This window comes from Arachis ipaensis, chromosome B7, assembly GCF_059453495.1.
Source record: "Arachis ipaensis isolate K30076 ecotype BB chromosome B7, ASM5945349v1, whole genome shotgun sequence".
Lineage (NCBI taxonomy): Eukaryota > Viridiplantae > Streptophyta > Magnoliopsida > Fabales > Fabaceae > Arachis > Arachis ipaensis.
In genome coordinates this window covers 116,114,416-116,186,504 of record NC_142442.1, presented here as the reverse complement: position 1 = coordinate 116,186,504, position 72,089 = coordinate 116,114,416, and the positions used below count along the sequence as shown (strand labels likewise).

At 36.5% G+C, this 72,089-nt stretch overlaps 4 protein-coding genes across 5 annotated transcripts; 2 read left to right on the top strand and 2 right to left on the bottom strand.

Annotated features, from left to right (window-relative positions):
* Positions 1-30,259: 30,259 nt before the first annotated feature.
* On the bottom strand, positions 30,260-33,255 carry LOC107609819 (phosphomevalonate kinase, peroxisomal-like). The gene is made up of 6 exons (XM_016311860.3): positions 33,202-33,255; positions 32,402-32,482; positions 31,416-31,477; positions 31,180-31,303; positions 30,644-30,766; positions 30,260-30,526 (listed from the first exon to the last, which is right to left on the bottom strand). The coding sequence occupies exons 1-6, from the start codon at positions 33,253-33,255 to the stop codon at positions 30,260-30,262; spliced, it is 711 nt and encodes a 236-aa protein (XP_016167346.2).
* An 8,061-nt stretch (positions 33,256-41,316) lies between these two features.
* Positions 41,317-43,551, top strand: LOC107609820 (uncharacterized). Its single transcript, XM_088492449.1, has 5 exons — positions 41,317-41,364; positions 42,016-42,090; positions 42,182-42,292; positions 42,995-43,098; positions 43,386-43,551. Exons 1-5 carry the CDS (start codon positions 41,317-41,319, stop codon positions 43,549-43,551), a joined length of 504 nt encoding a protein of 167 aa, XP_088348575.1.
* Positions 43,552-46,681: 3,130 nt separating this feature from the next.
* On the top strand, positions 46,682-51,485 carry LOC107609818 (putative nucleoredoxin 2). 2 transcript variants are annotated; one of them, XM_016311859.3, is made up of 3 exons: positions 46,682-47,126; positions 49,331-49,828; positions 50,428-51,485. In XM_016311859.3, the coding sequence occupies exons 1-3, from the start codon at positions 46,794-46,796 to the stop codon at positions 51,064-51,066; spliced, it is 1,470 nt and encodes a 489-aa protein (XP_016167345.1). In that variant the 5' UTR covers positions 46,682-46,793; the 3' UTR covers positions 51,067-51,485. The 2 variants fall into 2 exon arrangements, with proteins under 2 accessions (XP_016167345.1, XP_020961747.1); XM_021106088.2 differs by lacking the exon at positions 46,682-47,126 and adding an exon at positions 48,475-48,868.
* A 16,242-nt stretch (positions 51,486-67,727) lies between these two features.
* On the bottom strand, positions 67,728-70,624 carry LOC148553833 (uncharacterized). The gene is made up of 4 exons (XM_088494894.1): positions 70,322-70,624; positions 68,294-68,738; positions 67,957-68,167; positions 67,728-67,842 (listed from the first exon to the last, which is right to left on the bottom strand). The coding sequence occupies exons 1-4, from the start codon at positions 70,622-70,624 to the stop codon at positions 67,728-67,730; spliced, it is 1,074 nt and encodes a 357-aa protein (XP_088351020.1).
* Between the last annotated feature and the right edge of the window lie 1,465 nt (positions 70,625-72,089).

Genomic DNA, 72,089 nt, shown 5'->3' with positions numbered 1-72,089 from the left:
TGGCTCCAGGGATGCATATATCCTCTAGAATCTTATCCAGGCCCTTGTTTGTTCTCATCATTCTCCTATTGAAGGAGTCTGGGTCATCTTTCAGCTGAGGTAGCTTAAAGATCTCCCTGATTTTGTCAGGGTGGATGTGAACAATCTTTCCTCTGACCGCAGTCCTATAGTCATAAAGGGCAGTTCCAGATATTCTCTGCCTGTCTGTTTGCCACAGATTAGCGTAGAATTCCTGAACCATATTCCTTTCCACTTTCGTTTCAGGATTAGCTAGGACTTCCCAGTTCCTGTTTCGAATCTGCTCTTGGATCTCCGGATATTCATCTTCTTTCAGATCGAACTTGACTTCCGGGATCACTGATCTTAGACCCATTATTTTGTAGTAATGGTCTGAATGTTCTTTGGTTAAGAACCTCCCTTGATTCCAAAGTGGTTTTGGAACACTCTCTTTCTTGCCTCTTGGAGTGGGTTGTTTTCCTTTAGGAGCCATGATCTTAGTGGGTATGGTTTAGTGATCACGGATAAACACACCAAACTTAGAGGTTTGCTTGTCCTCAAGCAAAAGAAAGAAAGGAGAGGGATAGAAGGAGAGCGAGTGTTGAATGGTGGATGAGAGGAGGGAGGCCGAATGTGTTTTTAAAAGGGAGGGAGTGGGTTTTTGAAAATAGGGAGAAAGATAAGATAGAAGATATGATTTAAAAAGAAATAAGTATGATAAGAAAAGATATAATTTAAAATTGAAGAGATATGAAAGATATTTGAAAAGGATAAATTTGGATTTTTGAAAAAGATAATATGGAGATTTAAAAAAAGATATTGATTAGTTGAAAAGATTTTAGAATGAAAAGAGATAGATTTGTTTTGAAAATTTGAAAAAGAGTTGAATTGGATTGAAAAAAGGATTTGTGCTTATGGATTAAGATACATTTGATATTTTTAAAGTAGGGTTTTTAGAAATTAGGGATTTTAGAAATCAGGGTTTGTAACATGTTTATGCAAGAAATCATGAATTGAAACATGAAAATTAAAATTAAAATGAAAAATATGAAGTAAAAATGAAATTACCTCCTCCCCACCATCCTGGCGTTTGAACGCCCAAACGCTGCATGTTTTGGGCGTTCAACGCCCAACTGCTGTTCTCCTAGGCGTTCAACGCCCAACTGTTGCTTCTTTCTGGCGTTGAACGCCAGGAACTCCTTTGTCACTGGGCGTTTTTCTGAACGCCCAGGATGCTGTAAATCTGGCGTTAAACGCCCAGAAGGAGCTTCTTTCTGGCGTTTAATGCCCAGAAGATGCTTCTTTCTGGCGTTTAACGCCCAGATGGCTATCCTTACTGGCGTTCAATGCCCAGTGGATGCTTCTTTTGGGCGTTGAACGCCCAAAACAGACTTTTACTGGCGTTTTCTTGCCAGTGAGCTCTTTTTCTCTGTTTTGTGTGCAGGATCCTTCTGTAACCCTGTGAACTTATACAATTGCATCTTTACCTTAGTATCAATGAACTTTATATAAACAAATAAAATCAAGAATAGGGCAAAATGCTTAGAGGAAGTGATGCCCCATGGCTGGGTTGCCTCCCAGCAAGCGCTTCTTTATTGTCTTTAGCTGGACCTTGCTGAGTTTTTAATCTAGCCTCAGCCTTGAGCACTCTTGCTCAACATTGCCTTCAAGATAGTGCTTGATTCTCTGTCCATTAACAATGAACTTCTTATCAGAATCAATGTCTTGAAGCTCCACATAACCATATGGTGATACACTTGTAATCACATATGGTCCCCTCCACCAGGATTTCAATTTCCCGGGGAATAGCCAGAGCCTAGAGTTAAATAGCAGAACCTTTTGTCCTGGTTCAAAGACTCTAGATGACAGCTTTCTGTCATGCCACCTTTTTTATTTTTCTTTATACAGCTTGGCATTTTCGAAAGCAGTGAATCTGAATTCCTCTAGCTCATTCAGCTGGAGTAATCTTTTTTCTCCAGCTAATTTGGCATCAAAGTTTAGGAATCTGGTTGCCCAGTAGGCCTTATGTTCCAGTTCCACGGGCAGGTGACAAGCCTTACCATACACAAGTTGGTACGGAGAGGTCCCTATAGGAGTCTTGAATGCTGTTCTGTAAGCCCACAGAGCATCATCCAAGCTTCGTGCCCAATCCTTTCTACGGGTACTTACAGTCCGTTCCAGGATCCTTTTCTGTTCTCTGTTAGAAACTTCAGCTTGCCCATTTGTCTGTGGATGGTATGGAGTTGCCACCTTGTGGCGAATCCCATACCGGACCATGGCGGAGTAAAGCTGTTTGTTACAGAAGTGAGTGCCCCGATCACTGATTAGTACCCTAGGGACACCAAATCTGCTGAATATATATTTCTGGAGGAATTTCAGTACTGTTTTAGTATCATTGGTGGGTGTGGCAATGGCCTCTACCCATTTTGATACATAGTCAACTGCCACCAGAATATAAGTGTTTGAGTATGATGGTGGGAAAGGCCCCATGAAATCAATTCCCCATACGTCAAACAACTCAATCTCCAAGATTCTTTGTTGAGGCATGGCATAACTATGAGGTAAATTACCAGCTTTCTGGTAACTGTCATAGTTACGCACAAACTCTCGGGAGTCTCTGTAGAGTGTAGGCCAGTAGAAACCACATTGGAGGACCTTGGTGGCTGTTCGCTCTCCTCCGAAATGGCCTCCATATTGTGATCCATGGCAATGCCATAGGATCCTCTGTGCTTCTTCTCTAGGTACACACCTACGTATTATTCTGTCTGCACACCTCTTAAAGAGATAGGGTTCATCCCACAAGTAGTACTTTGTATCAGTAATTAATTTTTTCTTTTGTTGCCTGCTGTACTCCTTGGGAATGAACCTTGCAGCTTTGTAGTTTGCAATATCTGCAAACCATGGTAATTCCTGAATGGCGAACAAATGCTCATCCGGAAAGGTTTCATAGATCTCAATAGAGGGGGAGGACGCCCCTTCCACTGGTTCTATCCGGGACAGATGGTCAGCCACTTGGTTCTCTGTCTCTTTTCTGTCTCTTATTTCTATATCAAACTCTTGCAGAAGCAACACCCATCTTATGAGTATGGGTTTTGAATCCTGCTTTGTGAGTAGATATTTAAGAGCAGCATGATCTGTGTACACAATCACTTTTGATCCTAATAAGTATGATCTAAACTTGTCAATGGCATAAACCACTGCAAGCAATTCTTTTTCTGTGGTTGTGTAATTTTTCTGGGCATCATTCAAAACACAGCTAGCATAATAAATGACATGCAGAAGCTTGTCATGCCTCTGCCCTAGTACTGCACCAATGGCGTGATCACTAGCATCACACATTAATTCGAATGGTAATGTCCAGTCTGGTGCAGAGATAACTGGTGCTGTGACCAGTTTAGCTTTCAGAGTTTCAAACGCTTGTAGGAACTCTGTGTCAAACACAAATGGCGTGTCAGCAGCTAGCAGGTTGCTTAGAGGTTTTGCAATTTTTGAAAAATCCTTTATAAACCTCCTATAGAATCCTGCATGCCCCAAAAAGCTTTTGATTGCCTTAACATTGGCAGGTGGTGGTAACTTTTCAATTACCTCTATTTTAGATTGATCCACCTCTATTCCCTTGTTTGAAATTTTATGCCCAAGGACAATCCCTTCAGTCACCATAAAGTGACATTTTTCCCAGTTTAAAACCAGGTTGGTCTCTTGGCATCTTTTCAAAACCAGTGTCAGGTGATCAAGACAGGAGCTGAATGAGTCTCCATATACTGAGAAGTCATCCATGAAGACTTCCAAAAATTTTTCCACCATATCAGAAAAAATAGAGAGCATGCATCTCTGAAAGGTTGCAGGCGCATTACACAGCCCAAAAGGCATCCTTCTGTAAGCAAATACTCCAGATGGACATATGAATGCTGTTTTCTCTTGATCCTGGGGATCTACTGCAATTTGGTTGTAGACTGAATAGCCATCCAAAAAGTAGTAATAATTATGACCTGCTAGTCTTTCTAGCATCTGGTCTATGAATGGTAAAGGAAAATGATCCTTTCGGTGGCTGTATTGAGCCTTCTGTAATCAATACACATGCGCCACCCTGTAACTGTTCTTGTAGGAACCAGTTCATTTTTTTCATTATGAACCATTGTCATGTTTCCCTTTTTAGGGACAACTTGAACAGGACTCACCCAGGGGCTATCAGAAATAAGATAAATAATCCCAGCCTCCAGTAATTTAGTGACCTCTTTCTGCACCACTTCCTTCATGGCTGGATTTAGCCGCCTCTGTGGTTGAACCACTGGCTTAGCATCATCCTCTAATAGGATTTTGTGCATGCATCTCGCTGGGCTTATGCCCTTAAGGTCACTTATGGACCACCCAAGAGCTGTCTTGTGTGTCCTTAGCACTTGAATTAGTGCTTCCTCTTCCTGTGGATTTAAAGCAGAGCTTATGATCACTGGAAAAGTATCACCTTCTCCCAAAAATGCATATTTCAGGGATGGTGGTAATGGTTTGAGCTCGGGTTTAGGAGTTTTTTCCTCTCCCTGAGGAAATTTCAGAGGCTCTTTCAATTCCTCTGAATCCTCTAGGTCAGGCGGAACATCTTTAAAAATGTTTTCCAGCTCTGATTCGAGACTCTCAGCCATGTTGATCTCCTCCACCAGAGAGTCAATGAGATCAACTTTCATGCAATCTTTTGGTGTGTTTGGATGCTGCATGGCATTGACAACATTCAACTTAAACTCATCCTCATTGACTCTCAGGGTTATTTCCCCCTGTTGGACGTCAATGAGAGTTCGTCCAGTTGCTAGGAAAGGTCTTCCTAGAATAAGAGTAGCACTCTTGTGCTCCTCCATTTCCAGCACAACAAAGTCAGTGGAAAAGGCGAATGGCCCAACCCTGACAATCATGTCCTCAATCACGCCTGATGGGTATTTAATGGAGCCATCAGCAAGTTGGAGACATATCTGGATTGGTTTAACTTCTTCAGTTAAACCAAGCTTTCTGATGGTGGATGCAGGTATTAGGTTGATGCTTGCCCCAAGATCACATAGGGTTGTCTTGGTGCAATTACCCTTTAATATGCATGGTATCAGAAAGCTTCCGGGATCTTTAAGCTTTTCAGGAAAGCTTTTCAGAATGACTGCACTGCATTCTTCAGTGAGGAGAACTCTTTCAGTTTCTCTCCAATCCTTCTTATGACTTAAGATCTCTTTCATGAACTTGGCATAAGAAGGTGTTTCCTCAAGTGCCTCTGCAAATGGAATCTTAATTTCAAGAGTCTTGAGATAATCTGCAAAGCGAGCAAATTGCTTATCCTGCTCCTCTTAGCGGAGTTTTTGAGGATAAGGTATCTTGGCTTTATATTCCTCAACCTTGGTTGCTGCAGGTTTATTTCCTACAGAAATGGTTGAAGAAGCCTTTTTAGAGGGGTTGTCATCAGCACTTGTGTGTGTCTGATCCCTCACTGGCATTTGAGTGCCAGAGTTAGAAGCTGGAGTGACGTTAGACGCCAACTCCTCATCTGTTCCTGGCGTCTGAACACCAGAACTGTGCTTCTTTTGGGCGTTTAACGCCAGTTCCTTGCTTATTTCTGGCGTTGAACGCCAGTCCTGAGCATGGTCTGGGCATTCAGCGCCAGCCTTCCACCCAATTTCTGGCATTTTAATGCCAGAATTATTTTTTTCTGGGCTCTTACTGTCCTCATATGGATGTTAGGTGGCTTGCTCATTTTTTGGCTTCCTGCTGCCTTGAGGTGGGGTATTTAATGTTTTCCCACTTCTTAATTGAACTGCTTGGCATTCTTCTGTTATTTGTTTTGACAGCTGCTATTTTGTTTGCTTCAATTGTTCTTCCATATTTATATTAGCCATCCTTGTCTCTTGTAGTCTATCTTTGAATTCGGCTAACTGCTGTGTTAGAAAGTCCAATTGCTGATTGAATTCAGTAGCTTGTTCAGCAGGACTGGGTTCAGTAGTCACTGTTTTAGCCTCTTCTTTCATGGAAGATTCGCTGCTTAGGTACAGATGCTGATTTCTGGCAACTGTATCAATGAGCTCTTGAGCTTCTTCAATTGTCTTTCTCATGTGGATAGATCCACCAGCTAAGTAATCTAGAGACATCTGAGCTTTTTCTGCAAGCCCATAATAGAAGATGTCTAACTGAACCCACTCTAAAAATATTTCAGAGGGGCATCTTCTTAGCATCTCTCTGTATCTCTCCCAGGCATCATAAAGAGATTCATTATCTCCTTGTTTAAAGCCTTGGATGTCCAGCCTTAGCTGTGTCATCCGTTTTGGAGGAAAGTATTGATTCAGAAATTTCTCTGTCAGCTGTTTCCATGTCTTTATGCTAGCCTTAGGTTGGTTATTTAACCACCTCTTGGCTTGGTCTTTTACAGCAAATGGAAACAGTAATAATCTGTAGACATCCTGATCTACTTCCTTATCATGTACTGTGTCAGCAATTTGTAAAAACTGTGCCAGAAAATCTGTAGGTTCTTCTTGTGGAAGACCGGAATACTGGCAGCTTTGCTGCACCATGATAATGAGCTGAGGATTCAACTCAAAGCTACTGACTCCAATGGAGGGTATGCAGATACTACTCCCATATGAAGCAGTAGAGGAGTTAGCATATGACCCCAGAGTCCTTCTGGATTGTTCATTTCCACTTAGATCCATGATGGAGAAAGGGAGATGATGTAAAATAGAGAAGAAATATTTTTATTTTTTTAATTATTTATTTATTTCGAAAATAAAATAAATTAAAATAAAATAAATAAAAATGGGTGAAGATTTTCGAAAAAATGAGGAGAGAGAAAGTGGTTAGGAAGTTTTGAAAAAGATATGATTTTTTTTTAAGTTTTAAATTTTGAAATAAATAAATAAAAATAAATAAAAAAAATCTGAATTTTAAAATTGATTTTTGAAAAATTGCTTTAAAATAGAGGGAAAAGATATTTTTTTGAATTTAATGAGGAAAGAGAAAAACAATAAAATAACACAAGATCTAAAATTTTTAGATTTAATGCTCCTTGTTTTTGAAAATTTTGGAGGGAAAACACCAAGGAACACCAAACTTAAAAATTTTAAGATCAAGACACAGGAAAAACTCAAGAACGCCTTGAAGACTCACAAGAACAACAAGAACATGAAGAAGGAACACCAAACTTAAAATTTTTAGAAAACCAAACTAAAATTTTCGAAAAACAAAGGAAAATCAACAAGAAAACACCAAACTTAAAGTTTGGCACAAGATTTAATAGAAAATTTATTTTTGAAAAAGAAGATTTTGAAAAGAAAATAAAAGACTCTAACCCAAAAAGACAAAAATTTCCTAATCTAAGCAACAAGATTCACCGTCAGTTGTTCAAACTCAAACAATTCCCGGTAACGGCGCCAAAAACTTGGTGCACGAAATTGTGATGTCAATGTTCACATTACTCTCTTACAACTTCGCACAACTAACCAGCAAGTGCACTGGGTCGTCCAAGTTATACCTTACGTAAGTAAGGGTCGATCCCACGGAGATTGTTGGCTTGAAGCAAGCTATGGTTATCTCATAACTCTTAGTCAGGATATAATATCAATAATAATTTTTAGTTTGAATTGTAAAAAGTAAAAAGGACAGAACACAAATTATACTTGTATGCAGTAATGGAGAATATGTTGGAGTTTTTGAGATGCTTTGTCTTCTGAAATTCTGCTTTCCTCTGTCTTCTTGTTCATGCACCCACGTCCTCCTATGGCAAGCTGTGTGTTGGTGGATCACCGTTGTCAATGGCTACCATCCTTCCTTTCAGTGAAAAGGGTCTAGGTGCGCTGTTACTGCACGGCTAATCATCTGCAGGTTCTCAATCGTACCGGAATATGATTTACTATCCTTTTGCGTCTGTCACTACGCCCAGCACTCGCGAGTTTGAAGTTTGTCACAGCCATCCAATCCCAGAATCCTACTCGGAATACCACAGACAAGGTTTAGACTTTTCGGATTCTCATGAATGCCGCCATCAATCTAGCTTATACCACAGAGATTCTGATTAAGGAATCTAAGAGATACTCATTCAATCTGATGTAGAACGGAGGTGATTGTCAGACACACGTTCATGGATTGAGGAAGGTGATGAGTGTCACGAATCATCACCTTTTCCATAATTAAGCATGAATGGATATCTTAGATAGGAACATGCATGTTTGAATGGAAAACAAAAATACTTGCATTAATTCATCGAGACACAGCAGAGCTCCTCACCCCCAACAATGGAGTTTAGAGACTCATGCCGTCAAAGAGTACAAAGTTCAGATCTAAAAATGTCATGAGATCCAAAATAAATCTCTAAAAATTGTTTAAATACTAAACTAGTAACCTAGGTTTATAGAAAATGAGTAAACTATGATAGATAGTGCAGAAATACACTTCTGGGGCCCACTTGGTGTGTGTCGGGGCTGAGACTAAAGCTTCTCACGTGTCTGAGCTGTTTTGGGCGTTCAACGCCAGGCTGTAACCTATTTCTGGCGTTGAACTCCAACTTGTAACGTGTTTCTGGCGCTGGACGCCAGACTGCAACATGGAACTGGCGTTAAACGCCAGTTTATGTCGTCTATCCTTGAGAAAAGTATGGACTATTATATATTGCTGGAAAGCCCTGGATGTCTACTTTCCAACACAATTGGAAGCGCGTCAATGGGACTTCTGTAGCTCCAGAAATTCCATTCCGAGTGCAGAGAGGTCAGGATCCAACAGCATGAGCAGTCCTTTTTCAGCCTGAATAAGATTTTTGCTCAGCTCCCTCAATTTCAGCCAGAAAATACCTGAAATTATAGAAAAACACACAAACTCATAGTAAAGTCCAGAAATATGAATTTTTCCTAGAAACTAATGAAAATAAACTAAAAACTAACTAAAACATACTAAAAACTATATGAAATTAACCCCAAAAAGCGTATAAAATATCCGCTCATCACCTTCCCACCTTGTTGGTGAACCAACTTAGCTAAGTGATTACTACACCACAAATCTAAGAACTTACTCCACAACTTGAACTCCACTCTGGTCTTTCATAACATCTCTTTTTATTTGATTCAAAAGGAGACAAGCAACACAATAAGCAAGATGGAATTGAAAACAGGCAATTTGACTAGTAATCATAGACCTAACCAAGGAGAATACTAAAAACAGAATTGAAAATCCTAAACTACCATGGAAGCATGTTCTATTTCATACATGATTTTCCTTATTTAAAATCTTGAAAAAGATGGGACAATGAGGGAACTCCACCACCTTTTACTCATGGGGTTGCTCCTGCTCTCCTTCTTGTTTCCTTGAAAAGAGTTGGCCAAAAGAATCCACTCTGTAACACCTTTGCGGCAGTTCTTTCCCCTCCAAAGTGGCCTCCATAGCACGAGCCATGGCAGTTCCATAGGACCTCTCTTCCTTCTTCTTCCGATGTTGCATGGCAACCATTTCCAATGCAATCCCCTTGAAGACACGTGTGTAGTATCTTCCTTTTGTGTTATCCGAACCCTTCAATTACCCCATCAATGCTCCTACAAAATAAAAGAAATGTGATTAAAAACACACTTGTAGAAAGTGGCGGCAAAATTAAAAGGCTAACTAATTTTTAAAGTTTTTGTTTTTAACTAACTAAGTGCTATTCATGGGTGCAGACCAACTGACTAACTCAACATCCATGTATGCAATATTGGCAACACCAAACTTAGTTTGGTGCCATGTGGTGTAAAAGATTTGTTCAAGGCCCCTAAGAGTGACATGATGTGGGTTACATTTATGTTCTCTTAGTGTGCCTTGAACACCAAACTTGTTCCTCACTATATGTTGCACACAAGGATTCATTCAAGTGCATATCAAGTTGATTTGAAATTCATGAACCTTGCATTATTAACTATTTTTAAAAGCATGTAAAACATGGGTTGCCTCCCATGAAGCGCTTCTTTAGCGTCACTAGCTTGACATTCTGCCTTTATCAGGGTGGTTGGTAGTGCTTCAAGTCCTCCCCCCTTGCAGTAAATCTATCTCCATTGGCTTCATCAAGGATCTCCACATGTTCTAGGGAGAGAACTCTGTTGATGGTAAAGACTTTAGGTAGCTGAGATGGAATAGTGGGGAGATTAGGGGGAATAGCTGGAAAGTAAGCTGAGATCACTTTATCTCCTGGAGAGAAATCTTCTGTAGGGATCTTCTTGTTCCTCCATCTCCTTGGTACCTTCTTCTTTGCTGTTATCCTGCTCTTTGTGGTCTCTTTTCCTGTGGAAATTTTGTTGCCGGTCTCATGTGATTCTGGTGGTTTTGGCTCCACTTGAGTTTCCTCTAGCTGTGACAGCTGTTGATTATCTTGTTTTTCAACCAAGGGGACTCCCAGATGTGCTAGTTGTGCTTCAGTGCTTGTTTCTTCTATCAGTATCTCACTATGATCTTTCCTTGGTTCTTGGTTCTCTTGATCTGTTTCTTGTGAGGGTTTGAAAACATTGAATGTGAGTTGTTCATCATGGATCCTCAAAATTAGCTCTCCTCGCTCCACATCTATAAGTGCTTTGGCTGTGGCTAGTAATGGTCTCCCCAATATGATTGGATGGAGATGACTTTCCTCCATTTCCAATATGACAAAATCTGTGGGAAGGAAGTAGTTTCCAACCTTCACCAGCACATTTTCAACCACTCCTACTGCTTGTTTTTGAGTCTTGTCAGCCAGCCTGATGACTACATCTGTGGGCATTATTTCATTGATCTGCAGCCTCTTCATAAGGGATAAAGGCATCAAGTTGATGCTTGCTCCCAAATCGCAAAGTCCTTTATCAAACATGGTTTCTCCTATGGCACAGGGGATGTGAAAACTCCCTGGATCCTTCCTTTTTGTAGGCAACTCGGGTTGAATGAGGGCACTGCACTCCTTATTCATCACTATTGTTTGTCCTCTCTTGAGTGAGCTTTTCCTGGTCAGCTGCTCCTTTATATACTTAATATATGAGGGCATTCGCTGAAGGGCCTTGATGAATGGTATGTTTACATGGAGGGATGCAAACATATCAAGAAACCTTGAGTATATTCTCTTCTCTACACAGCCATTTAGTAATTGGGGAAAGGGTGCATAGAGTCTCAGCAGCTCCTTCTGTGTCAGCTCCTTCTGTGTAATTGTGGTTTCTTGATTATTCTCCCCCTACTTTCCTGCTGAAGTATCTTCAGGTTGTTCTAATGGGTTGTTCAGCTCTTCCTCAGTCTCCTTTTCACTTATAGTAACCATCTTGCAACATCTGACTTTCTTTGCTTCACCTCTCGGATTTTTCTCTGTGTCACTTGGGAAGCTATCAGTAGGTTTGGGAATCTTCTCAGATAAGTATCCCACTTGAAATTCCAGCCTCTTGATGGTGTCTCCCTGGTTCTTGATATTGGCTCGCACCTCTTCTTTAAACACCTTGTTATCTTGAATCTCTTTGCATATGCCTTCAAGTATAGTCTCAATCCTTGAGTCTATCTTCAGATGATGGTGAGTTGAGGTTGGAGGGATGAGAAGAGCCATTTTGGCTTTGGTATGGATGTTGAGGTGTGTTGTTAGGTGGGTGTTGATATGATCTTTGCGTGGAATGTTGGTGGGCTGCATTGTTGTTGGGGTTGTGGCATCTCTAATCTTGGTCTTGGTCTTGTTGATTTCTCCACCCAAAGTTTGGGTGGTTCTTCCAACCAGGATTGTAGGTCTTGGAGTATGGATCATGTGCTTTCCTAGGTGAGTTTCCAATGTAGTTGGCTTGTTCTTGCTCATCCTCTGCCTCTGCATTCACTCCCTCTTGGGTTGCTGATGAGGTGGTGATTGCTGCTACTTGGTTCCTCTCCATCTTCTTGGTAAGATCAGCCAGCTGCTTGGTGATAAGCTTGTTTTGGGCCAGCAGTGCATCCACATTGTTTAGCTCCATCACTCCTCTAGTGTTGCCTCTTTCAGAAGCATAGAAGTAGTCATTCTCAGCTACAATCTCAATGAAATCTATGGCTTCTTCAATGGTCTTCTTCTTGTTCAGAGATCCCCCGGATGAGTGGTCTACTACCTTCTTCGATTCATAAGAAAGACCTTCATAGAAAATGTGCAGCTGCACCCATTCATTGAACATATCTGGTGGGCACCTTCTTGTCAGGTCCTTAAACCTCTCCCATGCTTCATATAGAGTCTTACCATCTTGCTGCCTGAAGGTTTGTACCTCAGCTCTCAACCTGTTGATCCGTTGAGGAGGATAGAATCTTGCCAAGAATTTGTTCACCACATCTTCCCAGGTTGCTAAACTCTCCTTTGGGAAGGATTCCAGCCATTTAGATGCCTTGTCCTTGAGTGAGAAAGGGAACAGAAGTAGTCTATAGGTGTCAGGATGAACACCATTAGACTTCACAGTATCACATATCCTCAGGAAGGTGGTTAGATGTTGATTGGGGTCTTCTTGGACACTCCCTCCGAATGAACAATTGTTCTGAACAAGGGTGATGAGCTGTGGCTTTAGTTCAAAGTTGTTGGCATGTATGGTTGGCCTTTGGATGCTACTTCCGCAATTTCCTGGGTTTGGATTGATGTACGAACCCAGAACCCTTCTCTCTTGCCCAGCCTGATGTGTTGGACCTTCTCGGCCATGGTTGTGAGCCTCTTCTTCATGATGGTTCTCCATATTCTCATCCATATCTGGTTCAAAGAACTCCTCCTCTTCCTCAGTACCAACTACTCTCTTTCCTCTTGCTTCCCTCCTTAATCTAAGGAAGGTCCTCTCAGGTTCAGAATCAAAGGAAGTTGAAGCCCCGCTTCTTCTACCTGTCATACAACCAACAAGGCAACCGCAAGAAGGAAAGATGCAGATAGTAACTTCTTCAGAAATGCTGTTAGTGTGAGTGATGCAATATATCAAACAGTTAGTGGGTTAGTGGCTGAATTGTAAACAAGTAAGAAAATGGATAAGGGAAAGGGAAGAAAATAACTGAACAGAAAGTAAATTACTCAAATGAACTTAAATCAAATAAAATAAAAACAAATGCTCAATCTAGTTATCCACCAATTTAATCATTGTTGATACAAAATCAATCTCCGGCAACGGCGCCATAAACTTGATGCATGGAAACTTGTCCTTTAACAAATTTCCTTCGGCAAGTATACCGAATTGTCGTCAAGTAAAAACTCACAATAGAGTGAGGTCGAATCCCACAGGGATTGATTGGTCAAGAAACTTTAATTGGAGGAATGTTCTAGTTAAGCTAAGCAGAAATTTGGGTTGAGAATTGCAGGAAATTAAATGGCGGGAAAGTAAATGGCAGAAAATAAATGACGGAAACTAAATTGCAGAATCTTAAATGGGGAATGGGAGTTTAGCATGAAGGTAAATAGCAGAAAGTAAATAGAATGTGTAAGATCAGAAATGGAGAGTTCATTGGGCTTAGGAGATGTTGTATTCTCCGGATCAAGTTCATGTTCATCCCTTCCTCAATCAATGCATTCATTGATCTCCTTGGCAATATTAAGTGATTGAATTCCAATTCTTTGGTAACTCAATCTCTCAAATCAGATCAATAGCCAATTCCTTGGTCTAATTGCTCATGAGAAGAGATGAAGTATGGTCACTGATTATACCACATGTATTTCCAAATCAAAGTGTTGGTAAGATTATATGTCACTATATCCATCCAAACTCCAATTTGGTCCAATATGAGAAAGCATTTCTAGCATGATCTCTTCATTCCTCTTCCAAGGTTCAGAAAAGATCCAAGTATGAATAGCTTCTTTCCCAAGACAACTATCCAATTGGATGAAGATTGAAAGCTTTCTAGTAAAAATCAAGAGAAAAGAGAGAAGAAGAATAATGAAAACTAATATTGATCCATCAAATTACAACAGAGCTCCCTAACCCAATGAAAGGGGTTTAGTTGTTCATAGCTCTGGGAATGAAAAGCATAGATGGAGAGTACATTCTGAAAGTTAAACTAAAAGTTGCAGAGAAAGTAAAATACAGAGAGTGATTCTAATAATGCCCCAAAAAGCTCCTCTCTAGTTCAAAGTTCTCCCTATTTATACTATTCTTCTGATCTTCTAGTTGGCTCTTCAAGTCTTGGATATAGGCCTTTGGATCTTGAGTTGAAGCAATTATCTTCTTCAGTGGGCTCAGCTTTACTTGCAGAGAGAAAGTGTGAAGTAGGCAGGGATTCTAGCTTAGGACGTTAGTGGCGTTAACGTTAAGTGAAAGTGTGGGTTCGAGAACGTTAGTGGCAATCACCTTTTTCACTAACGTTCCAATCCCAAGGATGATCCACATTAACTTCAACGTTAGTGGCATCAACGTGACCACTAACGTTTCCTCTTGGTCCTTCGCACACGTTATTGGGACTTACTTTTTCCAATAACGTTGAGAATCCTCCTTTCTCCCTACGTTAGAGTTCACGTTAGTGTGGCTAACGTGACCCTTAACGTAGGCTTGCCACATCTTCGAGAACGTTAGTGACACTTACCTTTGTCACTAACGTTCCAAAACGCCCCTACTTCCCACGTTAGAGTTCACGTTAACTAGGTTAACGTGGCTTCTAACGTGCTATTGCTAGCCATTTCCAACGTTAGTGACAAAGGTGAGTGTCACTAACGTTGGCTCATTATCCCTTTTACTCACGTTAGCTTCACGTTAATATAGTTAACGTGGGAGTTAACGTGGCTCATAGTGGCTCATCCCAACGTTAGTGACAAAGGTGAGTGTCACTAACGTTGGCAATTCTTTGCTTCCTCCACGTTAGATTCCATGTTAACTGAGTTAACGTGGCAACTAACGTGGCTCAAAGTGGCTTAGCTCAACGTTGGTGACAAAGGTGAGTGTCACTAACGTTGGTCTCATTTTCTTCTTCCACGTTAACTACCACGTTAATGTAGTTAACGTGGAAATTAACGTAGGCTATGATGGCTTCGAGGACGTTATTGGCAATTACTTTTCTAATTAACGTTGCAAGCTAGCTCCCCTTCCACGTTAGAGGTCACGTTAGTTAGACTAACGTGGCTGCTAACGTGGTTCTTCCTTGCTTCCTTTGTCCTGAAATCAAGCAATAAAGTGCATCAAAGTTCTAGTCCAAGTTATGAGATATGCATCATCTAATTTGTCATTCAATTTATGCATAATTCTCATGAATTCATATAAAAATCACAATGTTTGCTTGAATCAAGATGTAAGTGAAATTCTACCCAAAACTTACTTATTTCCTAAGAAAGTGCATGAAACTACCCTAAAACCATAAAGAAAAGGTCAGTGAAACTGGCCAAAATGCCCTGGCATCATGGATGAACCTTGAGAAAAGTCACCGAGGTCATCGGAGCACCTTCCATGTTATCTCCAATCCCTTCAACATTATCATTCGCGTTTCCATTGCCATTCCCATTTCCATTCCCAGCCGGTTGGCCTAACCTCTGTAGAGCTTGCAGGGTCGCAGCAGCATTAGCTTCCATGGTGTTTGCGAGATTCGCCATTGCCACCATGAATTCGGCATGGTTATCAGCCGGTTGCGCATTTCTACTCTCAGCTCGAGAACGTGTACGACCTCATCCGCGAGGAGCAATTAGGTCCTGTCTACACCAAACAATCGATATCAAGGTGATCCGTCTCAATATCAAAAGCCTAGTGCTTCAATTATCCCAAACAGGCACTCACAAACAAGCATGCTATGCAATATCAAATAGATAACCTAATAGCATCAAAGAAAAGACACACAGAGTATGCATTGAAGCACAATCGGTCCATCTCGCAGGCTCACGAGGACGAACCGCTCTGATACCTCTAAATGTAACACCCTAATTACCTTAAGTATTACCTCACGTCGTACAGCAAAGGTTAATCAAAAGTTATAACAGTTCTAAGCTCATACATATAATATATAGAAAGAAATAATATATTCTAGAAGCTCGATGAAGGTATAGCTCAAAAACAGGATTTGAAAAGCGCAAAACGTACTCACAAAGCTACAAACTTAAAGCACAAGATATATACAGACTATATAGAAATCTGAAGTTAAAACAGTTTATACAAGTTTTTCTCTCAAAACAAGCTTCTAGGCAAAAGTAAAATACAAAAGATGAGAGATTAAAACAAAATAAATAAAATAAACAAAAAGACATCTAAAACAGATAAGGATCCTCTGCTTCTATCACCATCCAAGCAACTCACCGAGGTGGGTTATGACATGCATCTGAAAAATACAACAGAAATATGGTATAAGAACCGGAGGTTCTCAATATGGTAACAGTGCCCAATGATGTAAGATATAAGACTCCGGGACGCCAAAGGCAATCCTAGAACTTCATATCCATCACAAGATTCATCTTACAGCATAACTTAAAACCATTAACATGACAAAAGGGTAGTCTATCTTAAAGGATTTTGTACTCTAACAGTACTCTACTGTCCCACAGCCTTCACCAACCTATCCTTCGTGTGATCCCATCGCCACCGCCTTCCGAACCTCCTCAATCCCAGTGGAAAGCACAATTAAGTTCAATGCAAGTAAAACACAAGTATAGGCATATATATATCAAGTAGTTCAAGTAGGCAATTAGACATGTTATACAAATCGGAAAACAATTACAAGTCGGCAAAGCATACAAACAAATAGAAGATGCACATGATGAATGCTTGTCCTACTAGCTGTGATATCACATTGTCGGTTCAACTGCCATCCCGACACATCTCCATGGAGACGTCGCCCTTCGAAATCATCATTGGGAACCCCCGAGATATGGTATTCGGAACACTGTCGAGAATTTTATGCCTGCACACTCTATTGATCCGAAGGGATACGAGTGGGATACTCTTGCCACAAACCTCACATCTCAACATAAGGGGGATTAACCACCGTCTTTATGCTGCCGCTGCTACCTCGACAGGCGGGATTAACCACCGTTCCTGCCAAGCGCATAGCATTTCAACAATCTCAATATGAAACAGAAATTCAGTGATTTTCAGAAAAAATTTTCAGTACATCATGGATCCGTCATTTCATCTTGAGTCTTCGACTCATTTCAACCACTGTCAATTCAACATTTCCATTCTGAACTCATCAGTTCGTCAATTTCGCAATTCAGGTATCTTTCTCCCTTCTCATTTTACCAGACCCATCCTCAGTACACCAAAAATCTAAGCCTCCGTTCTCTAACTTTTCGAAATAAATACCAATTAATTCCACTTAAGACTTTTCCCATGTTTTTCTACACAAAATAAGGCCAAAAGTCTTTAAAAGGTGTCACAGAAGTATACAAACTTATTGGGAAGGTGAAATAGTTTAAAAACAAAGCTTAAGTTATAGAACAGGGCATCTGCGTACGCACAGGGGTGTGCGTGTACACGCCCAAGAGATTTTCAAAAACGTGTGCGTACGCATAGGGGTGTGCGTATGCACAAGTTCCAAATTTTATAATTCTGTTCGCTCGCACAAGGCATGCTAGTGCCCCTAACAGAATGCACCCTCCAACGTGTGCGTGCGCGGAGGTTGTAATACTTCATTGGTGAGGTGCGCGCACAGGTTGTGCTAGCGCTCTCAATAGAAGCCCTTCCCCTGTGTGTGTGTGTATGCACAAGTCTGTGCGTGTGCACAGGTTCGAAAAATCACAGAGGTGTGCGTGCGCACACAAACCAGAAATCACAAAATTCTGCAACATTGTAGAATTTTCAGATTTTGACACCAAATTTTGAATGATCATAACTTCCTCTACAAAAATCCAAATTTTACAAAATTTATATAAATTTGAAGACTTTTCAATGAACTTTATTTCTAAACAAGTTTCAACCAATTCTAAAAACTGAGGCACAAGTTATGACCCATCAAAGTTCACCAAAAACCAGTTTTTACCAAAATCCACAAATTTCTCAATTCCTTGCAATACATAACCAAAACCAAATCAAACCATTCCAAACTCCAATTTACATCATAACTCACCCTTTATATCACTTTCCACCATTCATACCAAACTTTCCTTCACATTTCAATATTCTCAACCATCAAACATCAATTTATAACATTTTAATCAAACCTCCACCAACACATTAATCAATCATGATTCTAGTAATACCAAGCATAATAATCAATCTCATTTTATCTCAAATTATATGTTTCATACCATCTTTATCATTTCAACATCATAATTCATCAACATCCTCAAAAATCATCAACTCATCACAATTCATCACAATTCATCATTCAACAATTCAACAATTATTCCAATTCAAACCTACCCTATGGGTCACTAGCCTAAGTGTCCAGAAATATTATATACTACATAGAGGAAACCAAAACCATACCTTGGCCGATTCCCAATATGTTCCAAAACTCAAATTGAGTGCAAAACGAGCTTCCAATCACAATCCAAGTCACCAAGAATCTCCAACAAGCATCAACACTCACCAACAAGTTCCAATATTCAAGCTAATACCACACATTTTATATATATCAAAACCTAATACTCACAATTAATCATTTTACTAGGGTTCTTGAGAATCTTATCTCATCCACTAAAATTTGGGCTAGAACCCAACATTTCCTCACTAAGGAGTAGCACCTAAGCAACCAAAACACAAGGTTTTCTTAAAATCATCACTCATCAAACTCGAATTTCTTAGGGCAGAAAGAAGGAAGAGAAATTTCGAGAAACTTACTACAAAGCTTAGATAGAAGTAACGGGCTTGGCGAGAGCTTCGCGTAGCTATTGACGGCACGCGAATCGGAGTACCGTAGCTCAAGATATCACAGATTGAAGTGAGAAGTAAATAGTGTTTTCCCTTCTTCTTTCTCTCTTCTCATGCAGCTGGTGTGTTTGTGTTTGAGTGGGTTAATGGCTGAATGGGTTCACTTAAAGGACTTATATATGTTGGGCTTGGGCCCAACTTGAGCCCGGTCTAACCCGTTAGCGTTGTTAGCCCGTATGGCCCAACTTTAGGCCAAACCTTTAAAATTAACGCCCAGTTTTTCATTTCTAATATTTTATAAGGTTTTTGACTATTTTTACTTTTTCTCGCGCAGTATCAGACAGACTTAAACTGGTTCGACTGGTTCAACTACCGATTCGCGGTTTTTCTCAATTTTTCGTAGAAAATACATTTTCTGACTTAGAAAAACCCACTGAGTCCAAAAATCATACTTAAATCTTCAAATTCTCATTCTAAATTCTCGGATCCTATTTTGGACAATTTAATTATCTAATTAGGTAGTTAATTAGTCGCGATTCTTACAGTGAGACTTATGATTATGGTTAATTTCCTCCTAAACAAGTTAATTACATGGGTAATTTCTCTAGACCCCCAAATAATGATCTTTTTTCTAAGACTTGTAATTCAGAGTGGAGGAATCATCCTAATTTTGGTTGGAAAAATCAAGCACAGAGGCAACAAAATTTTGGCAATAATTCTCAGGGCAATTTCAATCAGAACAACTTCAACAACCGTCAGTTCCAGCCCTCTCAACCATAACAAGCACCTTTTTCAGTCTCAGAAATCATATGACTTGGAGTCTATTGTTGCAGAACTCTCTAAGAGTACTCTTAGTTTCATGCAAGAAACTAGAGCTTCGCTTAGGAACTTGAAGGTTCAGATGGATCAAATCGCCACAAAGGTTGCTGAGATTGATCAGAGGTCTACCAATACCCTTCCTAGTAACACAATTTCTAATCTAAGAGAGGAGTGCAAGGTTATCACATTAGTGAGTAGACTAGTGACAGGTGAGGAAACACAAGTTACTGAGGAACCGGTTGAAAAAAAAAGCTCCAGAAAATACTGTGGATGCTGTAACACACACCCCTCCAAGGCATCCAGGTAATCCCTTTTCAGTTGATCTTGAGAAATATTCAGCATTGCCGAAAGCACCTGAGTACAAGTCTAAAATGCCATATCCTCATAGGCTTCAAAAGGAACCCAAGGATAAGCAGTTTTCAAAGTTCTTGGAAGTCTTCAAAAAGTTGCAAATCAATATTCCTTTTCCTAAGGTTTTAGAGCAAATGCCTTTCTATGTCAAGTTTATGAAGGATTTACTTTCCAAGAAGAAGATTTTAAAGGGAGATCAGAAGTGGTCCTGACCAAGGAATGTAGTGCCATAATTCAGAGTAATTTGTCAAGGAAGATGCCATATCCAGGGAGCTTTCAGATTCCATGTATCATTGGGAGCACAACCTTTGACAAAGCGTTATATGATCTAGGTGAAAGTATCAATTTAATGCCCTTGTCTATGATGAAGAAGCTAGCTACAAATCAAAGAGGCACAACTAACAAGGATAGCATTACAAATGGCAGACAAGTCTCTGAAACATGCACATGGAATAGTGGAGAATTTCTTGGTCAAAGTGGAGAAGTTATTCCTCCCAGTAGATTTTGTAATCTTTGACATGGGGGAGGATGAAAATGCCTCCATAATCTTAGGAAGACCATTCTTAGCCATAGGGATAACTCTGATTGATGTGGAAGAAGGTGAATTGGTGTTGAGGGTTCATAAGGATCGATTGATCTTTAAGGTTTCTAAACCCATAGATCATTTAGATGAAGAAGGAAATTGCATGAAGACTGAGTTCACTAATCCAAATCTCCAAGAACCCCCTGATAATTCAAAACAGAGTTTGCAGCTCAAGCCTCCTTTAGTGAGAATCAATACAGTTCCTCTTGACATCAAATCTAAGTTTGGTGTTGGGGTGTGTCATCAACCAAGAAGGAGGTTTCCAAGAAGAAAGTGCCCAGGGGATGGAGAAACAAGAAGATCCCCACTGAAGATTTCTCACCAGGGTTGAAAGTAGTGTTGACTTGAAATCTAGTGTTGCCTTATACAGTGAACAAAATCCTCTCTCTTGAGCACATTAAGATAATCCATGAGGACACAGGGATACAATTCACATTGAGAGGTGAGAAGTTGAAGCACTACGATCAATCCCCACCTTAACAAGAAATCAACCGTCAAGCTAGTGACGTTAAAGAAGCGCTTGCTGGGAGGCAACCCAATCTTTAATATCCTTTAATTTTATATTCATTTTGGTTGCATTTAGGTTATTATGGTCTTTTATAGTTTTTCTTTGTTTTACATGTGTTTTGGTCATGCAAAGTGTTTATAATAGGAACAGGTGCAATTAGAAGAGTATTCAGAACACTCTGGAGGGAATTCAATTCGGGTGCCTCGGCGCTAAATGCCATGAGCTAGCGTTTGGCGATATGAAGCATGTATTTCGAGGATAGTTCACTGTGGAGGTGGCGTTAAATGCCGATCCTGGTGTTTAGCACCAAGGTACATTCATTTCAAGAATTTGCCACTATGATGGTGGCTCTAAACGCGAATACATGGCGTTTAATGCCAAGGGATTTATTACCCATTGTGCATACACACGGATCTATGTGCGTACGTATAAGCGTAAGAAAAAATTCTTTCCCTTATATCACTCCTATATTCTCTTGCATTATTTTTGTTTTTACTCATCCGTACGCTTTTATGTCCCCCCCCAACCGTTTTTAGTTTTTCTTTGCTCGGGGACAAGCAAACATTTAAGTGTGGTGTTGTCGAGTGAGCTCTTTGTTTATCTTATTATCAATGGCACCAAAGGGAGGTGAATCATCTTCATGGAGGAGACGACCACCACCACGACTGAGGTGGTTGAGTTCTTTTTATGCTATTTCCTTACTTCTGCTCTTATTTTATTATTTCCTGTTTTCTATTATTTGTTTTCAATCCTTTGCATGATTTTTAGCATTTTTAGCTTTTCCAGTTTTAGTTAATTATTTTAGGGTTTTAATTTTAGTTTGAAAAAGATACCTCATGTACCGCTCACTGAGCTTGAAATTAAAAAGAGAAAAAGAAAAGAGATGATGTATTGCATGACAAATTGGGTTTATATTCTAAATTTTCTTATTTATTTTGATGTGGTGGTATTTATCTGTGGTTTTGAATGCATGAAATGAATAGTAGTATTTGATTTTGGAGCTAAGGTTGTTTATTCATGAGATACAGGAATTTAGAGAAGTATTATGGGTTCTCTAAATTAAATACGAAATTAATCCTTGAAGTAAGAGAAACAGAAAAAAAAAAAGAAAAAGAAAAAATAAGATCCAAGTCTCTGAGCATCAATGGCTAGGAAGGTTAAATATGATCAAAAGAGCTCAAAAGAGTTGTTTTTCTAACCATATGTTTGTGGTGTGAATGTATCTAGGAATTCTTGAGACAGAACACTTAGAGTCGAGACCAAGTGCTAATAAAGAGTATGCTAAAGGATCTAAGCACCACTGACTGGATAAAAATTTAAAAGATAAATCAGAGCTCAAAGAGTTTTCCAGTTAAGTGCTTGTGGTATTTTTGTGTCAAGTAAATCTTGAGACAACATTTAGAGTCACGGTTAGACTCAAGGTGCAAAGCACCAAAGAAAAGAACAAAAGAAAAAATAGTGCTCAAGGATTAATCAGAGGTTAAAAAGAAGGAAAATTCATAATATTATCCGGATTCTAGTTCCAAAGGATAGTGAAATGCCAAAACTATTCAGGATCATAGTGTCGCAAACCCCACTCAGAGAATAAGTAAGAGCTTAATTGAAAACTCAATTCTTGGGCAATTCCACTTCTCAATTTTATATTGTTTTTAGTTGCTTGAGGATAAGTAACAATTCAAGTTTGGTGTTGTGATGCGTGAGTATCTTTTCTTTATTTTCTTTTTATTTTATATATGAATTTATTGAGTTTTATTTAGATTTTAGTGTTTGAAGCCTCTTTAGATGTTACTTTGAGGTGCATTGTGGTTTTAATTATTTTAGGAAAAATCCGGGTAAGTTTGACAGAGTTCGTGCTGAAGAAAAAGGAGGAAAATCAAAGCTGCCAAGCTGGTGCCAAACACTGAGTCAGGCGTTTGGCGCCAGGCATCTCGTGCTGCGTGCAAGGCATCTGACTGGTTTGTGCTAAACGCCCTGACTAGGCGTTTAGCACCAGAAGCTTTGCAATTTGTGCAACAATCACACGCTAGTGGCGCTAAACGCCGATCCTGGCGTTTAGCGCCAAGAAGACAATAATGCCCACAAGCTCTTCTGCCTTATCGACGCTAAATGCCGAGCCTGGCATTTAGTGCCAGCACCGTGATAAATCCCGATTTTGTGGTTTATCTTGTGCTTAATTTGGGGGATTTTATCAACTTTTCTCACATTTATTCAATGAAATAGCATGGTTTTGCAATTCTCCCTTGATTTGTGCTTAAATGTGAAAACATGCTTTTTAGGCCCTAAAATTAGTAATTTTAATTCACTTTAATTCCATTCGATGCCTTGATGTATTTTTTGAGTGATTTAAGGTTCATAGGGCAAGTATTGGATGGAAGAAGTGGGGAGAAAAGCATGCAAAGTGGGAGAACTCACGAAGAAATGAAAGAACCGTAAAGCTGTCAAGCCTGACCTCTTCGTACTCAATCGATCATAACTTGAGCTACAGAGGTCCAAATGAGGCGGTTCTAGTTGCGTTGGAAAGATAACATCCGGGGCTTCGAAATTATATAAAATTTGCCATATGTTGCTTCACGTTAAGGGGCGCGCACGTGCCATGTACGCGTGCGCGCCGATTGAGCACGTGGCCCACTAATGTGAAATCGCTCCCAGCGATTTCTGAAGCACTTTGGGCCCAACCCAACTCATTTCTAATGCTATTTCATGAAGAATTCAAGCTTGGGTAAAGGGGGAGCAATTCGTTTAGCCAACATGAGCCTTTAGTTAGTTTTCTAGAGAGAGAAGCTCCATCTTCTCTCTAGAATTAGGTTAGGTTAATCTCTCTTAGATTTAGGTTCAATTACATGTTTTTATCTTATTTTCTTTATGAATTCTTGCTTCTATTCTTTTACTCTCATGGGATGTAGTGTTAATTTTCTTTTTATGCTCTCTTTTATGTTCATGCACTCATGATGGATTTGGTTTACATTTAATGCAAATTTGATGTTGATGTTCTTTTAATTGTTGATTTAAGTTGTGAATTTACTTTTCTTGCAATTGGTAGTTGTTAGATTTTATCATTCTTGCATATTTACCATGCTTTCCTTTAGTACCCACCAAGTGTTTGACAAAATGCTTGGTTGGATCTTAGAGTAGATTTTGAGCATTCTTGGCTTGGAGAGAGTAATTAGGCAATCTTGAGTCATGAAAACCCAACTCATGTTGGTGATCTAGAGTTGTTAGCTAATATTGTTTCCATTGACGCTAATCTTTTGCTAATTTAATTAGTAAGTTGATTAGGACTTTTGGATTGAGATTAGCTAGTCTTATCAGACTTTCTCTTATGAAAGATAATATGATACCTTCTTCCAATGTTAGAGATGACGTAATAAGATAAATTCTTGTTTATATTTGTGACATGATTAATTAGTCTTGTTTGACTTTCTCCCTATGTGAAGATGACATGATACCTTCTTCCATTTGTTGGAGTTGACTAAATAAGATGAATTAATCAATGTATGACTAGGATAGAAAGCCTATGATCTCAATCCTTGCCATGAATGTCTCTCTTTATTACTTGCTTTCTTTAGTTATTTTGCTTGATTTACTTCCCTTGTCATTTACTTTCTTGTCCCTATATAAAATCAAAACCCCCTTGTCCCCTCATAGCCAATAAGCATTCATTTCATTGCAATTCCTCGTGAGACGACCCGGAGTCCAAATACTCCGGTTATTTCTTAATTGGGGATTGTTCTTTGTGACAACCTAAAATTTAATTTGATGCGAGAGTTGTTTGTTGGTTTGGAGCTATACTTACAACATAAATATTTTGTGAAATTCCTCACCGACAACGATTTTTGCCGTCACACCGCATTTTTGAACTTCAAGGAAAGGGCTTCGGTAGTGTTTTAGGATTTATATTTATTTTATTTTGATATCTTTTGATTATTATTACGAGAAGATACAATCTTCTAGGGTTTTAGATATTATTTTATTTTATTAGTTTATTTTATTTTCAAATCAATTTGGTTAGATATAAAAGGAAAACAGATTTAACCCTTCGGCCTCTCTTCTCTCTGCTATCTCATTCCGCACCTTACACACTTTTGAAACCCTAGCTTTTCTCTAAGTCATGAGCAACTAAACCTCTCTTGTTAAGGTTAGGAGCTCTGTTTATTCTATAGATTAATGCTATTGTCACTCTATTTTAATTAATGTACTGATTTATATTTAAGGATTACTTTCGTTCTTCATCTTATGAATTTGAGTTTATTAGAAGATAGCTCGTTTTCTACATGAATTCTTGTTGATTCTTGGAAAAGTTAACTCACTTGAATAATAGCTTTAAAGCAATTCCTCCTAAATTACTAATTACCTGGACTTAACGGGATGTGTGATATGTAATCCTCTTATATTTGGATAATTAGGGTTTTGTGGCTAATAAACTAGAATTGGACTTAACCCTTTAATCTACATTAAGTGACCAAGGAATTGGCAGTTGATTAGGTTGGAGGAGACTAAATTACTAAGGAATTAGGGCTTAGTCAATTAGGGTTTGCCATGAATTGGATCTTGCATGATTAAAATAGTTAGTAAGAAATATTAATTCGGAAAAATAAATACCTCTGAAACCTTAACTATTTTCTCACACCAAATTTACCACTTGTTTTCTAAATTCCTGATTCATTGTTTAATGCAATTTGAACCCCAAAATACTATTTTCTACTTGCCTGACTAAGTAAATCATTCACTTATTGTTGCTTGATCCATCAATTCTCATGAGATCGACCCTCACTCACCTGAGGTATTACTTGGTACAACCCGGTGCACTTGTTATTTAGTTTGTGGTATTCTAGATCCGCACCAGTCCCCTTTCTAGACTTAGTGTTCCTCGTAAGATGGATAATTTTCTGTGCAACAATGATGTTCTCCGTAGTTCCTCTTTCTAGGATAAAACCACCCTGGAGTGGGCCGATGATCTCCAAAAGAAATGGTTTGACCCTGTTCTCCAGTACTTTTGTATTAATTTTGTAAAGAACATTACATAAACTAATGGGATGAAAATCTCTTAACGAAGAAGGAGCTTTCACTTTAAGAATTAGAACAATGAAGGTATAAAAAATAATGGGATTTAAAATCTCGTCCTCAAAAGCTCTCTTGACTAACTCGCACACATCATAACTAAGAGAGTCCCAAAATTTTTTATAAAACAGAGCTTGAAAACCATCTGGTCCCAGAGCTTTGGAAGAATTCGTGGTCATTACAGCTTTTTTCACCCCTTCTAACGCTACCGGTTCAACAAATTTTTGCCAGACCTCATTGTTAAGAGAGGGACAGGAAAAATCTGCTATAGCATTCAGCTCAATATTCTCCCTTGTAAAAAACAATTTTAAAAGAAAGAATTTGTTTCCTGCTCAAGCACCTATGTCTTAGTGGCCCAGGTTCCATCATCTAACAACAATCTATGAATCTTATTCCTATTTCTCTTAATAACCGATTGTAGGTAAAAAAACTTAGTATTTTTATCACCACATCGAACCCACTACTCTCTAGATTTTTGGTACCACAGAAGCTCTTCCTGAAGAAGGATAGAATTTAGCTCCTCCTGAATACCTTGCTCTTTTATCCTCAACTCCAAATCTTCTCCACTCTCAAGAGAAATCTGAACATCATTCAGCTGCCTTTCCAACTCCCACTTTTTAACAAAAACATTTCCAAAAGTGTCTTTATTAAAAGTAAGCGCATCCCTCTAAACCTCTAGCAAACTCCTGACAACGTTGAGGGCTCGTTTATTCCAAAATGTATGAACAACAATTCCAAAAAGCGGATGAGTCATCCAAGCAGCTTGAAATCTAAAGGGACGGGGATCCTTCTTATTTAACCCAACCTTTGTACATCTGATGAGCAAGGGATAGTGATCAAAATGAATACGCGCCAAAACCTCATTATAAAGCCTCAGGAAATAGCAAACACCACTCCTAATCAATGACAGCTCTGTCTAATTTTTTTTGCAACCTGTAACCCCGCTCTAACCTTCTTATACCAAGTAAAATTTCTCCCAATAGCTCCCATATCAAATAGTCGACAATTTACTAGAGTATCTGCAAAAAGCTCAGCTCTAACATTACTGAACGTTCCTCTTTTAACCTCATTCTGCAATAAAATCTCATTAAAATCTCCTAACACAATCCACGGACTTTGTATTATATTATATATCCTGATTAAATCATTCCATAGATCCATTTGCCAATGTACATAGGGATTAGCATACACTACACTACAAAAACTAGAAACATTTTTTACAGAGATTTTAAAACTGATACATTGATCAGACACATCAACCATTCTCACAGTTATCATAGAATTCGAACAAAGAACCCAGATACTCAACATCTTGATAACCAAGCTTATTCCAAAAGGATCTCATTCTCTCAAAAGGAATATGAGTTTCAATAAGAATAAAAATTGTTGAATAAAATTTACTAATTAATTCTTTACAATGAATCTGGGTTATTTTCTTAGAAGCTCCTTTAGTATTCCAAGATAAAATACTTATATCTGCACAATCCATAAAAACAAAATGGACATAAACAAAAATCAACCTCAGCAAAGGTCCCTTAATGAAGCAACGACGGACCTCCAACATTCCCACCACTTTCTTGCATTTTCCTAACTCGTGGTTACTCGGAAACGCTCCCCACCACAACGGTAGCCACCACCAACGGGTTTTGATTTTGCTGGTTTGGCGTATCATCATTGGCTTTAAACACTGGTGAGTTTTGCAACAAGGCAAGGCACAGCTTCTTGTGGCCATTTTTAAGAGTAAGGGTAATCAATGGCGCAACCGAGCGGCGCTCTTGATCTTCACTCCATCCTTCGTTGATGCTTGACGCACTTGAGAGGAGTCAGACTCACTATCCGACCCAGCATGTCTTGAAGGTCCCTTAACTTCCTTCTTTGGGCCATTCCCATTCTGGCCCATCTGTTGCCCAAAAATGAGAGGTTTCTTACCTTTAGTAGCAGATTGGGCCTTCCCTGTTTAGCCCACTTTTCCTCTTCTCTTGCCACAAACCTTAGTCCAGCCCTCTTCTTCTCCCAACATAACTATCCCTTCCTTCCTCCCATGCAGCATGCTTACCTTCATCTTCTCCACGGAATCTACAACTAGGGTGAAATTAATGGGTATAGATCCAAATTTAAAAACTTGTTGAACCTGGTCTGACAGATGTTTCTCATGATCCATTGCCGTGTCAACTGCCCCAACCTAGTCATCCACAGATGCCGAGGTAACCACGGTCACGCTATATTCACCTGCGGCATGCCTAAAGCAATTGCACCTCTCACATATCAATTGTAAACATTCATATGCTATGCCATATTCATAGTCATCCACAACTACTCTCCGAACAACCGGTAGCCCCAAATTTCCTTGAACACAAGCCCAAGCAAATTTGCCTCTCTCTATCGACTTGGTTGCAAGGTCTACCTTGACTGGTTTACCTACAGCGGAGACAATATGCATCATGGCTTTCTCATGGTAATACCATATACTAAATCCCGCAGTTCTTCTCCAAACCATGGTGTCCCCAACGGAGGCTTCACATGGTTTAAAATCCGAAGACCATGGCTTAACCGCGATGTAATGACCTAACATCATCGATGGACCCCTAATAAAACCTTCTCCCTATGTTCCCTGAGATCAAATTTAACGAGGAAGTAATTAAACCCAACATCCAAAATTTCATAGCCACCTTTAATTAAGCCTCCATACCTCTTTCAGTTTATGCACCAAGGCCATATAACTAAAGTATTTTCCAAGAATTTTAATCACTATGGCCTCCTTGTAAGGTTATGATAGAGTGTTTCGAGCTTCTTCAGTAAAGCTAACCTTCGAAAGTATTAGATTACTTTGTTTCCATGTGACTACTGCCATCGTATCACCATCCAAGACATCAACCCTGCCAAACCCTAAAGTTTCAGAAGACCTGATTACTTTATCACGGAATGAAACCTTATGAGTCACCCTAACTCTAACCTTACGTAATCCCTCCTTGTTACCTGAAGTAACCTTTCTCGCACTCTCTCCCATAATCTCCTTAATTAGTAAAGTTTCATCCTATTCTTTCCTCATACACTTCACTCAACTCTCATAAGTCACTCTTCTGTTACTTATGTTGTACTTTTTTTCTAAATCTATGTGAAGAAAGTACGTACTCCTAAAACCTGGTTATTGTCTATTTGGTTTCCACGCATACATACTCCTAAAACCTAAAAGCTGGTTATTGTCTATTTGGTTTCTAGGCAAACATAATTTTAAGTATCTTGACTTAATTTATACAATAATGGCCTTTCTTTGGCGCTTATTTTCTTTTTCATTTAAAAATATTTTCAAGGCATCTAAAAAAATTGTAGAGAAGAAAAAGTGACGGGTTGGTTTTTCATTTGTTTTTTAACCTGTCCAATCAAGTAGTAATGTGTGAATTGTATACACAAACAAACAAACCCTCTAAATACATTTCCTTAACAATTATTTGTCACTTCATGTCCAAAAAAAAATTATTTGTCACTTCATGTCCAAAAAAAAATTATTTGTCACTATAAGTCACTTCAATTATGATTTTTGGGGCTCAATTAAAATATAATGTAAAGTAGTATTTAATTATTTGAAATAATTCAGACACAACTAGAAAATGGATAAATACAGACAGATTTACAGATAGATTTAGTCTTTATTACAGACGGATTTTTGGTTACCGACGAAATTACCGACGGATTTTGTCCCTCTGTAAAAGCCCCGTCGAAAATTATTTACCGACGGATTTTTTCCGTCGGAAAATTACCGACGGATTTTTACTATTTACCGATGGATTTTCCCTCTGTAAATTCTCCCTCCATTTCCTGAAGGCGACAAACTTACAGACGGATTTTCCGTTTGTAATTACAGACGAATTTTCAGACGAATTTTTCGTCTGTAATTACAGGCAGATTTTCAGACGGATTTTCCGTCTGTAATTACAAACAGATTTTCAGATGGATTTTCTGTCTGTAATTACAGACAGATTTTCAGGCGGATTTTCCGTCTGTAATTACAGACGGATTTTCTGACAGATTTTCCGTCTGTAATTTAAACTTTGGAAAATCATGATTACAGACAGAAAATCCGTCTGTAAATCCGTCTGTAAGGTAAAATAGAATTTTTTTTACTTTTTCTAATTACAAAATAAACTTGTTTTCATACAAAATAAATATAAATTTAATACAAATTCTTATCTAATTTATATTCGAATATTTACAATATTTCAAAAAATAAACAAATTCATCGTATTAAAAATAAACAATATTTACAATAAATTATTCAATATGAATTGAAGATACAGCTGAAGTGATTTCATTTGTTCTAGGGTCAGCACTTTCTAAAGAAACGCCACAAGGATCTTCTTTAACCAGAAGGGCAAGAACATTGAGTGAGCTCCTTGTTTTTGTCACATTGCTGCTTGAATCTCCCAAAGTAATAGCAAAGACAGCATCAAATCCTCCTGCTCCTAGAACTCCAGCCAACAACACTCCTTCCAAGTTTAGTGTAGCATCTAAAAGTTTTGTTTGTGATTCTGGTTCAATCTGCATGAATTGCAAGGAAAGAGTAGTGATATTCTACCAGCAGATATAATTTATAATCAACATCATTCAAACAAAAGAAGCCTAATAATAAGTGCCAAATCAATGAAAGGAACTTACAGGAACACCTGCAGCCTCACCCATTAGGCGCATATGATATCTAATCCCAAGCATAACTTCTTTTGCACCTAGCAATGCTTTAATAACTGCTTCCTTGTTGGGTTCAGAAGCTTGCTCTATCCACTGTGAGAATTGCATTTTCAACATCAACACAAGAAGAAAAGCAAGAACATGAGAGCCTGAAGTGTAGTCTCAAGAACATGATATCACATATGTGCATTAGAAATTCAGTCACACCACTTGAAACTGAAAACCAGGCAAACAGTAAAGTTGGATATATAATCTCTTTCAAACCCATCAAAAGTCAACTTAATTGTATAAGTCTAATAGTAAAGATGTCCTATCTCATTAAAATAACTAATAAACAAGAATGTAGAAATTTAATCTAATGCAAGGCATACCATAAGGCCAAAATGTTCTAGTTATTTAACAGTGAGCATTATCAATCAGTTTACTCTACATCCACAGGAGTAAAAATTCTAATTTTGATGTTACTTCCATTAATTAAACAACCATATATGATTTGAAAGAAATACCTTTTCTGATCTGAGCTTGCTGCAGCTATCAATCACAGATTTATATGCATCCCATTGTTCCTTTGCTAATTTACTCAAAAAGTTCAGTTGAATTTCTAACTGCGAATTCACCTCTGACTGTCCTCTTCAAACTTTCTTCGCGTTGTCTTGCTTCAGTTAAAGCAGATTTAGTCATGGCTGAATCATGTTTATGCATTAACTCAGAAGACTCAGCCAAGGTCTTAACTTGCTCTTACTTGGAAGCCAATTCCCTTCTCTCCATTATGAGAAGGCCCATGTGATGCTGGTGATCATATATCTACATCAAAGTTGCAGGTTAGATAAAAAGTAAAAGTAAGAAATGAATAATGAGTTTTCTAGGAAATTGTATAAGGCCTCAAACCATACATTTCTCACTGAAATGAAATACACCATACACCATTCAGAGTTTTCACTTGAAAATGCAATTCAATAGATAATTAAGTGAGGGGCAGAAGTTGATTTGGTGTAAGCAGTAACAAAACTATTCAACTCAGAGCTCTGTGATCTAACTTCCTAGAACTCTTAGGCTAAGAAGCTAAATATTCAAATTTGAACCGCTTTAGTTACATGGTCCCTATATCAAAATCCAAACTTCAAAGCATTCTATAAAAAGACATATGGCCATTAATCCTCAGGTTCCAAAATCCCACTAATAATCCAAAAAACTACATTCTTTTAAACAACCATAACATCAACATTTCTAGTTATTTAGCTATTTACCAATATAGAACATGGCATTATTAATTAAGAAATTCTATATTGGTAAAGAAACCATATAAAGGCAAAGAAGGGAAAAAGGTTGACTTACCAACCAGTGATCCAAGAAGCAAAGGGTGCCCATGATGGACCAGCAACCTGAGGAAGCTCAATTGACGAACAGGAACGAGTGGCGAAAGCAATTGATTCTCCGCTTGCATTTGAAAAGCATTATTATTTGACGCTCCTATCAGTCATCAGTTCCAGCCAAACAGGAAAGAAACAAACATTTAGAATAGAGACATACCACTTGCAAAATATCATAAAAAATTGCACCAGAAAACAAAATAGATTCAATTACTCCTCTATGCAAATTGCACCATAAAACAAAATACCGTAATGTTTTCAAGAATGGCATTGATGAAGTCGTGTCAGTGAGGGAGCGAGTGTGTAAGAGAGAAGTTCATGCTATATAATGAAGAGTAAACTGTAGTTCAACACTTACAGGCAAGGCTTTTATATATTCCAATATAAGCTTAAAACTTTTCAAATCCTGTTTCGTTTCAGCATTTACTTCGACAGGCTTCTGAAACAATAATGAATATAAAATGAGCAATGGTTGAAAATATTGCCTACTTTGAAACAACAAAAATTAACATGGGGAAAAGACAGACCCAGAATAAAATAGAATTAAAAAAGAAAGGAGGGAAAGGTAGAAGCAATGGTACTCTAACCTGGCACATAAATAAATATAGTAAACAAAAGCTATAACTTTACCTATTATGACTTAGAATTAAAACAGGTTAATAAAAAAATGTAGAATCAATGGACCATAACTTCATTAGAAGGCAATGATTGTTACCCTACAAAATCTCACTTTTGTACTAATTCTTGCAAAATATAACTTCCTAGTACACTTTCATAACAGGCAAGTTCATTGTCAATTCTTTGAGGACTCAAATCAGTTTATTTGTGAATTTGGTTAAGAATATAAGGACTTGCTAACCAGGCATTTGAGATAGATGCATTAAGAATTCCATTTGGAGCTGTTCCTAACATAGTTTCTTCCAATTCTTCCACGGAAGGCCGTTAGAAATAGGCACTTAACATGCACTAATGACATTGCGTTTAGATTCTCTTTTTAAGATAGTAAACACATTAATTCGTTTATTTCATTTACATAAACAAAATTCTTGACAAAGTTATGCTTAACCCCAAAAAAAAAAGAAAAAAGAAAGAAAGGAGCATGATAAGGCCCTCAGAGACATTGCATTGAACACATGATAGACGTGAATATATTATAACATTATCTCCAACATAAACATGAAAGTTAACACCATCAAAATAAGTAGAAGCCATGCAGGTGCACACATTACAACTAACAAGTATTTATTTGAAGGAATGATATATCGATCACAAACAGTAAACAGGAAAAGATGGAGATTTTGAAGCACAATGAAGCAGAACCACCACAAAAGTACAAATTTCATCATCTACCGTTTATACACCACAATGAAATCTAACCAAAGAAGATTCTAATCGCTGCACTTTCTGAAGACAAAAATCATTCAAAATTAAATTGAAACAGGGAGTGAATAAATAAATAAATACATAAGTCGTCTTGAAAGAAAAGCTAGGGTTCGAAGAGACAGACAACTTTACAAAGTGAGAGTAAGATTGATAATGTTGTTGCTAGGGTTTGTTGGTTTGTTAGTGTGTAATGGTTTCGATTCCTGAAGCCATACCTGAACAGCACAGGAACTATGATTTCAAATGAGAAGAATTCGAAAATTGAAAGCCATGCAAAACCATACCTGAACCGGTGGATGAGGATGACCAGCGAATGGCAGTTGCTGTCAGTGATGAGATCGTGGACGGAGTGATGGAGAGAGCGGCAGCGGTGAAAGAAGCTCCTGTGATGGAGAGAACGTGGACGGAGAGAGGAAGAAGCTCTGAGAGGATAGGATCTGAGAGGATGGGTTCTGAGAGGATAGGAAGAAGCTCCTATGAAGGAGAGTGTGGAGTGTGAATGCATCGCGAGAGGATAGGATGTGAGTTAGGTTAACTTAATATTTTCAAGGGAAAATTTTAAATTACAGACGGATTTTCCGTCTGTAATAATTTAATAAAACGCGCGTTTTGTCTACTTAGTTACAGACGGACCATTCCACGGAAAAAAAAATTAATTTTTCTGACGGAATTATAGACGGATTCTCTTTTCTGTCTGTAATTTATGCTAATCTATTTTTTTTGTTTTTCGACAAAAAAATTCCTCTGAAATTCCGTCTGTATTTTAGTGGGATAAAATCCGTCGAAAATATCTGTCTGTAATAACTAATTTTCTAGTAGTGAGATCAAAATTTAATATTGTAAAATATATTTGTATTAAAATCGTTTATTTTAACTTAAAAATACATAAAAGTTTAATTTCTTAAATATAGAGAAATAATTTTTAGTTAATTAATATTAATTAATTTCAGAGTTTAAATTTATAATTAGAATTTAAGATTAAAAATTTATGATTTAAAATTTAAATTTAAATTAATTTTAAAAAAATTAATTGATATAGAAAAAAATTTGATTATTTGATATTATTTAAAATTATATTTTTAAAAAATTGAAGATCCACTTTGCTGGCGCACTTTTTTGTACGGAGCAGAAAAGCCATTAAAGTATCTTGTAGAATAATAATGTTGACCGCATACCTGCATACGAGTATCATGCGTTATCAAACTAGGTATGGATTGTTCAGCGAAAAGGGTTAGTTGGTCATAATAATTCATATAAACCGAATCATATCAATACACTAATACTCTTATTTTTTCTTCTTCCTTCTTTCTACAAATTAACTATTTCCTTTTTTTTTAGCATGCAAACATTCCGATGGAATCATTTACTTTTGGTCATAATTCATATAAACCGAATCATATAATACATTTACTTTTTGTCCTCGAGTAAAGAGTTTTAAATAAAAATAATGTCTGAAAATTTATTTATAATAATCCAAAATATCCAGAAAAACTATGCTTTTAACTTTATTACACTTAATGAAATACAAAGAATAATCGTCGTGTGATCTTTTGAATAGAAGGTATTGAGACTAACCATTTTTTCTTAATGAAATATTTAGGAAAGAGAAATGATGAGAGTCTTATGATTGTGGCTAAAATAAGAATAAATAACTTTTAAAAAGATTTAATTGTGAATAAAATAATTCTGAAAAAATAAATGATATTATAATCATCTAAAGATTAATTTTATTAGATAAAATGCACCATATTTTTTTTATAAACGACAAATAATTTGTACATTTGATTTTTTTTTTTAAATATTAGATAATTATTCAAAATTAAAATTAGTACAAATTCAATATTTAGATCTCATTTTCATTTTTTTAATTTTTTGGCATTACATACAAAAACATCGCAATAAAACACTGCTTGTCGTACAAATATCAAATTAAGCTCATAGAACTTTTCATTTTTTAAAATATATATTGTAAAGAATGTATCAAAATATAATCTCATATTTAATATATTTTGTCAAACAAAATTAAGGGTAACTTATATGCATAAAATGAATGTTTTAAAATTACACAGATGCCATAAACACAATTTAATTATGGTAAAAAGTCAAATACAGTCAACTTTACGTGAATTTGATAGATGAAAGTTGTTAAATAATTTGAATGATTTGACTAAATTTTCATCTAACGGTTCTCAGTTATCAACTTCACGTGTGCACCTGAGTTTTCACCTTTAATTACACGTTAGTTCTATTTATATCTCTATATAAATCAAATCAATTCAACTCAATTTACTACTAGTACACAAAATATATGTAAATCGAGTCAAGTTGATTTGATGATTCGATTTACCACTTATGTAGGATATACATACGTGTAAAATTTGATTTACTACTTGTACAGCATATACATGTAAATTGAATCTAGCTAGTTGATTTGATTTACTATTTATACATATTATTGACATTTCTTACATTTAAGTTAATCGTAAGAAATATCAATAATCTGTATAAGTAGTAATGTATATACTGCATAAGTAGTAAATCAAATCAATTTGATTCGATTTACATGTATTTAGCATAAATCGAATTAAGTAGATTTAATTTATATAGAAAAGTAAATAGGAGAGGCGTGTAATTAAATTGTGTTCAACATATCTATGTAATTTTGAATTTCATCCATTTTATGCATGTAAATTACCCAAATATTATTATTCATAATCATATGAAAAGTAAATTAAAATTTTAGAATGATAGCTTCTAAGTTATTAGCTAAATGCTAAGTTATCGACTTGTTAACAGTTCAATAAGCTAATCTCATGAGTTCGTGAGTCAAATTTAAATCTGAATTTGAACTCATATATTAAATGATGAGTCAAATTTAAATTTGGGTAAGCTCGATTTATTAGTTTGTGAGTTGATTTTATTATATATGTTATTTATTATAATTATTTATATTAATATATATTACATATTTTATACTTTAAATGTAATATTCTTTTAGTTTTAATTTGTAATAATAATTTTACACAAACATATAATTTTATGTATAACTACAATTAGGATATAAATTATAATTTATTTATTTATTTATATAGAAGTATGGAATATGTTTATATAATTTGTATAAATTTGTGAATTTTTGGTGAGTAGAATTTAAATTTACAAATAAGTTCAAGTACATATTAATAAGTTGAACTATGAATTGAGTTTAATTTTTGAAATTTTAGTTTAATCTTGGTCAACTGAATTTGACTCACTTCTAACCATAACTAATAGCTACCGTAAAGAAAAAACACTCCTTCATCCCCTTCAATGATTTCTAACCCTAATAATAATAATAATAATAATAATAAAATTATTTTTAATATGAAAAAGTTTATTGTGTTATACAGATATTTGATTCATCGCGTGTTATGTAGGATTGTAAATTTACAAGTCAATACATAGACAACATGCTGACCAACATGCAGGTAGCGTGTTGTAGAAAAGAAGACAAGAAAAGAGATTCGTGGCACACTCTAGACAACACGCAAGTTGTATGTTGCATGCAGTGGAGTCGTCTTTTTCAGAAATTCTCATTATTTTCTTTTAGAAATTTTTACAGATTTTTTATTTTAATAAATAAAATAAATGTAATAATTACCAAAATAAATAATTTAAAAAATATTTATCGATTTAAATTATCCAGTCTTATCTCGTTTACACCACATCAGCATGACATGTAGTTATCTCGTTTACACTGTAAACGAGATAAGGCATGTCCGCACTTATAAGTAGAAGTCGTTTACAGCTTCATTCCGGGCCCCATTTGACTTTGTCAACCTCTTTCTCCCATCTTTTAACTCTTTCTTACCCTATTTTAGACTGATATGATGATGGCGCGCCAGACGGGGAACGACAAAGACATCAACAGGCTGAACGAGACGTCGCATTACGCTGGGGAGGCCGACTTCAAGGTTAGTTGTGTTCTGTTTGTTTAATCTAAGTATGTGACCATTGTTAGGGTAGTTCTGAAGAGGCATAATGTAGTTAAGTGGTTTAGGGATAGGTCTCTAGGAGGAATTTAGAACTATATTTACTTGTACGTAGTTGTTATGACATAATTATTAGTTTGAAACTCTGTTTTAGTTGTGCTAGGTTGTTAGTATTTATAACGTTCTAGTTAGGGTTTGCTTAGTATGGAATATGTAATTTAAAGACATGTGTAGGCTAGAAACATCGAAGTATATGCTTAAGTAGAAGTAGCTGTAAGTTAGACAGAAATATTTGCGTAACCTCTAATGTGTTGTGTATCATGTTAAGATGATCTAATTACTAAACCGAAAAAGTCAGTATCTAGCTGAATTTTTTTTAAGCTTGAATTTTTTTTTTTTTATTCTTCAGAGGCCTCGCCTTCTACTGCCTCGACAAGTGAGTCATACCATTCCTCCATCCGACGCCATCGTCCCGTATCTGGCTGAGGCCGGATTCGGCGACACGGTGCCCCTCAGGGACTTCACTTTTGACAATTCTCTAATTTCGACACTCGTGGAGCGATGGCGTCCGGAGACGCACATGTTTCATCTCCCGTGGGTGAGGTCACTATCACTCTGCAGGACGTGGCGTACCACCTAGGCCTACGCACACACGGTAACCCCGTTGGGAGGTGCCTCCGTGACTTCGGTAGGTGGTATGGCACTGAGACGTGGGCATTGGTGGAACAGATGCTTGGTGCCAAGCCTCCAGTGGCAGTACAGTAGGCTGCGCAAAGAAAGGAGTCTTTGACCCTGAAGCTTGTGTCACTACAAAAAAAAGAGTTTAAAATGGCATTTATATTATGTCAGCTTTAAAGAACTGCCATTATATTTGGATATTATGGCATTTTATGATGTTGCCATAATTAATTTTTCAAACATAGCATTTTTTGGTGATTTTGGCAGTTTTCAACCGCCATTATTGAAACCAGTATTTAAAAAAAAAGGCCAAAAGCCCAAAACCAAGAAACCCTAAGTATCTTATCTGGTGAAAAAGTGAAACCCGAAAGTGAAACTCTCTCAGTGGCGTTCTCCGATCTCCTCCAAGGACGATCTTCTCCGGTGGCATCTCCTCCAGCGACAGCTTCTCCAGCGGCGATCTCCTTCTGCATTCGCCTCCTGTGACGATATCCTTCAATGACGATCTTCTCCGCGACGATCTTCTCCGGCAACACCTGGAGGCGATCTCCTTCAGCGACATCTCCTCCCGTCGCGATCTTTTTCGGTGATTCCTCTTCCAGCTTCCTCCTTGTCATTCTCTGTGTCTTCTCTGCCAAAATCCTCAGTGCCTCCCTTTCGTTCTAGATCGGCAGGTCAGCTTTCTATCTTTTTACATTCTAGGGTTCAAAAGTGCGATTCTCTGCATTTTGATACTGTGATGAGTCTCTTCTTTAATACGAATATAGTTAAATTGAACAAGAAGTACATTATTTAGATTTTCTTTATTTAATAAAAATAAATGTATTCTTGTTGCTGTGTGAATGAATGCTTATGTTGTATTTGATAAATGTGATGTAAATTTTGATAATGACAGTGTTTGATGATGGAAACCAAGCGCAGGAGAATAGCTTCATATATGTGAGTGCTATTTCTTCTTTTTCCAGCTTCAGTTTGTAAATTATAGGTTAAATCTTTCAAATCGCTGCATGCTTAGTTATACTCTGCTTCTGCTTTTGCTCAATAGGTAGGAATTTTGTTTTTTCTTCTATTTCAAAATTGATTCAGTATCATTTTAAAATCGATTACGTATTTTAAACAATAATTCAAAAGATAAGGTAAAATCACATGAGTATTGGGTGTTTAATCCTAATATATGGAATTTGGCTTGCTTTTCTATGGTTGATTCTGATTTTGGGTGATTTTTGCTCTTTGGTTATTATTATTATTATTACTACTAGAAGCTTGATTGCCACACTGCTAATCTGCTCCCATTGAAGCTGCAGTTTTAAATTTTTTTAGATATTATTATAATTAGACATTAAATTTCATGTTTTGAAAGTTTGATAGATAGGAGTAATTTTGTTGGAGATAAAAATGAGAGAGATAGTTACTATACTAAATGTATTTATGGACTTGAGAAAAGATTTAATACAATTAACAGAGACCAAAAGGTAGTTATTGAACCCAATTCTCTTTCTTATATGTAATATATTTATATGTATTGGATATATAATAAAGATTATTATTAATATGCATATTTGAGGCTGATGGTGATGTGTCTTTGGCTTGATTCCCCCACCCTCTCTTTTGGCTTGATTTTTTTAAAGTGAAGTTCAGTGTGATTTGTGTGTCTTTCAATTTTTTAGGTGTTAAAGTTAGGAAGCAAATTGTGTTAGATGGTCCGATTAGCTGTGGAAAGAGCATTGCACTTGCAATGCTTGTGCATTGCAACGTCAAATTGATTGTTTTCCTTTTTGTCCATGTATGCTCCATTTGTCGTGGAACTTCTTTGCTCCAATCTGAGGAAGAGAATAATATAATACAGCAAGCTAAAAGTTTGGAAAATCAAGAAAACCAAGATTAGTTGCTTTAGAAAGATAGATTTTATTATAGCAGCTATGATATATCTCGTTGGTTCGTTGCCTTAGTCTTTGGTGAGATTTTGTATATATAAGTTCCTCAAATTTTATTAATGGGTGTGACACATTTCGTTTAACTCAATTCATTAGTTTTCTTTTATAAGTTATTGTTCTTTTTTAATTTTGTTCAGGTTCTATTCTGCAGTTCTTTTTTACTACTCATCTTCAATTCTTTTTTTTTTCTTCTTTAATTTTACTATCACTATTATTTAAACATGATATCTAGATATAATTAAAAAATAGTTTGTAGATGGTCATTCTACATTTGAGGCAATTGCTTCTTCAATCAAGGATGCAAAATCAGAGGTTTGTTTAGTCTAGTACCAGAACATTTGAGGTCACTTAATACATAATTTTTTAATCACAAAAAGGAAAATAATAGTTAATTTTGAGTTCTGTTCAATGATTGAGAGATTTTCATGCAGATATTTATTTGTGGCTGGTGGTTGTGCCCAGAAGTGTATCTAAAGCACCCTTTTCATGCTCATGCTTTACAATAATAAACCTTCATACTTCACACTCATCAACTAAGCTATATATAATAAATTCATTATAGGAAATGCACCTATCACCTCCATCTTCCCTCAATCAAGTTGTCATTCCCGTTTCAGAAACTAATCAAACAAGACACCATCATAATAAAGGCAGCCTTGCATGTCCACCAGGTAAGTGAGTTTCTTGTGCTATTGCCAAACTTTTCTAAATCTGTTCTAGTTATATTTGGTAAAATTAAACAAAATCCAAATTAAACAAATCCAAAAATTTTATGGTACACCATTATTTTTTATAAAATGCAAAATGAAGAGTTTTATAAAATGCAAAATTCATCTTTTGATGAGCTAAAGATTAGTTATAAATATAATAAGGTTTAATTGTTTGTTAGTTTTCAAAATCCTAACTTGTGTGAAAAGCTTTTCTGAAAATCCTGACTTGTGTGGATCGCCGCTTCCAGCAGAATGTACACCTAGTCCCTCACCAAGGAAAGAAAAATATATTATTAAAAATAAATTAAATTATATATATTTTTATATATGAATATATAATAGCTGGTTTTGTAACATACAGGGGGCAATAATGCTTTTTGAGAGCACTAGTTGAGTTGATTGGAAGAGGGATGCATGGGAGCCTCTACAAGGTGTCGATGGTCAACAGTGTGTTCTTGGCTGTGAAGAGGATCAAGGATTGGGGAATCTCCGAAAGTGATTTCCAGAGGAAAATTGGAAAAGTTAGCCAAGTCAACCATCCATTTGTGTTGCAACCTCTTGCTTACTATTGTTCCCGCCAAGAGAAGCTTCTTGCATATGAGTACATGGACAATGGGAGTCTCTTCAACATGCTCTACAAAGTTGGTAAGTTGTTTTTCTTGATTATATATCTGTATTATTTCTGTAAAATATTATAGCATTTTTTGTTAATTACAAGTGTCTCCAATTTTAATAGAAGAATCATGATGAATAGTCTTATATGCCAAAATCAATTATTATACCCGAATAAAGAATAATCACATTTTTTCATGATCACTTCTCGTTAATAAGAATAAGAAACCAATTTTTAATTAGTCCATAGCTATTTTTTTAATTAAATTCTTTTAGTTCAAAAATATGTAATTAAATTTCTATATCAAATGAAAATTTATAATTAAATTTTTACTAGTATTGAAAATGATAAATCAAATAATATATATATTTATATATAAATCTATAATAATTGACTTTTAGTGTGCATATAATATTTTTAAAAGAACAATCATCTTAAAATATTTGTTTTTTTTAGAGTACTTCACAATTCATCCTTAGCTTTTTGAGCACTTGAAAAAATACCTTTGTACCAGGCATGAATTAGATGGAGGATTTAAATGGTCTTTCATTCATAGAACAGAAGACAACTCAGAGGCATTTAATAGAGGAATGATTAATATAATAATATCAGGTAGTAAAATGTACATATACTTTTAAGTCTGATTTGGTTTTATATTAACATCACTGACTTTTGTCTTCAAGGCCCTCTGGTACAAAATTCTTGAGCTTAGGTTCTTGCTTCAGAAGCCATTTTCAAGTTCAAATAGGTTACCTCAGGTCTTTTCCTATCCCAATTTTAAGATTTAATGCAATTTGATATTCACCATATTTGAGTTTCATGACTGATAGCACGGAATATTGTCTGCAGGATCCAGTCAAGTTTTCATTTTGTGAAGCAGATGAAAATGTTAGAGTAGCATACTCAGATTTGATTACTTCTTCCAAGGAGACTTTAGATTCTATATTGGAACTCCAAGAGGTGTGTTTCTTGACTTGGAACTTACATATGAAAGAAAAAATATCTATTTTGTGCTTAATATACAGTCATAGGAATGGGTGGCACGAATCATGTACAAATATTTTTGGGTGATTCCTCTCTTTTAGCCAAAATAATTTGTTCTGCTATGACTGAATCAAACAAAAACATATAGCTTAACAAGAAGAGTTCTTGGTGGCTGGTTACTCCTTTCCAGTTTAAAGATAATTCAATTTTTTTTGAGTCCTTAATATTTTAATTTTTAGGCGCTTTTTCATTTATTTTCTTGTTCTTTTTAAAGAGAGATTTCCCTTTCTCTTGAAGGTCTAGAGAGGTCATCAAAAGATTTGGAAGTCTCTACGAATTTGGTCACAGATTTCTCAGACACAAGCGGTATTATTGTAATTTTTAAGTGCGTACTAATTCTGTGCGCCATGAATTTTTTCAATTCGGTGCATTATTAAGATTCTTTGCTCTTTTTTTCATGTATAATTGACAAGTTTCATGTATTGTATCTTGTAGAATAGCATCATCCAGAGACAAGTCAATCAACAAATGGCAGAGGATAACACAAGTGACAACTGGTGCTGCTGCCATTAAAGGCAAATTGCATGCGTTTAATCAGGTCAGGTTCTGAAAGTGGACTGAGGATTTTGCAATGTGAGAGGCATGTTATTTTACTCATAATGTGTTGTTTCATAACAGGATATAACTAATCAAGTCGCTGCTTATATGAGGGACCCCAGTAGAATGATCAAACAGATGCGGTTGAGAAAATCTACTGTTAGTGTATTTGAATCTCTAAGTTGGTCGCTTAATCTTAGTTGTTATAGAAGCGTTTTGTGGATTCCAGAGTATGCTAAGCTTTACTTTTAACCATCATCTCTACTCACTGGCATATATCTCCACTAAACCCTAAACCCAAATAGGAACGAGCAATACCATTTTTTCAGGCATTACTTACAATCTTAGAGACCAAACGAGGTTTGTTACCATGGTGAAGTGGATTAACTGATTAAGTCATCATAATTAGTAAAACTATATTACATGGATTAAGCATGAACATATATGTTGATTTATTAATACAAGTTGCTAGGGAGGATCTAGAGACTTTATATGCAGAGGCAAATGCATATGCTCTGGCATCACACATTTTCTGGGCATTGTGGGCTCTAATTCAGGTACAATTACTATATATTAATCTTCATCATGTTATGATGATTGTGAACGAAATAATGACTGTGAATGTGGAATTTGAATAGGCAAAGGTGTCTCCAATCGATTTTGATTATCTTGGTTACTTTTTTCTTCGATACAAAGAGTACAAAAGGTAGAAAGACATGTACTTGTTGCTGGCAAGATCCTATATTGCTGGATGCAAAATTAATGGCAACATTCATTCGGATCAAACTCGTCTAAAGTGAAGACAGTGACAAAGCAAAGAGCTAATGTTTTGGTGGCTACGGTAACTATAATGGAGAATGTTGTGTCCTGCAGGAGTAGTTTTAAAATGTTGTGGTCATGAAGGTGTACCAAACTTCTCAATCTATTTTTTTTTTAAATTGCTAAACTGAAACCATAAAATTCCTTGTAATGACTGAGACATTGAATCTTATGGGTTATGATTTCTTACTAAACTTCTCAATCTGATTAGTACTTTATTTATAAATTACATAATATTTTGTTTATAGGTTATGATTTCTTGTTATTGTGAAATTTTAAACAAAAAATTATTTGTTTAACACGGTAAAAACGACGGTTAAACCTACATATCTAAACGATAAAAAATATCACTTTCATCCGGTAAAAATGGCGGCTTATAACTGCCATTTTAAACAACATGAAATGTAATTTTAATATGGTAAAAATGGCGGTTTTAAATGCCGTTTTAACCAATAAAAATACCATTGTCAGGGTAAAAACGGCGGTTCAAAATGCCATTTTAACCAACAAAAAATGCCATTTTAACTTGGTAAAAACGGCGGTTTCAAACGCCATTTTAACCAACCAAAAATGCCACTCTGCTAAGGTAAAAATGGCGGTTCATAAACGCCGTTTTAACCAACAAAAAATGCCGTTTTTACCGTGGAAATAACGGCGGTTTGAACTGCCATTTTAACTAACTAAAAACCGCCGTTTTATTTGGAAATAATGGCGGTTTAAACCGCCATTTTAACCTATCCAAAAACCGCCGTTTTAACCCAGGGAATTGTGGCGGTTTTCTGAAAACCGCCGTAATAACCAGAATGGCGCCCAGAATTACGTCACTTTCTAAAACCGCCATTCTTGGTAATAATGACGGTTCAAACCGCCGTAAATACCCAAAAAAATCGCCGTTTTAACCATAATTTTTTGTAGTGTGTGGTTGCGGGATCGTGTTCGCCAGATGCCTCCGACAAACGACCCGGAGACCCTTCGACAATATGTCAGGTGCTATATTATGTTACTGATTGGAGGGTATTTGATGACTGACAAGTCCAACAACTTGGTGCACATACATTGAAGTCGGAATAGCCGAAATCGGAAGACTCCGTTCCCCATGGGTGCCAGCAACCTATACCTCACCTTTCCGATCTCCCTCACTTCTGTACCACCGAACTTGCTCAACATCAAACTCCTCAAATCCGACAACGTATTCACACGCTGAGTGCGAACAATATCGGATCCTCACACTCAAATGTCACCCCGTTGTCGCCATTTCTCATGCGACAATTGGGATAAACAAGCACATCTATGTAAGGAAGGTTACCGGCCATTGATTTCTTGTTTTTGTCAGAAAAACGAGACACAGAAAAAATATAAAATGTGTGTGAAAAATACCAAGAGTTACACATTTTTTATAGCAATTGAAAATTTATCTTCTGCTATTTCGTTTACATTGTAAACGAAATAACCACATATCATGTTGATGTGTCTTATCTCATTTACACATAAACAAAATAAGATTAGAGAATTTAAATCAATAAATATTTTTTAAAATTATTTATTTTTGTAATTATTATATTTATTTTATTTATTAAAATAAAAAATTCCGCAAATTATATATTGACCAACACACAAGGTACGTGTTAATCCTTTCTACATGCACAGGACAACGAGCTTAGAAAACGAACAATGAAGCATGTTTCGGAGTTCTTAAAAAGGTTTGGAGAGAAACATTGCTATCATAGTAAGCATTCATCTAGGAGAGAGAAAAAAAGTTTAAAAAGAAAATATTATGTTATTCGTGTGTTAAAAAAAAAAATAGAGTAGTTAGTGTATTTTGAGGGAATATTATATTATGCGTAAAAAAAATTATAAATGTGTATTTAACAAAAGTGGTATGTAATTATACGTGAACGACAACATATATTATCAATTATTTGAGACATATTAATTATATAAATTTATTATTTTCACTTATTTAAAGTTTATTATTTAATTAATATTATTTTTAATGTTACTATTTGTAATTAGATTGTTATTGTTTATTTGGTTAATATCACTTGTAGTGTTACCATTTATAATTACTTTTAGTGTTATCACATATAATTTGTGTGTAAATTATAATATTTGAGGTTAATTTATATATTTTAGTAGATAATAATTATTCTATATTTTTTAATAGAGACTGTATTGTATTGTAGTTCTGTAAATATTATAGTGCATAAAATTACAAATAAAAGTAGATTTTCACATACAAATTTTATACTTTTATGTATATTTTATATAATTTCGTCATTATAATACACTAATATTTTTAAAATATTTTTCATTACACAACTAACACACTAAAATAACCTTTCTTTCGATGAAATAAAATAATAACGAATTTTGTATTATTTATAAACAAAATTTTTAGATAAATAAAAAAAATTCAATATATAAAACATATGTTAAATAACATCAAACTAATATAAAATACGTGTCCAACACACAATTTACATATTAAAAAATGTCTCCGACATAGCTCAACGCACCATCTACATGTTAGATCTCCCCTTGCGACTTCTACCTCTTTGTAATTACACTGAATTGATCCATTTCTAGCAAAAACACACGAAACTTTTTCATATCTAACAAAATGAGGGAAAAAAAAAAAGGCTAGATGATAAAAAGAAGTGTAGAAAGGGAATTAAAGGAGTGACAGGTGTCATAAGATGGGTTTATTTGCCGTATCCAAGCATCATCAATTTAACTCAAAATTCAAGAGTCTTTTATAGCAGCACGGACCTCATAATATCATAGCTGCCACGGCACACTAAAGAGTGCGACAGCACGTTCCATTGGAAGAAGCAGGGCCCTACACGTGGCGTGTAGCTTGGCACCCCTTGACGGCTTGACCTAAACACACCAAGCGAAAGGCTCAAAGCGTGCACATATAATGAGATGGCTGCAATCAAGTGGTGCTGCAGCATCATCCCCCATGTGCGTGCGGTGTAGGGAAGAAATCCCCATCGCGGGTGCGGATGAATGCTACGTGTGAAGGTGTTGATGTGTGATTTGTGGATGTGCATAGGATGCAATGATGTGGAAAGAATACGGTTCCACTTATATGGAATATAAATGTCGGAAGAGGAGAGTATGGGAAGTTCTTCTTCCACTCTCCTTTTACAGTGCCTTCAATTTCAACCATACACTGATATCAACAATATATAATATCAAAGCTAATTTAAGAAAGAGAAAGAGAAAGAGAAAGAGAGAAAGAGTGATGAGGACGGTGATAATGAAGGAAGGAACTCATGAAGGTGTGGTGAAGGATAATGGTAACTCGGATGAAGTTTCAAGCTATAATAGATTCTCACAACTGCTTTCTTCCAAAGATCGTGATTTTCTGCTCTCTCCAACGGGGACTCAGGTTTTTTCTTTCCCCATCTTTCTCTACCTAGTTTCGTCCATCGGGTAATAGCCGAAAACGAAAACCAAACTATGCTCCTAAGCTACTACTACTACTTCTTCTTCTTCTTTAGTTCCAAGTGTTATTTTGGGACGGTGGTCACTGCTGGTCAGTTCCCTCCACCCTCTTTTTCATCATCTATTTTATTTATTTATTTTTTCTGATCTTTATATATCTATTATTGTGATATATATGATTGTGTGAAGCTCCTTCATACATCTTCGCCGTTGGCTTCATTTGCTTCTCCATAACCGTTTAGCTTTTATTTATACTTGGCCGGAAATTATTAACATGAGCTCCCTCAGAAATTAATTGGATGATAATAATACTCAAGAAATTTATGCATAGTAAATATTAATAGTATGATTATTTACAAATCACTGTGTGCAATTCTTGTCTAAGCTGCTTTTGTATTTGTCTTAATTTGCTGAGACTTCTATCTGATGTAGTTTTTTGTATAATTATTTTAATAACATCTTAAAAGATATAGAAAAGAGAAAATTTGTTTGCTTGGTAGGCTTTGCCGCGGTGGCCGATGGTGGGTGACCTTATTATGTTGAATCGCCGCGTGAAGTAAATAAGAGAAAAATATTTAAATTTCTATCCTTCATATTCAAATAATCCTTACAATATTAAATTATATTGGTCATCGAGATATTATATTACCAAGAGCCGGAACTTTGTCTGTCATCTTTTCCCTGGCAGATTTTGGCACAAGCTTCCCGATTTATGTATTCACATACTATAATTCTTGAAATTATTTATGAAATGGATGGATAGAAGCTAGCTCTAGAAGAGTCTATATGATGAATCTATATTCCAATTAAGTTCTAGATTATTAGGTTTTTAAAATTTATTAGTATTTTGACAAAATGTTCTCAATTTCAAAAAGTGGCTGGTTATAGCTTGCTTGATGATCCTGGTCAGCTGAAGACGTAAATAATTATTATAGTATCTACTGTATATAAATTATGAATCACAGAGGTAAAAGTCTTCTCTAGATAGAATACTTTGATTAAAAATAATTCTTCTTTATATTTTATGTACTGAATATATACCCCGCCAAGTAAGAAGGCGTACCCGTTTTAGTCCTTTTCACCGCCCAAACAAACGGGGTAGCTAGCTGGCTATTTGGATATAAATAAACTATTGAGAGAAGCAGGTTTCATCTTTTGCTGTGCTGCATAAGGGACCATTTGTCCTTTATCTACTTATCTTGACATACAACAGTGAATTGCCATCATTTTTTTCCTTTTCATTCTTTGTTATTTTAGGAAACCATCCTAAACAAAATTAATTAAACCATAGATTGCATTCACTTTCTTAACACAAAGGTTGTGTTTACTTGTTTCGTTTAGAGCTAAACTAGCTTCGGTTGCTTCCATTTCTTAATTAGTTGTTAGATCTTAATAAGATGCGAGGAAGAGGCAAACGCACTCACGAGCTACACATGGCCAATGTTTGATAGTTCTTTTCATTATGTGATGGTGAGTTCCTTCGATGTTGCTTTCGTGGAGGACCGAGCATCCCAGGCGAAGGACAAGTGTCACCTAAACCGTTCATCTAGCATTTACTCTTTGCTTTGTACACGTGGCCTATTATTGCCTACAAACAGTGGGCCATTTCGGTGCCATGTCCCTTTCGTGAATCTGGAAGGGACTCGATTCTATCCGCTTCTCTTCTCTTCCCTTCTTAGTACCTCGGTACCTCCTACTTTTATATCATGATAAATGTATATACAAGATATGTACTACCTCATTTTTTCGTTATATTTCAGGCCGTTAGTTCAAACTCTCCTAAACTCAAAGTAGTAGCAAGGATTATTATATTTGGCAATTTTGTGATTATAATTGACACCAGGCCACTACCTCTCATGAATAAGCATTCATAATATGTTCATGTGTGCGTATTAGGGATATTTAATGTTTTTAACGTGTTACATGTGCACCGCTACAGGAGCATATGAATATCAATATTTAGTTTCTTGGTTAGCACCTAGCTAGCATCTAGCATTACTTATTTTGCAACGTAATTCTGAGTTGTACTTGAACAAAATTTAAGGATTCATTGTAAGTAAGTAATCACTAGTAATAACAGTTAACAATTGTGGTAAGAATTGGAGCGTAAAAAGCTAATAATTGCTATTATATATGTGGTGGGTACAGGTGAAAGTTTCTGATCTTGAAGGAAAAGTAGTGGGCCTATTTTTCGGTGCCAACTGGTACCCACCATGCCGTGGATTCACCCAAATGCTAGTTGGAATCTACGAGGAGCTGAAAAGCAGTGTCCCTCAACAATTTGAGATTGTGTATGTGTCCTCTGACGAGGATTTGGACGCCTTTAATGGCTTCTATGGAACCATGCCGTGGCTTGCAATTCCATTCTCAGATTTGGAAACGAAGAAAGCCTTGAACAGAAAGTATGACGTGGAAGGCATTCCATGCTTGATTATGTTGCAACCCGATGGAAGCAAAGACGATGCGACAATTCGCGATGGGGTTGAACTTATATATCGCTATGGAATCCAAGCTTATCCTTTTAGTAAGGAGAGGTTGGAGCAGTTGCACGAGCAAGAGAGAGAGAAGCGTGAGAACCAGACTCTCACTAATTTACTTGCTAACCAGCATAGAGACTATGTTTTGGGCCAATCCGGACTCATTCAGGTAAACCGCTCTAATTATTTCTTCATATCCTTTTGCACTTGTTCAGTTGCTTGCATGCTACTGTTCCAAGTTCCAACTAAGCTTGTTTATAGCGACTAGTATATATATATATAACAATTTCCTTGTATTCTTTTAGTTATTATACTCACTTCGTGAAAATATAATTGTAACATTACATTTTATTGTACGGATTATTTTAATGTGACAATTAATGACGTAGGGAATATCAAAAAAATATAATTAGGTAGAAATTAGAAATATGTTTTCAATTTGTGATCTTATTACCAAATATTTTTATATGATGCTATTTGTATACTAAAATCAATAACTCAATAATATAAAATACATGTTAGAATATAAATATATATTAAAATAAATTAAATTACACGTATTTATATATAAATTGATTTTAGTATATAAATAATATCTGAGATTCTTACTCTAGCTAGCTAGTTGCTTCAGTAGATTGGCCATATTTATTCCCAACCTAGCTTATAGAACCCATTTATACGTAGGTTGACCTGGAAATAAATAAACTCTTGGTAGTTTGGATTCTATCATTTGTTTGTTTAACAGAAGGGTTGTTAATCAAAAAACAGGTACCTATTGCATCTTTAGTGGGTAAAACTGTTGGACTCTACTTTTCAGCGGAATGGTGCGTGCCATGCGCGAAGTTCACTCCGAAACTAATTTCCATTTATCACAAGATCAAGCAGGAGCTAAGTGAAAAGGGTTCAGAGGAAGACTTTGAAATAGTGCTGGTTTCCCACGACCGTGACAAAGCATCATTTGACTCTTACTACGGTACCATGCCATGGCTAGCTTTGCCTTTTGGGGACCCAGAGATCAAGAACCTCGCTAGGCACTTCGATGTGCAAGGGATTCCTTGCTTGGTAATCATAGGTCCCACTGGTAAAACCATAACGGGGCACGGGAGGAACTTAATAAACTTGTACCAAGAGAATGCATACCCTTTCACCGGTGAGAAAGTGCTACAGCTGGAGAAACAACTAACTGAAGAGGCGAAGGGGCTTCCGAGATTGGTGCGCCATGAAGGGCATAGACATGAGCTGAATTTGGTGTCTGATGGGAATGGAGGTGGGCCATTCATATGCTGTGTGTGTGATGAACAAGGATCTAATTGGGCCTACCAGTGTCTCGAATGTGGCTATGAAGTGCATCCAAGGTGCGTTACTAATGCTCCAGAACGTGACAATAATGTCGTCGTGGGAAGATGACACCCCTAGCTAGGCCTAGTGGTGCTATGCATGCTGATGATAATGCTGATGATGATGGTGATGATTATGATGATGATCATGGTTGATTACATTTAGTTTCCTGTGTCAGTGGCCAACAAAGAGGGTATAGTGAACCCTTGAGTTATATTTGTCCTAATCTATTTCACGGATTGAGATTCTCTTTTAGAATTGATTATATAGGATTTACATTTTATGTGTGGCTTTTCTTCTTGTTGCTATTATATGGAAAAGGAAAGTGACTTTGCTTCTACCAAAAGAATTGGAGACAAAGAGAGGATGAGAGTGACAACAGAAAGGAGATTAAGAAACTACATGTGCCTTGTGACATCGAATAATGACTAGAATTGTGGTTAATATGCTGCGAATTTTTAATTGAAGTGATATGAAAATTGACCTTAGAGAGGCCTTTATGTTTTTGACTAAACAATAGAAGACAATTAATCTTTTTACTGCCTTAAAAACTTGATTAAGATGAACGTTAATAAAGTTAAAATTTTATATACTATTTGAGTAAAATATAAATTTTACTGTTTTTTTAGTAATAAAATCTAATTAAATTAGTCTAAAATCAATAAAAATCAGCTGTCTACACATTTCAACTCTCCACTAACTTGAATATTTGTATCCCCGTTCTTCTTTTATTTTTCAGCGTGTTTCCTTCTCATCGTCATTTTTTTATTGATGTTGTTATTCTTTGCATTTTTTTTCTTTTTCTACTCCTTTTACTGGAGCATTATGAAAATGTGAAACAAGAAGAAAAAGAAATTTTCTTCCTTCTCTTTCTAGTATTTTGCAACATTATGAGAATGTGAAATAAGAAAAAGATGATGATGGTGATGACAATGACGAAGAAAAAGAAGAGGAAGAAGATGAGAAAGAAGAAGAGTTTTGAATTATGTAAAATTTCTTAATTTTTAACTATGACATAGGAACTTTTTTATTTTGACACCGGAATTTTTTAATCATTACATAGAAATTTTTTAACCGTATCATTTCCAACTAAATGAGGTACTTTTCTTATCATTAAAATAGTTGGATGATATTGATTTCATATATAAGAGGTTTGGCCATTTTGATGTTATTTACAATAAATTAATATATATTTTAGTTTCAAAATATATTTGAATGTATCTTGTTGGTTGAGTAGTTAAGATTTTAGATTTGTAATTCTTTAAAAAAAATTTGTGTCATTTACCAAAAATTTTGTGTAGCTAAATGGTGTATGTTTTGTTATCACTGAATTAATTGTGTGGTATTAAACTGAAAAAGAAGAAGAGGAGGAATACAATTTTAAGTTATGCAGAATTTATAAAAAAAATACTAAAACTTTTTAATTGAGACACAAGAAATTTTTAATTTTAACACTGAAATTTGGTAACTATAATATAGGTTTTTATTAAGAAGGTGAAACAAAAATTATGAGAATGTAAAAAAAGAAGATGACAACGACGATGATGATGGAGAGAAGAGGAGGAGAAGAAGTTGTTGTTTTGAATTGTGTAGAATTTATCAAAAAAATAGCATTGCAATTTTTTAAACGTGACACAGAAAATTTTTTGTTTTGACACCAAAAATTTTTAACAGTGACGTTGAAATATTAAATATTTCTAAAAAACTTTACACATTCAATGAATTGAATGTTTTCTCTTATATAAAAACACATCTAATACTAAACTATTAATAGAGAGTTGTCAGATAGTGAAAATCCAACGTGTTTTAAAGTAGAGAGCTTTAGAGTTGGATTAACTATAGTGTTCTCTCTGCAGAAGTTCATCTGTAGTATATCATTCCCTTATTTATTCTGTATCACTGTTCTTTCATTCTCTGAGTTATTCAAGTTTTACCCTCTCTCATTCTCTCAATTAATTTTCTTCTTCTGTACCTATTTTCTGCAGTCTCTCATTTACTTTTATTTCAGTCTTTACTTCAACATTTATTTTCTTCAACTAACAAGTATTGGAAAGGTAAAATTTAAAATTTAAAATTTGAATCACAGCAAAAAAGGTATATTTTTCTCATCTTCTTCAATTGCCCTCTCAATTTTCTAATTCTATTTTTTCTAATTTTTCAACCCTCATTTTTTTTACTTGAATGTGGAGATTGTAGAGTATTTTTTTTTTTGCACCAAGATGGTTGATGTCACTGCCTGATGGCTCTAACCTTTGTAGAAGTCATCGCGGTGGAAGGGATAACAGGGGTGGTGGATAAGGTGACAACGGCAGCAACTATGGTGGTGGAGGAGTCTAAAACAACGATGGTCCCAGTAAGCGGTAGTTATGGTCGACATGTACGTGATGAACAAAGTGGATTGGATGCGATGTTGGTCGTGCATGCTAGAACTATGGGAATTTTTGGGCATTTTGTAACCGACTGACTAACAAGTTCTGTGAGATAAGTATTACTGTTGACAGATGCGCAATTCATTTTGTTGGATTTGGTATTTGAATATTAATTGTTTAGAATCTTTTTGTTTTGCAATTTGGATGACTTATTGATTCAATATTCTTGTTTTTTTTTCTTTTTTTTATAGATTTACAGAATTGCGGTTGAGATATTTTATTGTTTATCTGAATTCTTAATGGTTTAACAAAATTCATTCATTTGCTTCCTAACTTTTAATTTTTATCTCGTTTATGACTGTTCTACTATTTTTTCTTTGTTGCGATAATCATTTTTCTGCAGATCTTTGCTTTAGCGGTTTAGCCTTCACGATTTTCTATTTTTTGCTACCTACTTAGTTCAATTCATCGAATTTTTTTCTTTGGATTCAGTATTTTTATCCCTTTTTGCTTATTATTGTCTTTCAGTTGCTGATGTAACTCTTATTTTTCTATATTTTATATGTTATAGTGAGATTAGGTAAAGAACCTAAGCTGCCATCTCTTAATGATTTCGTCCTCTTTATTCAGTTTTATACATTGTGTATCTAGCTTTCTAGACAAATAACCATTTATGTTTCTAAAATGAAGTAGGATTAAGAAGTTCTTGAAAGTTATGTTCATGTGATTAATAAATTTGATATGATAGAGTCCTTGAGCAATTAAATGGATAAGAAAATTCTATATATCTGCCTTTTTTTTCTTATATGTTTTTTTGAAAGAGTTGTGTGCTAATTTTAATTTGCCTATACATTGTGTTTTGATTTTTTTTCATTTAAGGGATATAATTTTGGATTTAAAGCTTTTGGATTATCATATTATTTAATTGATTTCGATGCTTATTACATAAATATTTACACCGTAATTTTTCATAATTCTGGATTAAAAAAATGCATAAGCTATCTCTCCCATATCCTTTGTTTACTTTCTCACTTATTGATTTATTTTATGGTTTAAATTATAACTGTTAATTTCTCACCACTTATGATGGGATCTATGCACTCTTTTCTCATAATCATGCGAATTGTCATGGAAATATAAAATATGCAGCAGACTTTGTAATCGACACTCCTCAAATTAAAATGGAAGTTTCAAATTGTTATCCTTTATCGTAAAGAGGAACAAGCAGGGTTTGCTTCTTAGGTCCTCCAATACAGCCACTACGTATGCTCTTGGCACTCTTCTTCAGATTTTTAGAGTTCTAATTTTATTTGCCTATTTTTATTTTGTTGTCATTTATTTTATCCTGATTCGAATGATGTTTTAATTAGGGCTAGGCAAAAAAATTCAAATTTTGGATTTTAAACCAAATCCAAACCAAACCATTTAAAAAAAATCAGTTTTAAATAAAAAAATCCAAACCAAATTAGATCTCTTTTATAGTTTGGTTTTCTAATCCAAACCATTTAAACAGTTTAAATCCAAGTCCAAATCCGTATCCAAATTAAAATCCAAAATTGAAAAAAATCCTAATCTAAGACTGAATTGGTGAAAAAAATATACCAACACTACTACAACAACTATAACAACTTCTAAAATAATAAGAATAACAATCTGGGTAAAAGTGATGATGGTCATGCTGTGTTTATGTTTAAGTTCGAGGAAGACGAGGATTTTGGGGAGACTTATTGGAACAATTTTTAGATCAGCATATATAAAATGTATTTTTTTCTTTTGCGCAAATTAGTAAAATTTTATGTGAAAGGAATTGCTGATGAGGGAAATTATGCTTGTTATTATTTTTCTTAATGTTTGGCAGTGTGCGTTCTAAGTATTCAATGAAATGAGTGAATGAGAGCGTGTTAGTTAGGATCGGAGTTTAATTGTTTTCATTTGGTAGCCAACTAAGCTTGTTTGCATGAGGATAAATCGTTACTAATTACAGTAAGATTGGTTGAATAGTCCAACCAATACTCAATTGTTAAGTCCAATTCATTCAATTGTTAACATTAGTTAACATTACAAGATATTGATGCTATCATTTTCAACAAAAATAGAAAAAAAAAATAGAAAATTTATTTGCTAATTTTCAAATTGTGATTTTGATGATCAACACCCACTTGGTCAATTAGTAAGCAAGTTTGTCTTTAGAATTATAAAAAATCGAAAAAATAAAAATAAAAATTCATCTTAAAATAGACAATAAGTGAATTTATCAAATTCTTGATGAAGAAGAAAAAGTTCTAGTGACATGCGGAAGGTTGATGTTTTAGGGTTATTGTTATAGATGATTGTATTCAGAAAATTATATTTACTTTCAATCTAATTGCCAAGTGCTTTAGTTTTTTTATTATTTAACTCTCTTCTTAATCGATAACATTGAATATTTAAAAATTTTAATTTATTTTTAAAAAATTTATAGATTTAATTCATCCTCCTAATAATCTTTTTCAGTTTTTAGTAAATTTTAAAATATTTTCTAATAATTCAATCTCATGTTTAATTCTTCCTACATTGCAACAATATTGCAGTTTTTTTTACAGATTGAACTAAATCAAACAAATTGAATACATATTTTAGTATTCTAATAATTATGGTTGCAATCTTTAACAAATTGTCTACAACTTTAATAGAAACACAATATGATTTTCTATATTTTGTATTTTATCTTTTTTAGTATTTAAAAAATAATACATGTTTAACATTTAATTCTTTTAACTGTTATAAAGATAATTAATTTTATAAATCATTACGCATTATGTGTTTAATACTGCATGTTATCAATATTTCATCGAAGTAATAATTTTTTTATTGTAGCTAATTAATTTGTTTTATTATTAGAGCAATAATTTTTTCAATAACTTATTTCATGTTTCATTCCATTTTCTATCCTTCATTGCTTTATTTTTATTTGTATCTTCACAGCAAAAAAAAGTCTAATTTTTTCAAGTTACATTTACGCATGGTAACTATCATTTATGATGCACTTCATAATCATTGCCTACATACTTTACCAACCTCTGTTAATAAGCATCACATAATCATTGCCTACAAACTATATTACTATACCAGCCTTTGTTACTTGCAACTTACCTTTTTTATTCCAAACCAATCATGTACTCTGTAACATGCTTGATATCAATTAATATCCCCTTTATGCTTTATATCCATTATGCATATATTCATACTGTACACCTTTCTCCTCTTCGATAATATCAATTTTTTTATCCCCCGTGCGATATCATTTTCCAAGTATTGGGCATTGTCTCATACAAAGGCCACTACTACACTTTTTTATTAAATGCAATCAGATGTTATTAATACAACAAGTTGTTGTTATCATGGTTTCATCCTTTAAAATACCCACTATCTTCCAGAAGAGTATTACATTTTATAAGTGTTTTTCTTTATCCAAAAGTTCATTCATTCTCTCTGTCTTTCTTATGATGTATGGAAACTATTTTGAGGCTCCTTCTTTCTTTCTTGAGATCAATCCTGATACGGAAATATACCATTCCTTAATATATATGTTTAAATCTATAAATTTATCAATTATTTTTTACTATTGAATAGTGTTTAACTCTTTTTAAAAATATTTCTGTCATCATCCTGAAGTTATATATAGATATATATATATATATTAAGAAAATTGGAGAAATCCCTGCACTTTTTTGTAGGAGCTTCCAAGATGTTATCTCCAACTCTTTGATTTTTATTGATGCTAATGGTGATAGTATAGACATAACTATTTAATAGGGCAATTGTACTGCCATGATCGTTCGAGGATATAAACAACTTTTGGAGAGATATCATCTTGATCATGGTGGTTGGCTAAAAGTGAAATATGTTAGTTGTGACAAATTTCTTATTGATCAAGCATTCGACCACAACATGCATGTAGTTTGTAACACCCTAATTAGCCTATACTTTACCTCGCGTCGTAAAGTAAAGGTTAATCAGAGATTAAGACAGTTCTAAACTCATACATATATATATATATATATATATATATATATATATATATATATATATATATAGAAAGATTAGTATAATCTAGAAGCCCGATGAAAGATATAGTTCAAATTTTTGGATTTGAAAAGCACAAAACGTACTAGCAAAACTACTAGCTTAAGGCACAAGAAACAGATAAGATATAACAAAAGATAAGTATATAATATCAAAGGAAACTAGCCACGGCTCGTGGAGTTTAAGCCGGCTAGCCATATACAGGTATACAGAACCATACAGTAAAATCAGCTTATACAAGTTTTGTTCTCTCAAATGTAAGCCTCTAGGCAAAACAAAAATACAAAAGGAGATATGTATAAACAAATTAAACCAAAAAGACTCCAAAAGAATCCAAGATCCTCCGCTTCTGTCACCATCCAAAGCAACTCACTGAGGTGGGTTGCGACCTGCATCTGAAAAACACAACAGAAATATGGTATGAGAACCGGAGGTTCTCAGTATAGTAACAATGCCCAGTGATGTAGAATATAAGACCCCGGGATGCCAATGGCAATCCTAAGCTCCATATCCATCACAAGAGTTCAAACTTAAAGCATACTAAAACAAATAAGTATAAAATATAAACCTTAACATAACTAAACCGGGTAGTTCTATCTTAGAAGATTTCTATTCTAACCAAACACCGCTGTCCCACAGCCTTCACCAACCTATCCTCCATGCGATCCCATCACCACTGCCTTTCGAACCTCCTCAATCCCAGTAGAAAACACAATTACTTACAATGCAAGTAAATCACAAGTAAAAACATATAAGGCAAATAATTCAAATAGCAAATAGGCATGTTATACAAATAGACAAGCCATTTCAAGTAGTCAAAGCATACAAACAGATAGAAAATGCATATGATGAATGCCTGTCCTACTGGTTGGGGATATCACATTGTTGGTTCAACTGCCATCCCGACACATCTCCATGGAGACGTCACCCTTTGGAATCCTCATATGGGAACCCCCGAGATATAGTGCTCGGATCACTGTCCAGGTACCGGCGCCTGCACGCTCTAATGATCCGAAGGAATGCGAGCAGGATACTCTTGCCACCGACCTCGCATCTAAGCGCAAGCGGGACGAACCACCGCCCTTACGCCGCTGCCGCTACCTCGACAGGCGGGATCCAACCACAGCCCCTGCCGGGCGCATAGCGTCTCATAGTCTCAATATCAAAATGATACATTAGTGGTTTTCAGAAAACATTTTCAGTATAAGATGGATCCATCACTTCATCCAGAGACCTTGACTCTTTTTACCCACTGTTCATTCACATATCAGTTTCCAAACTCAACAATTCCTTAATTCTCATCTCCTTCATCATCCATTCATCACATACGTTGAACCACCTTCAGTACGCCAGAAACATAGGCCCTCCGTTTTCTACTTTCACAATTAATATCATCTAAAGCCCTTAAATTCTTTACCATGTTTTTAAATACCCAAAACTAGGCCCAAGAGTCTCAAAATGGTGTTATAGAAGCTTACAACCTTGTTAGGAAGGTGGAATAATTGAAAACAAAGTAAATTTTGAGAAACAGGGCGTGTGCGGCCGCACAGGGGTGTGTGCGTGTGCAGGCCCAGGAGATTTTAAAAGTGTGCATGCGCACAGGGGGTGTGTGCTTACGCACAGATACTAAAATCCATAAGGTCTGTTCACTCGCACAGGGTGTGCTAGCGCCCCCAACAGACTCCCCTTCCCGACTTGTGCGTGTGCACAGAGGTGTGTGCATCCGCACAGGTCGTAATTCTCCATTGATGTGTGCGCACATCAGCTGTGTTAGCGCTGCAACCAGTAGGCACTTTCCTAGCTGTGCGTGCGCACAGGTGTGTGCGTCCGCACAGAATAAGGTTTTCGCAGGGTTGTGCGCGCGCACAAGGCTATGCGTGTGCACACATCAGAAATCATAAAATTCTGCAACTTAGCATAATTTCAGATTTTTAACACCAACTTTGAATGATCATAAATTCTTCTACAAAACTCTAAATTTTACAAATGTTATATCAATTTAAATGGTTTTCAAAGATCTTTAATTCTAACCAAATTTCATCAAATTTTGAAAACCGAGGAAAAAGTTATGATCAGACAAAGTGCACCAAAAATCCCTTTTTACCCAACTTTCACATATACCCAAATCTACCAAATCCACAAGTCACATCCAACTAGATCAATACCTAAAGTCTATTTACAGCACAATTTACCCTCTTGGGTTACTATTCACCATTTTCAATCACCAAACCCCAAGTATATAACTCTAAAATCAATCCTTCATCAACACATTCACCAATCATCACTTTATCTCTATAAATTCTCATTTTCATCCTCATTCATACATTATATTAATATCCATCAATATGCAATCATTCAAAATCATAAATCATCATATCTCAACATAGCAACATCAATCCAATATACAACATCAACCAACTATCATCAACAACCATATAAATCCAACCTATCCTATAGGTCACTAGCCTAAGTGTCCATGAATATTATATACTACATAGAAGAAACCAAAACCATATCTAGGCCGATTTCCAATATGCCTTTAAACCAAAGTTAGGCACAAGCTAGGCTTTTCTAACAAAATCCAAGCCACCAACAATCACCAATAAGCTCCAACAAGCTCCAAACTCACCATAATCAAGCTATATATACATAATTCATCATAAATCAACCTAGGGTTTATCAAACTTAAAATTTCACAAGGGTTTAATGGCTCTTACCTTTTCCAATAGATTTGATAGAAAAAATCCAAGGCTAAGTGATAAACCCATATTTTATGATGTATTTTGTACTTAATTTGAGTGATTTATTCAATCCTTCACCCACTTATTCATATTAATTGCATGGTTTTACTTTTCCTTCCTTATTATGTGATGTATGTGAAAAACATGTTTTCTATGCTTTAAAATTAATTATTTTAATTACCTTTATTTCCATTCGATGCCGTGATTAGTATGTTGAGTAGTTCAGATCTTCTAAGGCAGGAATGGCTCATAGGATGGAAAGGAAACATACAAAAAATGGAAGGAAAGCACAAAACGGAGTTTCTAAAGAAATTGGCATCCACGTGATCGCATGGGCGACGCGGACGCATGCCAAGCGCGAATCAACAGCGACGCGGCCGCATGACTGACGCGACCGCGCGCCTTAAGCAAAACACATATGACGCGGCCGCATGACTGACGCGATCATGTGACAAGAAAAGCTCCGAATGACGCGACCGTGTGACCCACGCGGACGTGTGACAGAGGCCACGCACCAGAAATTGCAGAAAACGCTCCCAGCAATTTCTGAAGCCCTTTTTGGCCCAAATCCAAGTCCAGAAGGCATAGACCAGAGGTTATAAAGTGTGGGAATGCATCCTTTCAGAGGGAGCTCGCCAATTTAGTTACTTCTCATGATTTAGATTAGTTTTGAGAGAGGTTCTCTCCTCTCTCTCTTAGGATTTAGGATTTTTCTTAGTTTTAGGAGTGACTCTCAATCCCAGGTTTAATGTTCCTTTATTTTAAGCTTCCCTTTCACTTTTATGAATTCTTCTATGTTCCAGATTATTTGAATTAATGTTATTTGAGGTATTTTAGTTTAATATTGCTTTCTTTTATTTATACTATTATTGATTTTACTCTGAAGATATCGTTATTCCAATAGATTTACTTTTCCCCTTTTGGTCTTGGTTAAGAAATCAGTAACTCAGGAGTTATCTTAGCTCAATATAATTGATAACTGTTATCTTTGCTAATTGAACTGAACTTCAATAATCCCAACCTTTTCTTAGGAAATAAATAGGATTCGAAGATCAAGCTAATTAGTCCCTTGACTTTCCTTTGCTTTAGTGAAGGTCAACTAAGTGGAATTAAGATTCAATCTTCTTTATTATTGAGAAGGGTAACTAATCTGGACTTCCAATTTCTCATCCCTTGCCAAAATTTTGCTTTACAGTATTTATTTATTTTTAATTGCCATTTAAATTATTTGTCATATTTGTCCCTCATTCTTGAAACCCCAAATTTACAATCTCCATAACCAATAATAAGAACATACTTTCCTGTAGTTCCTTGAGAAGACGACCCGAGGTTTAAATACTCGGTTATCAAATTTAAAGGGTTTGTTACTTGTGACAACCAAAACGTTTGTATGAAAGGACTTTTGAAGGTTTAGAAACTATACTTGCAACGAGGATTTATCTGCAAATTTCTAGACCACGCAAAAGTTCCTCCTCCCCCTTCTTTCTTCTTCTTTCTCCTTCTCCCCCCCTCTCCGCCACTGCCCCCTTCACAACCACCACCCACCGCCGCCGCCCGTCCTAGCCGCGCCACCCCCATCCGCCACACACACACCTACCCCCTCCATCCCTCCTTTCCCCTGCCCCAAACAGCCGTGCCCACCACCGCCAGCCGCTGCGCCAGACGGCATCGCCACCACCCCCAGCCTCCTTTCTGCCCACTCTCCTTATTCGGCCTACCAGGTTCCGACAAATGCCACCCTTCTATCCGTAGTCGTTATTTTATTTTCTGTTTATGTTCATGTTTAGGCTAGTTAGATATGCATGTTGTAGTGGATTTTAGGTTGTTAGGTAGCCTAGGATGTGGTTAGTGGATTTAGGCCTGTTTACTTACACTGTTCATGTTTCTGTTTTCTCAAATTTGCAATTCTGCTGTTGCTGTGATGTTTGTTCATATGCTGTGATTTCTTATTTCATGCTGCTCTTTACACTGCATTTTCCTGTTTATATTCCTTATATGTAACTGCAAGCTTTAATTTTAATTAATATGAACTATTTGACTGCTGTTTATTTTCTGGGACAATCCAATTTTAGCCGGAATGCTGCCCAAATTTCTATAAAATGTTTTCATTCAAGTTTTGGTTTTGGCATTTTGAAATCTGCTTTCCTCTACTTTACCTAAACCCATTCATGAATGCCAGGCACGCATTCTTATTCTCTTTGATTTCCTGGTTCATATATTGCATTTTTGATGTTTGATTCCAATTTTTGCTATTTCTATATCTATTTGAATCATCATCAACCTGTTTTTCCTTGTTTGGTTATGAGTTACCTATCGCTTCTAATTATGAATGCTTGTTACTTAGAAACTTATCCTTATGCCACTTACCGTAACCCATTTTTTATTAACTCACTAATTCTAATTTCCTGAACTCTTTTTTTTTTAATTCTAACCAAACTAACCTTTTAAATTCTTTTTTCTGGTTTTTCACTTTCTTTTAACCCTCTAACCATGGCATACTGATAATTTTTCCTACTTAACATGCCTTCTATTACATTTTGGATTGTAAATTTTTCCTTTCGAATTTTTAACTCCTATACAATCCTTAATGCACTTCTCCTTAACTCATTTACCTCATTTTAATTCTCCTTTGCCACTGTGTGTTTCTTTTGCCTATTTGCCTATTTGTTTTCCTATTTTTTTATATATATCCTGGTTTTATATTTTTCAGGATGTCAGATACCCATAGAAAGGGAAAAGGAAAGGCTGCCACTGGCAAACGTAAAAGAGGAGCATCATCTATGTCTATCATAGATCTCATGCATGATGCCTCCTGGCGGGAGAAAAACTTCACCCCGTAGGAGAAGGCCGACCAGCTGCTCCCTGCTAATGACCCAGTAAAGTTTACAAATCGATACTGTGAGTTGAAGTATCCGGTATTCGCAAACTCCAGGAACCTATACCTAGAAAGGACCTTGAAGATCCCAGGAGAACTCCAGCAATACACCTTTGATCATATCAAACAAAGAGGCTGGTTCTTCCTGGAGAGACCCCTGACTGAGGTCAATGCATCTTGGGTTAGAGAATTCTACTGCAATTACTTCAAGACCTCCCTAGATGCCGTGAACCTTAGAGGAAAGCAGATTCTGGTTACTGAAGAGACAATAGAAGAGGTTTTGAAGCTTCTGCCTAAATCTGATTAGCCAGATGGTTATTAGAAAGCTGAGGAAGACATGTGCTTTCTAAAGTTTGATTGGGATGCAGTCAAGGCCCGGATAGCCCTTGACCCAACCGTTCTTTGGATTATGGGTCAGAACACCACCATGCCCAAGGAAATCAAGCGGGCATACTTGAATGATGAGGCTCGGCTGTGGCATCAGATACTTAGCAACTTCATTATGCCGAGTACTCACGAGACCGATATACCTGCCGCTATGATCACCCTCCTATGGTGTGTGATGGAGGGTAAGGACCTGTACCTGCCACGCTTTATCCGGTTCTACATGGCCAGGATCCACGTCCGAGGCACTCTTCCCTTTCCATACTTGATCACACAGCTAGGCCGTCGAGCTGATGTGCCTTGGGAGGATGCTGATGAGAGGCCACCTGCTGCAGAATGCAAGAAGATCATCCCGTACAGCAGGAACTTTCTGACCTTGGGCTACAGACCTATCGTCCTCACTGCTCCTGGTGACACTGCCACACCATCTGCCGGCCCCTCTTCCTCTACAGCTACACCTTCCACCACCACTGTGTCTCCACCTGCCCCAGAGCCCATTTATCATCTAGTGCACCGCCTGTTTCGACAGCTTGACCAGATGGAGCGTCGCAACAAGCGACGCTATGAGCACCTGAAGCTAATGATACGATCTGGCGACATCTCCTCCGAGCCCGACACACCATCCGAGGCATCTGAGGAGGAGGCGAATGCGCCCGAGGCAGAGACCCACCCACAGCAGGAGGCAGAGCAGGCAGGCACCCAGCAGGCAGCACACCATCAGGAGGCTCCGCCTCATATTCAGGCTATAGACCCTGAGATCCCTCTTCAGTCAGCACCCCCTCCACAACAGTCAGACCCTCAGATCACCACCTCAGAGACCCCAGCTACCCATCCTTCCAGTGATGACACCCCTTCACACCCTGCTTGACTGAGCATCAGGGACGATGCTACATTTTAAGTGTGGGGAGGTCGCCATCTCTGTCATATTATTTTGGTGAACCACTACAGACTCTTTTTCTTTTATTTTGGATATTTTTCTGTATTTTTCTCTTTATTTTTATTTTTATTTTTATTTTCTGAGTACTTATACATTGTTGTTTATGTATTTTTACTCCATTTCTGCATTTTGCATTTTTAGTTCATATTTTAGCCACTTAGTTTAGTTGCAATTCTAACTTATTAGTTATAGAAATTGTGGATTGATTAGTATAGTTTACCCTTTTTAGCATAAGATAACTCAGAATAGATTGAAAAGAAAAAGGAAGTAAACTAGAGACTTTAACAGAATCAAAACAACCCACACCTTGTATATATAGCATTACATGTTAGTTAACAACACTTCATCAAGGAGAAACACTAGAACTTTAAAGCCATTCAATATAAGTTTTACATTGAGAATAATGGGAATTTTTAACTAAACCTACATGACATACATAAGTGATAAATGATTTTTGAGCTAGAGAACACATACAGCACAATTTACCCTCTTGGGTTACCATTCACCATTTTCAATCACCAAACCCCAAGTATATAACTCTAAAATCAATCCTTCATCAACACATTCCCCAATCATCACTTTATCTCTATAAATTCTCATTTTCATCCTCATTCATACATTATATTAATATCCATCAATATGCAATCATTCAAAATCATAAATCATCATATCTCAACATAGCAACATCAATCCAATATACAACATCAACCAACTATCATCAACAACCATATAAATGCAACCTATCCTATAGGTCACTAGCCTAAGTGTCCATGAATATTATATACTACATAGAAGAAACCAAAACCATATCTAGGCCGATTCCCAATATGCCTTTAAACCAAAGTTGGGCACAAGCTAGGCTTTTCCAACAAAATCCAAGCCACCAACAATCACCAATAAGCTCCAACAAGCTCCAAACTCACCATAATCAAGCTAGATATACATAATTCATCATAAATCAACCTAGGGTTTATCAAACTTGAAATTTCACAAGGGTTTAATGGCTCTTACCTTTTCCAACAGATTTGATAGAAAAAATCCAAGGCTAAGTGATAAACCCATATTTTATGATGTATTTTGTGCTTAATTTGAGTGATTTATTCAATCCTTCACCCACTTATTCATATTAATTGCATGGTTTTACTTTCCCTTCCTTATTATGTGATGTATGTGAAAAACATGTTTTCTATGCTTTAAAATTAATTATTTTAATTACCTTTATTTCCATTCGATGCCGTGATTAGTGTGTTGAGTAGTTCAGATCTTCTAAGGCAGGAATGACTCATAGGATGGAAAGGAAACATACAAAAAATGGAAGAAAAGCACAAAACGGAGTTTCTAAAGAAACTGGCATCCACGCGATCGCATGGGCGACGCGGACGCATGCCAAGCGCGAATCAACAGCGACGCGGCCGCATGACTGACGCGGCCGCGCGCCTTAAGCAAAACACATATGATGCGGCCGCATGACTGACGCGATCGCGTGATAAGAAAAGCTCCGAATGACGCGACCACGTGACCCACGCGGACGCGTGACAGAGGCCACGCACCAGAAATTGCAGAAAACACTCCCAGCAATTTCTGAAGCCCTTTTTGGCCCAAATCCAAGTCCAGAAGGCATAGACCAGAGGTTATAAAGTGTGGGAATGCATCCATTCAGAGGGAGCTCCCCAATTTAGTTACTTCTCATGATTTAGATTAGTTTTGAGAGAGGTTCTCTCCTCTCTCTCTTAGGATTTAGGATTTCTCTTAGTTTTAGGAGTGACTCTCAATCCCAGGTTTAATGTTCCTTTATTTTAAGCTTCCCTTTCACTTTTATGAATTCTTCTATGTTCCAGATTATTTGAATTAATGTTATTTGAGGTATTTCAGTTTAATATTGCTTTCTTTTATTTATGCTATTATTGCTTTTACTCTGAAGACATCTTTATTCCAATAGATTTACTTTTCCCCTTTTGGTCTTGGTTAAGAAATCAGTAACTCAAGAGTTATCTTAGCTCAATATAATTGATAACTGTTATCTTTGCTAATTGAACTGAACTTCAATAATCCCAACCTTTTCTTAGGAAATAAATAGGATTCGAAGATCAAGCTAATTAGTCCCTTGACTTTCTTTTGCTTTAGTGAAGGTCAACTAAGTGGAATTAAGATTCAATCTTCTTTATTATTGAGAAGGGTAACTAATCTGGACTTCCTATTTCTCATCCCTTGCCAAAAGTTCGCTTTACAGTATTTATTTATTTTTAATTGCCATTTAAATTATTTGTCATATTTGTCCCTCATTCTTGAAATCCCAAATTTACAATCTCCATAACCAATAATAAGAACATACTTCCCTGCAGTTCCTTGAGAAGATGACCCGAGGTTTAAATACTCAGTTATCAAATTTAAAGGGGTTTGTTACTTGTGACAACCAAAACGTTTGTATGAAAAGACTTTTGAAGGTTTAGAAACTATACTTGTAACGAGAATTTATCTGCAAATTTCTAGGCCACGCAAAAGTTCTCTCATCACTAAGCAAGGATTAGAGCAAACCTAAACATCCAAAATCATAAAAACTCACTTAATCACAAACCCTAAGAACCGAAATTTTGGAGAGAAGAATAAAAAGGATTTCGTGGTTACCTCTCTATTTTCTTGTATGAGTTTTGTAGAGCTCTTCACATGGAACACGTAGCCACAAACGGTGCGGTGATTGGAGTTCTATAGTTCAAGATATGAGCTTTGGAAGATGATGATGAATAGTGTTAATGGAGTCTCTCTTCTCCCTCTCTTCTCAGCTGGTGGTGTGTGTTAGTGAGTGTGTTGTGGCTGATGGATTCACTTAATGAACCCTTTTATATGTTGGGCTTGGGGCCAACTTGGGCCCGGTCCAATCCGTTAGCGTTTTTGCCCGTTTGGCCTAACTTTGGGCCAAACCTTTAAAATTAACGTCCGGTTTTCCATTTCTAATATTTTTCTAAGGTTTTTGACGGTTTTCACTTTTTCTCGTGCGGTACCGGGCAGACTTGAATCAGTTCAACCGGTTCAACTGCCGGTTTGCGGTTTTTTACAGTTTTTCGTAGAAAGCACATTTTCTGACTCAGAAAAACCCATTGAGTCCAAAAATCACCTTTAAATCCTCAAATTCTCACTCTAACTTTTCGGAACATAATTTAGGCAATTAATTACTTAATTAACCGGTTGATTTATTGCGGTTCTTACATTCTCCCCACCAAATAAGAAATTTTGCCCTCAAAATTTGAATTACCTGAGAAAAGCTCGGGATAATCCTTTTGCATCTCAGACTCCAATTCCCACGTTTGCTCCTCAACTCCTGCTCGCTTCCAAGCAACTTTGACCAACGAGACTTCTTTTCCTCACAGCCTTTTTATGCTAGTGTCATCGATCCTCACTGGGGTTACTTGAAAGGTTAAGTTCTCCCTCAACTCAACCGACTCAGGCTCCAACACATAAGCCACATCCGACGTGTACCTGTGGAGTTATGACACGTGGAATACGTCATGCAGGTTAGACAGATGAGGTGGCAAAGCAACTTGATACGCCATCGGCCCGAATCGCCTTAAAACCTCAAATGGTCCTATATACCTCGGATTCAACTTCTTGGTCTTGATTGCTCTTCCAATCCCAGTTGTTGGTGTAACCCTCAGGAGCACATGTTCTCCCACTTCAAATTCCAACAACTTCCTTCTCTGGTCCGCATAACTCTTCTGTCGACTCTGAGCAGTTAGAATCCTTGCAAGAATCTTCTTAATGTTTTCAGTAGTCTCCGCTATCAAATCAGGACCCAAAACGCTTGCTTCACCGGATTCATACCAACAAAGTGGAAATTGGCACTTCCGTCCATACAAGGCCTCATACGGAGCCATCCCAATGCTCGCATGAAAGCTATTGTTGTACGCAAACTCCACCAATGGCATGTAACGGTCCCAACTTCCGGGTTGATCCAGAACACATGCTCTCAGCATATCTTCTAACGTCTGATTATTCCTTTCCGACTGTCCATCCGTTTGCGGATGATATGCGGTACTGAGACATAGTTTCGTACCGAAAACTCTTTGGAAAGCTCCCCAAAACCTTGATGTGAATTGGGGATCGCGGTCCGATACTATGCTCGACGGCACACCATGCAACATTACTATCTCCTTTATGTACAACCTTGCTAACTCTTCCATGGAATAGTTTACTCGAATAGGAAGAAAATGAGCAGATTTGGTTAAGCGATCCATGATCAGCCAAACCGCATCAAATCCTGACCTAGTCCTCGGTAAACCGGTCACAAAATCCATTGCGATTCCTCCCCACTTCCACTGAGGAATTCCAAGAAACTGTAGCATCCCTGACGGTTTCTGATGCTCTACCTTCATCTTCTAACAGGTCAAACACTTGGACACCGTTGAAGCTACATTACCTTTCATCCCAGGCCACCAGAACATCTTCTTTAAGTCTTAAAAAACATCTTCGTGCTTCCTAGATGAAAAGAAAACCCACTGATGTGAGCCTCTGACAAAAGTCTTGCCCCAAATTCCAAACATCCGGTATGCAAAATCTCCCCTTGTATTTCCACAACCCTTCATCATTCTTGGTGTAATCTCCAAGCCTCTTTTCAGTAACTAGTTGGAATAATTGCTAAAACTTCTGCTCATCTTAATGAGCCCTTTGTATCTCTGATTTAAACGTGCTTGAGATTTGTAACTGGTTCAAACAAGCTCTTCCGGCAACTTCACCAATATCCAGCTTAAGATCCACAAACTTATCCACTAGCTCTTCTTCCTTGATTCTCATCCAAGCTATTGTCAAGAACTTCCGACTCAAAGCATCTGCTACCACATTCGTCTTTCCAGGATGATAGCTCAACTCGAAATCATAATCTTTAAGCAACTCCATCCACCTTCTCTGGCGCATATTAAGCTCTTTCTGATCAAAGATGTACTTGAGACTCTTATGATCAGAAAAGACGCTAAACTTTACTCCGTACAAGTGGTGCCTCCAAATCTTCAATGCAAATACAATCGCTGCTAATTCCATGTCATGAGTTGGGTAATTCACCTCATGCGGTCTCAGCTGACGCAATGCGTAAGCCACCACATTCCGGTGTTGCATCAACACGCAACCCAGACCCTTCAAAGAAGCATCACAGTATACTTCAAAGGGTTCATGCGGTTCCGGAAAGATTAAAATAGGTGCTGCACGTTAAATTCTGCTTCAAAGTCTGAAAACTCTCTCGCCTTCCACTGTGTCACTCTGATTATCGTCGTTAAGAATCCAAAGATTTTTCCTTAAACCAAATACCGATTTGTAATATTTTTCAAAACCTTCAAAACAAGTTCAATCTAAATGAGTCCATTGTTAAAACCTTATTAAAAGAGTCAAAAATATTTTATTTGTAAATCAATAATCTTAAAGCATGATTTTCCTAAATTCATTGAAACCCTTAAATCAAAACCTTTCCATTTGAATCCCTTTTGGATAAATTAAATTTTGCAAACCAAAATCACAAGTTAACAAAATCTTAGGACTCACCTTCCCTTTTAAATTGTATCATTTGATCGAAAGTTCCAATCCTAGTTTCAAAACCAAATTATTTAAAACAAAGCTCCAAACCAAATTTGAAAATCATTTTAAACCTTAAAACTGCAAAAATTATAGTTTAAAAACCACAAAGGCGTCAGTCGGTATTTCTGTTACCATTAGTGCTGAACCGCACCCATCACCCATACAGGGTACCGACAAGACTTCTAGTCATGCCTGGTAACCATTCTGGCATGTCCACTCTGATCGTTCGTCATCACAAGTCCGAAATCCTCGGCTACTGCCACTAGGATCCTTTTTTTTTCCCATGGTTTACTCTCAACACAACTCTAAGCCCTTGTAATCCTAACAGTGACTTTACAGAGATAGAACTAGGTTATCCTCAAATCCAAGCAATATAATACTCAAGGCATACTCTTACCTTTCGTCGGAAGGTTCGACCTCGGCGTATCACATGCATCCACGGTACACACACAGCCTGACTGTTGATTCTGACCTTCATCTCGGTTCCTCCTGCGGTGACAATACTTAGATATATATTCAGGTTTCCCACATGCATAGCATCAACCATTTCCTTTCGCCTGACGAAACTGGGCTTTGTTGTCCCCTCTGCAGTTTCCTTGACCTTGCAGATACTGAGGAGTATGTCCATCTTTCTTGAAGTTCTGTCCCCTTGGTCCGAGGTAATCATCGTATTTTCTACTAGTGTTTCTGATGGATCCATATTTGATGATGATTTTTGGTTAGAATTGGATGGATTTTCATCATATAAACTTGCACTTATTCCCTTGAATAGCATGCTTTTGAACTTTCCTCCCAAATTGCGCTTGATTATGAAAATGTGCTCTTTTGTGCCTAATTTAATCTATTTTATTCCAACTGCCTTCCATTTGATGCCTTGATATTGTTTGTGAATGATTCCAGGTGTATAAGGTAGGAATGGGTTGGAGAAAATGGAAAAAGAGCATGCAAAGTGGAGGAAACATGAAGAATCAAAGGAGATGAGTTCGGAGACCTGTGCATGCGCACGGCTGCTTGTGCGTACGCACAGCCGTCCAATCAGAGCACGTGGATTGTGTCGAGCGCGTCGCGTGTCCATTCAAGCATTGCCTAGTGTGTGTGCGCACGGCTGCTTGTGCGTACGCACAGGACTAGATTTTTCGCACAGGTGTCTGCACATGACTTCGTTAAAATGACACGTGACTCGCGATTTGGGGGCTTTGGAGGCCCATTTCTGAAGTCTTCTAGCTCATATTGGAGGGAAAATGAGTGACATAACATAGCATATCATTAGTATAGTTTTAGGAGTAGTAGTAGGAAGCTTTAGTTAGTTTTTCTCTAAGTTTTTCATCATCTCTATTAGGGTTTATATTAGGGTTTTACATTCAAGTGCCATTTCCATTTTTTATCTTGGATTTTGCTAGTTTTCATTGTAAGTATTCTCTTGTTATTACTCTTTATAGTTACATTGTCATTACTCTTTCTTCTAATTCAAGTTATAGTTCAATTTTGCTTCTCTCTTACAATTTTAACTTCTTATTGATGAATTTGATGTTTGATATTTGTTTCATGCTTTCTTGTGTTATTCTTGTTGATTGAGATTAATTTTTGCTTTTAGTTTCAAGCCTTTTCTCATTTTCTCCATGTTTAAGGTTTTTGCCCACCCAGTGTTTGACAAAATGTCAAAAATGGTTTTAGGCTAAATTTTTTGTTCTTGGCTTGGGTAAAGTGGGCAATTGGGTTTCTAGAGTCGGAATGTCCAATATTTAGTTTTAATTCTTAGATTGTTAATTGTTCTTGTTCCCACTAACGCTAAGTTGTTGCTAAGCCAATTAGCAAGCAATTTAGGATTTGTAGGTTGGGAACACTTATGCTTATTTAACTTACCTTCCGATGTGAGGGTTGATCAAGTGAGATTAATCCATCATAATTGTCATAGTTGTGGTTCCAACAAGGAAAGGACCCTTAGCTCACTCCAAGCCAAGACTCTTTTTGATGCTTTCAATCTTTCATACATTTCCATGTTAATCTCTTTTATACTTTACTTGTTTATATTACATAGTCGGTTCTTTAATTTATTCATTAGTTCAATCATTACAATTTTGCATGTTCTTTTATTGCTTTATATGTTCATTTCTTCATTGACAACCACTTGATCACTACAACCGGATTTGCACACTCATTGTTCT

What these genes read in the sequence shown, in the direction of transcription:
- LOC148553833 (XM_088494894.1), bottom strand. Translation starts at nt 70,624, where the DNA reads ATGGATCCATCAGAAACACTAGTAGAAAATACGATGATTACCTCGGAC. An exon ending in GTCGAACCTTCCGACGAAAG is followed by an intron (nt 68,739 to 70,321) that starts GTAAGAGTATGC and finishes TTGACCTGTTAG; the next exon opens with AAGATGAAGGTAGAGCATCA. An exon ending in TCAACCCGGAAGTTGGGACC is followed by an intron (nt 68,168 to 68,293) that starts GTTACATGCCAT and finishes AATCCGGTGAAG; the next exon opens with CAAGCGTTTTGGGTCCTGAT.
- LOC107609819 (XM_016311860.3), bottom strand. Translation starts at nt 33,255, where the DNA reads ATGGCTTCTACTTATTTTGATGGTGTTAACTTTCATGTTTATGTTGGA. An exon ending in ATGTTTATGTTGGAGATAAT is followed by an intron (nt 32,483 to 33,201) that starts GTTATAATATAT and finishes TTATTGTTTCAG; the next exon opens with AAGCCTGTCGAAGTAAATGC. An exon ending in AATATATAAAAGCCTTGCCT is followed by an intron (nt 31,478 to 32,401) that starts GTAAGTGTTGAA and finishes ACTTTGATGTAG; the next exon opens with ATATATGATCACCAGCATCA.
- LOC107609818 (XM_016311859.3), top strand. Translation starts at nt 46,794, where the DNA reads ATGATGTGGAAAGAATACGGTTCCACTTATATGGAATATAAATGTCGG. An exon ending in TCTCTCCAACGGGGACTCAG is followed by an intron (nt 47,127 to 49,330) that starts GTTTTTTCTTTC and finishes TGGTGGGTACAG; the next exon opens with GTGAAAGTTTCTGATCTTGA. An exon ending in GCCAATCCGGACTCATTCAG is followed by an intron (nt 49,829 to 50,427) that starts GTAAACCGCTCT and finishes ATCAAAAAACAG; the next exon opens with GTACCTATTGCATCTTTAGT.
- LOC107609820 (XM_088492449.1), top strand. Translation starts at nt 41,317, where the DNA reads ATGAGTACATGGACAATGGGAGTCTCTTCAACATGCTCTACAAAGTTG. An exon ending in CAACATGCTCTACAAAGTTG is followed by an intron (nt 41,365 to 42,015) that starts GTAAGTTGTTTT and finishes TTTGTCTTCAAG; the next exon opens with GCCCTCTGGTACAAAATTCT. An exon ending in GTATTTGAATCTCTAAGTTG is followed by an intron (nt 43,099 to 43,385) that starts GTCGCTTAATCT and finishes ACAAGTTGCTAG; the next exon opens with GGAGGATCTAGAGACTTTAT.